General features: G+C 39.5%; 1 protein-coding gene and 2 non-coding genes across 3 annotated transcripts; 2 read left to right on the top strand and 1 right to left on the bottom strand.

Annotated features, from left to right (window-relative positions):
- The first annotated feature begins 31,893 nt into the window (after nucleotides 1-31,893).
- On the top strand, nucleotides 31,894-32,000 carry LOC112083573. Its single transcript, XR_002897709.1, has one exon. It is a non-coding gene; the product is annotated as a small nucleolar RNA R71 (small nucleolar RNA).
- Nucleotides 32,001-36,665: 4,665 nt separating this feature from the next.
- LOC112083713 lies at nucleotides 36,666-36,771 on the top strand. Its single transcript, XR_002897849.1, has one exon. It is a non-coding gene; the product is annotated as a small nucleolar RNA R71 (small nucleolar RNA).
- A 16,448-nt stretch (nucleotides 36,772-53,219) lies between these two features.
- On the bottom strand, nucleotides 53,220-54,373 carry LOC18012591. Its single transcript, XM_024151506.1, is given in 2 exon segments — nucleotides 53,220-54,244; nucleotides 54,247-54,373. Coding segments are annotated over 2 exon segments (1,152 nt in total).
- Nucleotides 54,374-72,089: the final 17,716 nt, after the last annotated feature.

Raw genomic sequence — 72,089 nt, 5'->3', positions numbered from 1 at the left:
ACCAGTTCCATGAGAAAGATAACTCATTCAACTCAATCTTTGGTGAAGAAACTATCGGCTCTTAGGAAGTGGAAGGCTTCCTGGAGGGCTCATCTTCGCAGTGCATTTACAGGATCAGAGAGAGGCGTCTAGACATGTGTCCATTCCGGAGACCGTATCTTCCTGCTCATAGCTCCGAATTGAATGATCTTGCACGTTATAAAAATAGGACTCAAATAGCTCTGATTCTTATGGAGGCCTCGGAAACCGAATCGGCCTGGAAGTGCGCCGTTCGTCGCATTCTTCGGAGCTCATCGGGTCGGTCCAAGACGGCAGCGAGACAGGGGTTTATTGCGACGAGCTCAACTTTCTGCTCACGCGTCCGAATTCTATTATTCCACTTGCTATAGAACCATGATCCAATCTTCTCCAACTTTGATGAAGCCTCCGACAACTGAATCGGACCGGAAGGTTCCCCGGACAGGCGATCATTCAGCAGTATCGGATTGCTCCGGAATGGATGCGAGAGAGGTCTGTCTTCCGATTACCATATCTTTCGGCTCCGTGGTCAAAATTCTTTGTTTCGAACTGTTCTGAACTCTTGACTCAATTATCTCCAAATTTTATGAAGACTCCGACAGCTGAATCGGCCGGCAAGATCTTCCGGTGACGCGATTTCGGAGATGTATCTGCACCCGAGATTTTTGGCCGAGAGACTTGACCGTGGTACGTGTTTTTGGCCGAGAAAGCTACCCGCGGGAAGGATTTTGGCCGAGGATCTTCGACCTTCAGTACAGCATTTTGCCGAGAAACCCAAAATTGCTCCTTTTCACCATTTTTGATCATTCCAACTCCATTTCTTCATCTGAATCACATCCTCCACTCCAAATTGGCTCCAAAAGCACCTGTTTAACACTCCAAAACATGCAAAACTCTCTTGGACCTAATGTAATCTCCTAAGTCCTAAAACAATGCCTAAAGACCTAAAATGCATGAGATAAGACATGATTTGGACTAAAATATGTACACTAAATGATGCAATTTATGAATATATCAAATACTCTCAATGCGTAGAAGCTAATCAGCTGTTCTCATCTTCTTTTTTATCAATGGCAACCCCAAGTATATTACCGGAAGTTCACCACTAGCAAAGGGGATTTGGTTTAAGATCTCTTCTCTGGCTGAATCCGATATTCCTGCCATATAAAGAGTTGATTTTTCTAAGCTTATCTTCAGCCCAGCTCGTTTTGCAAACTCATCGAAAACATTCAGGATACCTTCAATCGATCTTTTTTCACCATCAACAAATATCATCAAATCATCTGCAAAACACAGGTGTGTGAGCTTCATGTTCTTTCATTTTGGATGATAATTAATCAAGCGATCTCTTGCAGCTTTATGAATTTGTTTAGATAGCACACTCATGCATATAACAAACAGATATGGAGACAAAGAACATCCTTGTCGAAGACCTCGAGCACTGCCAAAATACCCTGCTAACTCTCCATTAACTTGGACTGAGATAGAAGCCGATATGATACATAGCTGAATCCAGTGGATAAAATGATCTAGGAAATCCATTGCTTTCAAAGTGTTCAACAGAAAATCCCATTGCAGTGAGTCAAAAGCCTTTGATATATCAATCTTCATTGCACATCTAGGGATATGTTGTCGTTATGGTAATGTTTCAAAATGTCTGTTGCTAGCAAGACATTCTCCATCAGTAGCCTATTTTTGACAAAGGCAGACTGGTTTGCAGTGATGAACTTAGGTAGGATCTCTTTGAGCCTGTTAGCTAGGATTTTTGAGACTGTTTTGTAGAGAACATTACAGCAAGATATAGGCTTGTAGTCCCTCATTTCAGTTGCTTCCTTCTTCTTTGGGATAAGAGCCAAGATTGTGGAGTTTACTCCCTTTGGTAAGAACCCAAATTTTAAGAAAGATTGAATCGCCTTTACTAAGTCTACACCGATTATAGACCATGATTCTTTAAAGAATTCAACTGTGAATCCATCTGGACCTGGTGACTTATTTCCCGGCATAGAAAATATCACCTTTCGAACCTCCTATGTTGTTACTTCGTTCGTAAGAATCTGGTTGTCTTCTGAATCACATTGGAATTCCAACAAATCTCTCAAGTTCTCCTTAGACCAAACTTCTAAATCATCTGGTTTTGCTGTTAAAAATTCCTGAAAATGTCGAACTGCTTCTTGCTTTATGTTCTCTTGGCCTGAAACCATACTCCCATCACCTTGTCTAACCTCCCTGATACTGTTCCTAATTTTCCGGATTGTAGCCGCATTGTGAAATCTTTTATTATTTTTATCCCTAATTTTCAAGCAATGCAATTTAACTTTTTGGCATAATTACTTCTCCTCAATATCTGCTAAACTGGTCCATGTGGCTAAAGCTTTTGCTTCATCATCAACTGCCTCAGATGTGGGGTTTGGCATCGTCTTGCTTTGCTGCTCACATAAAAGAGTACAAGCAGCTTTAGTTTTTATCAAGATGTCAGCTAACAGATCTCTACCTAGTCCTCGAAGATATAGTTTCATCTGTTTCAGTTTTTTTGTCAATCTATGCATAGCAGATGTTGAATGGAATAGGGGTTGAGTTGATTCCCATATCCCTTTTACCTCCTTCAAAAAATCCGGGTGAGACATAATTGCATTGGTGAGTTTAAAAGGCCATTTTATTTTCCCTTCAGGCTCCTTGATGTAAAATCTGCATCGAAAGTGGTCAGAACATCCTCCTGATTCAAATATACTGTAAGATCGGGCATATTTCAAACACCATTCCTGATTAACCAAGACACTATCAAGTTTCTTATAGATCACCCATTCTCTTCTTTTATTACACCAAGTAAATTGCGGACCTTGGTAAGCCAAATCTGTAAGTTCACAGTAGTTTACCAAATCCTGAAAGTCTCTCATCCCAAGCGGAATTAACAGAGAAGAGTCATACAGAGAATGTTCCTCGGCCTTCAGAATCTCGTTGAAATCCCCACTAATCAGCCAAGCTTTACCATTAAACAGAGGTGAGTCCTGGTAAGCATGTATATCCTCCCAAAGTTTTTTCCTGTCTTCCACAAAATTCGAAGCATAGACAAACGTTACAAAGAACTCCTCATCGTGACCTTTAATCATCACTGATGCCATGATCATCTGTGAAGATTTATACACAGGAGTGACTTTTGTACTCGTACTCCAAACAAACCACAGTCTACCTAACCGATGTTCCTCATAATTGGATATCATTGACCAACCCCTGAAACACCTTGAAAAAATGATGTCTGCTCTGCCTTCTTTTACTTTTGTTATCAAACAACCAAAATCAAACTTGCGTTTCTGGATCCATTCTTTTATCACTTCGTGTTTACTTTTCTTGTTAAGGCCTCGGATATTCCAGAAGAATCCCGACATTAACAATGTTTTGAAGAGTTACATGTTTCTCGAACTCTAGGATTGACGTCCTTAGCGTTTGCAGTGCCTGAGTGGAATATGAACTTATGGGAGTCCTTGGAGTTTTGTGGGAGTGACTGTCGTAAAACACCAACTCCTGTTTCCTTTGGGTCCCTTCTAGTTCCTTTGCTCACCTCCGTTACAAGCTGTTTCACTTTCTCAATTTCTTTTTCAGTCTTCTGCTCTGTATCCCCTGCAGTACTCATCTCCTCCACCTGTTTGGGTATATCCCCCAGTTCTTTTCATTTTTCACCCTTGTAGCTTAGAATTTCATAGCGGGAGTTCGACAGAATTGATACTTCTCTAAATTTCAATTCTGTTTTCGTCGCCAGGCTTCTACTTGGCTTTGATGGAGTGGTCCATCCTTCCTCTGCAATATTTTGATTTGTGTCTTTCGTTTCCTGATTCTGTGAACCCAATTTGTTGTTATCCCCTTCATGAGTAACCTTACTCACCTCTGGGGAAATTACTTTGCCCTGCAGACTAGCATCAGTCATCTTTTCCTTTTGTTCGTCCCTCACTTCTGTACTTTAATTACGTGAAACACAATCTTTAATTAAGTGCCCCCATTTGGTGCAACCTTCACACCGTGGAGGGAGCCAAGGGAAGACGTACTCAACCACAACATCTGGACCAGTTCCTGACTTGAAGCAAAAACACTTTGGTAAAGGCTTTGTTAAGTGACTTCAACAAAGACTTTTGCTTCCTCAATATTTTCGCAAGCTTTTGTATCCGGGTGTAGTTTCTTCGGGATACCCAACGGGCTTGTTAACACACACAAACCCAGACACGAGTATAGGTGTGGCGACACTCGTTTAAGAACAACCCATAGTGGGATTGATGTTATCTCATGTTGTTCCTTCTCTGCAATGGGACTCCATTTGGTAACGACCATAGGGACATCGCAAAGGTTCCACATTCCCCTACGCAAAACTCACGCTTTAACATTTGGATCCTTAATCCGAAATCGAACAGTGGTGATGTCCACTACATAAGCATCAATCTTAACTGTCTTATCTCCCCAAGTCCAGATACGATTGACCAGAGCATGAATCTTGCCAATAAAAGGAGCTGTTAAGAGGAACTTGCCCACTAAGAAATCTGCCCAGAGAGGAGAATCCTTAAGTGATTTTTCTGGCAGAGTTGTTGTCAGCATTTCGTCGATCTCTTCCATTTTCAAGTCATAGTGTACTATCTCAGTCTTGTTATCCACTACTGTCAAGACACTGATTTCCCTTCGACCTTTTTTCCTTCAACCATCATGTCACTCAAGTTCTTTACATCATCCACCCCCTGTTTCGAGATCTCAGAAACCAGTTCTGTGATTTCCCCTCCTCTAACTCCTTAGTTTGAGAAATCCCCATAGGTGAGTTCTCCGTATCGTTTCCTGTCACAACCGTAATAGCTTCACTGGTTATTGTCTCCTTCCTCTCCTCCTCGTCCTTCGAAACCGACTCCGTCATCTCCTCACGTACCGTCACCTCTTCACTTGCTACCTTTTGGTCCGATAAGCCCATCTCCATCGGCGAAGGTACCTGCAGCAGCCGCCGTAACCCTAACGTAAGGGAGAAGACTCGAAGCTCAAAATCGCCTTTACGATCACCCTAATTTGCCACGTCAGCCACGAAAAATGTTCTCTCTTCTTCTTTAATCTATTTTATAAATTTAATACTTTCACCAAAATCTACACACTTAGACTTAACTTCCAGTCAACTAGCTCTCTACATTTATTAAGTATAGGCGTGAGTTCTCAAGAAATATATCATCCAGGGTAAACGACGTTTGGTAATGGAAAAGGCTATTAAAGTGGTGGAATTAAAGTTTTTAGGGTTACCTTTTAGCTTCCGGAGGATGCAAGATATTATGCAAAATCGCAAGAGAGAATGGACCTATTGATGTCCACAGATTCCAGTCACTTCTCCTTGCTATCTAAGTGTTGCACATCTCTCCTTCTTTGATCCTTTTTTGTAACTCCCCCAGACTTAGACTTTTCCGGAACTCATTTAGAAAACTCCAACTCTACCATTAGACTTCTCTTAGTCAAATTCCTTTCCCTTTATTTTCTCTTTTTTTTTTGTTTTATGCATCAAATTTTTTTTTTTGAAAAAGGGGGAAAACCATTTTTGATAGAGAAAGAGTCTAAAGTTCGACCATATACCAAAATTTTGAGTTTCCAGGATTTAATGATGCTCTTCGGAAATCTCCTCCACCAATAAAGAACAATCTTCATCTTCAGTGACTGAAAACTGTGTTGTTCATTTGCTCTCCAACGTTTTTGCACATATCTGCATATAAGACAACAGAGAAACAAGAGTGCATATAATCTAAAAAAGGTAGGGTAAGGTGGGGAACTAGCCAAAAATAAAATAGCCATTCATGATCAGCAGAGAGTTGTAAAAAGGATAAGAAATCTTGAATGTATGATTCATTTCCCTGGTCTAATATATTTAATGAGAAATTTAGTCAAGATTAAGTCCAAATAAAACAGAGCTAGTCTGTCCTGTCAGAAAGAATCTCCATGAATAGAAGTCCTCTGGTGGGAGTTTGTAATGCTAGTATTCTAGCTACCGCATAGTCTAGTGCTAAAGAACTATCATAAAGGTGGTAGTGTAGAAGCAAACAGGTTGGTTATCATCACAGATTTTTGTCATCATTCCCTAAAATGTATTTGTATTATGAAAACACTTTTTGAAAAATCAAAATTTTTTGAAAAGTTTTAAAAGAAAATCAAAAAATTTGAAAAATTTTAAAGAAAAATGCAGAATGCATAGACTGATGAAATAAAAGGTGGTTAGTAAGGGATGAAATCCTCTCCCATAATTAATCACACTATCCTCAGTGGGAAATAAATCAGGCAATCATGAGAAATAGAGTATGTAAAAATTTAAAAGATAAAGAAAAAGAAAATTTACCTGGTGTTTTTGGTGATAAATGGATTCTGGAATGTTTATAGAGCTGATGAGGTAGTGAATGGTGGATGGTGGTTGATGTGGGATGGTACTTGGTCAAATGGAGAATGTAGAAAGGAAAGTGGATAGGGTTGGCCAATGAAGCTTGGCTGTGGGTGAAGGATCGTTGCCGCGGTGGAAATGGTGCCGGCCGCGGTTGAGATGGTCGTGGCTGCACTGGGCCTGTGCTTGGCCGCGGGTGCAAAGGTCACGGTCGCGGTCGCGGTCAGCTGCTTTCTTTTTCGTATTTTTTTTTAATGTTTTTGTATGCATACTAAGGTCTATATAAGATTAGAAACACAACTTCAATAGAAAAAGAAAGAAAAACTAAATAGATAGATACCTAAAAATGGGTTCCCTCCCATCAAGCGCTTTAGTTTATAGTCCTTAGCTAGACTATTACAAAGAAGCTAGCTTAATATAGTGAAGATCTTGTCCTAAGACAAGTTTTCTTCGAGATCTTCCTGTTCTCTCTAGTAGGTTCTTCATCACTCCAGAGTTCTTCTGCTTCAAAAGCATGTGTTGTTGGGTGTTTTCCTCCTTTGTTTTTGAAAAGGGTAGATTCGAAGAAGATGTCCTTGTCGACATTTGCAAAAGAAATCCTCCTGTTTGGCCAATCCATGATGGCTCCAGCAGTTACCAAAAAGGGGCATCTTAGGATAACTGGATATGAGTCATTTTTGGTCTGGACTATGTAGAAATCATCATTGACAATGCAATCTCCAATCCTCAAGGGTATGTCTCGAGCTATTCTTCTTGGTGTTGCACTTGAGTCATCAGCTAGAATGATTTTAGTCTTGGTCCTTGGAAATGTGCTTAATACCAAGTCTCAAAGGAATAGCCTTGGACATCATGTTAAGACAAGCTCCAGAATCACAAAGAAAATTAAGAAATTTTTCACCTCTAATGTAAGAAGGAATAAGAAATTGACCTTGAACTTGGATTATTTGAAGGGTTCGAACTGGTCTTTCATGTTGGTGGATTGATGTCTCAAACACAGAGTAAGAATCACAGTGAAGGCTACAACCTCAAAGCAGACAATTGAATCTATGTAGGTCATTCCAATCTTTGTATATGGATATTCTTAACTTGTGAAACTGGCAACATCTAGGTCACTCGTTGTGATCATCTTACATGGAATATGAGGATAAAGTTCTTCTGAACTTTGATCAGTGTTTGGGGCTTGATCTTCTTAGTTTGGGCAAACTTTGGATGTCAGAGGTAGTGGTTTGGTTGAAGAGGGCTCGAAAATACCTGCAGCTTTCAACGGTGAGGCAAGGAGTGGATTCCCGCGATTAAAAGACTCGCACCCGCGGTCAAACGTGGTGCCACCACGGGTAAAGGATGCGCGGCCGCGATGGATGATTCCAAGGCTGTCTTGGCTGCTACTTCTTCTTTCTTGTCTTGGGGGCCTTCAATGTTGTCATACACGTCCATTCCTGGATTTTCTGCAACTGAGTTAGGTGATTCCTTCTTTCCTCCTTGAATATGAACAGAAAAATCCTTCTGATGATTCTCAAAGATCTTTTCCACCAAAGAGCTTGTGTCTTCTTGGAACTTAGAGAGATAACTGATTTCCGAATTGGTCTCCTTGGCCTTGTGTTCGAGTGTACTTAAGCGAAATTCAATTTCTTGAAGCTCACCATCGGGTTTTCCTCTATACCATGAGGAGAATTCGCCAGCTTATTTAGTCGCTTGCTTGACGTCCTTGACATCGATCAAGTTTTGGATGATATCATACTTTTGCTTTATTTGGTCTTCCTCATGAGCTTCTATAGTCTCTTTAAGGGCTGTGATATCTTTCTGGATCTGCTCCTCCAATAATTTCACATGATTGGAGAGATCGTCAATCTTCCTATACAAGGTGGCTTCAGTGACGACTTGAAAATCAAGGTACTGGTTCAGCTTAACTTCTAATCGATTGAGTTGGAGCCTAAATCGATTATTCTCATAGTTCTGGTGCAGATCGAATCTGATGAGCCAGGGGGTGAGATGGTTGACGGTTCACCAAGGAAGGTAAATAGGGTTCATCTCGTTAAGTATGAGGCTCACGGCTTCCATGGTGATGGTTCGGCTGAGGGATCTGATCCATGTGTCCGGAATCATGCCTGAATGGTGATTCACATGCGCAGGGAGCAGCACACAAGTTGCAAAACCTTCGCTCGGATTAGGGTTTCTCCTTTGTGGGTGATCCATGTCTCAAAAGTCTGAAACTAGGGCAAACAGAAAATAGAGAGTTAAAAGAAAAGAGATACGGTGTTTAAAATTCTTGATTACTTCCTATAAAGTTTGGCAGAAACTCGACATATATAGCCTACCCGGCAACGGTGCCAAAAACTTAATATGTGCTAGGGTTAGCGGGTTGCAAATAAGTTTAAAATATATAAAACCCTAGTATCCTGCAAGTGCACACTCGTGCGGTGTAGTACTTAGGGTTTCGATTCACAGAGAGGATGTCTAATCTGCAAAAACTTCAAATTGGGATAAGTAAGCGAAATAATAAACTCAAGGGGGGGAGGGCTTTGTTGGTTTTAATTTTTACGGGAAAGAAAAGAAAAAATTAAACTAGACCTAAATCTAGAATAAATCGATAAAGGACTAAAAATGAAATAAGGTTGAGTTGGTAAGAACAATCTAGGGGATAATCGATTAAAACTAGGGTTCTAAACTCATAGGGGTCAACGCAGACTTCCCCCTGTTTATCACATAATAGAATATCTTAATTTGTTTCTAGGATCTGCATGGAACTAGAATACGCATTTATGTGGCTAACCAACTCTCGTCGTCTTAACCAACAAATCACTTAAACTCGACAAGTAACTTTCGTCTCTTGCCGCGAGTAAGATCATGCATTACTAATGGAACTCGTTTTTGCTCACATCTTCTCTATAGTTAGCTTTCGTCTCATATGTTCTTCCAAAGCTATGTACGGCATTCTCATACATCACTCTCGTGGCTCTGATCAATCACACGTTCAGAGATTAGTTCATGACTCTAACCTCATGCATTAGATTTAACTTAGAAGAGATGAGATATAAAATATGGTTGAGAAAAACCAGCAATCCCTATCGAACACATATGTCCTTTCGATGGGTCCTTAAAACTCAAATATTCTAACATGATTCAGGAAAAGATAAACCAGTTTGAAAGATTCATAGACTGAAAATAGAATTGATAAAATAAAGAAGGAGATAGGTCAAAGGTTCAAGGGAATAATCCCTTTCTCCTTCGCCTAACCCTAAGAAAAAAAGTTTCGTGGCTCAAAAACTCATTACAGGATCACACACCCAATAAGGACTGCTAAGTAATATATTTATAGGTCCTAAGGTCTTCTAGATCTTCTTTAGGGCTTCTGCAAAGAGAAATGATGAAATTGGCTTGATGTTAGGCCTTGGGGCAGAGTTGTGATGCACCTTGGGTGAGAGTCTTCCGGGACTGATGATATTATGATTCACCGCGGGTGAGAAGTGTGGGGTGCAGCCATAAGATGTTTTGCCGTGGGTCAGCTGAAGTTCAGACTGATTGACAGGACAAATTCATCTTCATGTATCTTTTGATTGCACTGTTGGAGTGTGCTGAAGTAAAATGCTATGGAAATTCAGCTGGATTCTGTTGAATGTCTCCAAATTTGAGCTGGATCAGACGGTGAAAAGATCTTAATTTGAGACTGAACTTCTGACGGTTTGACTCTGACCTAAAAATGTTGATTTCGTCCATTTTGTCATATTTTTCCCTAAATTTCCTGAAAAGAGTCTTGAAACTACAAATATAAGAAAACAGTAATAAAAACTCCTAAAACTAATTCAAACCTTTGAAAAGCATTTGAAATCAATACTGAAAATGGGTACAAATACGGTGTTATCAATATGATACCAGCTAAAGATGAATTGGCCATCTATGACAACAATGGGGTGAAAATGAAGGAAATATGTCATAGATGTATATCATGGTGCATGCCTAAAATCAATGATGAGAAAATTACATGTCAATATTAAGTTCAAGTAAAATGAGCTAGTATATCCTGTCAGAAAGAATCTCTACGAATAGAAGTTCTCTGGTGGGAGTTTGTAGTGAAAGTACTCTAGCTACCGCCTAGTCTAGTGCTAACCATAAAAGATTTATCATGTGTAATCTAGAATTATATAGGTTGAAGTCATCATAGCTTTATGTCAAACATTCCTGAAAAATGTTAAAGGTCTTTGAAAATTTTTAAAATTTCGTATGAAAAGAGAAGAAAATAAATAAATAAATTAGTACGGATAGACATTCTCCCCCAGACTTAAATCACATTCTCCCCAGTGTGTAAAAGAAATAAAACAAATAAAGTCTAATAAAAAGAAAATAAGGGAAAATATAATGATATGAGAACTATAGTAGTGATGGCGTGATGATGAGTAGATGCAAGCCTATGTCTCTCGGCTGCTATCAGTCTCTGTGGCAGAGGAATCGTCATCTAACTGGTGGTTCTTCTTCAGGAATTGCTTCATGCGACTGTTCAGTCTCTCCTACTGCTTTATCTTCCTCTCCGAATCTGCGAAATCTATATCACTCCTAGTGGATGTGCTGGTGCAAGATGATGTCACTCTGATGGGCACTGGTGCAGGCTGGAGTCTTCTGCAAATATCGGCTGCATCCCTCTTGGCTTTTGCAGCCAGGAACTGACTCACAGTCAATGGAAGAAGTGGAACAGATGGTAAGAAGTCATGTGTACCTGGTCTCTATCTAGGGTTTGTGCCATCTCTGAGTCTAGGGACTAAATCTGATGGTAAAACTCTGAACTCAGATGTGCCAGTGAAGAACTTGTAAGCGAATCCAATGGGGTCCATCTTCATCCAGGATATGGTGATAACACCGTATTTTGACCACTTTTATGGATCGTTTGAAATACTTTTTCTATGTTTTTAATTGCTTTTAAGTACTTTTATTACGTTTTTCTAGTATTTGTAGTTTCAAGACTCTATTCAGGAAACTTAGGGAAAAGCTTAACAAAATGGATAGAAAACCAGATTTCAGCTCAGAGTCAAACCGTCAGAAGTTCACCCCTGATTGAGGGCCTTCTCACCGTCTGATCCATCTCAAATTTGGAGACCTTAAAGATGGAAGTATCAGCTTTCCAGTGCACTTTACAGCTTGGCAATCCAACGGTTCAATCAAAAGATACGCGAAGAGCAAGATGTCCCGTAAACCAGCCGGCAAGCACTTCCACCCGCGGCCTTCAACCTCCAAGCCCGAAAAGCCCATTTCTGAATCCCACATTTAGAGAAACCCTAAGTGACGTCCAGAGAGGTCTTGAGAACTATAAATACATGTCTTAGGAGCCCTAGAAATCGTGAAACCGAATACCATCTATCATTACTTCATACTTTTATTGTTTTTGCTTTAGCTTTTAAGGAGAGAGAGATTTGTTCTCTTGAACCCTTGTTCTTTCTTTATCAATTTCGGTTTCTATTCTACTTCTTAATATTGTGTCTTTGATTTTGTTCATTATGTCTGAGTAGTTTTATTGTTTGGGATTAAGGGATTTTCGATGGGGATATATATGTTCGGTGAGGATTCCATTGACTATTGAGCTGAATCTTAGAACTTTTTCTTCTGAATTCGGGGTTTAGGGTTTAGGGTCTTAAACATAATGAATCCTACCTATGGGTGATTTGTGAATTAGGACGAGTCTTAAACATAATGCATCTCTTCTCTTCCAGGGCCAGAGTGGAAACCTACTGGTCAGGGTTGAGAGAGATAGTTGTATATGATCACGACAGTGGCGTATTCATACGTCTGTGACTCCAGTTCGAAAAGTTTAAGCTAAGATCTTACAAAATTTACTCTCTAGCAATGTTTTGAATCGTTCGTACCCCTGAGAAAACTTCCCTGAACCCCAACGCTTTCTTCTCCATTGATTTACACCGATTTTCTTTCAAGCTTTAGTTCAATATTGTCTTTCCTTTTTAGTTCATTTTCATTTAAGCATTAGAATATCCGTTTTTATCATTTTTGGTCATTTTCGTTAAGTTTAGTTATTACGCCATTTAATTTCCGTATTCTCTTTTAAGATTTCTTTTTTAGATTTTAAACACACTAGCAAACCCCCACTAAACCGTTTTTGTTCTAGACTTCCTTACTTTAACTTATTTCAAAGGCTTTTTGCATGAAAAGATCCTCCTTCCCTGTGGTTTCGATCCCTAAGTACTACAATCGATCAGCTTTGCACTTGCGGCTATTGATTTCAATTAGGGTAAAACTTGACACCCACAACACACACCACACACATCAAGTTTTTGGCGCCGTTGCTGGGGAAGGCACGCGTTTTCTTTTCTGCAAAACCCCGAGAAAGGTTAGTAAATCGACTCTAGAACCCCCTTTTCTGCAACTTTCCATTTTTCGGTTATTTTGTTTCCATTTCAGAAGATATGGATCCTATAAATCGAAATATACAAAATGAGGAAGGTTTCTATAACACTCCTCAAGCCACCAGACGCAGAGAGAAGCATCTACGCGATCTCTACGAAGAGACTCAACCCGAAGACTACAGAACGTTCCAGAAGGATCCCTACGCACCTCAAATGGCAAACCCTAGATACTCTATGTATCGCCTACCTCACCAGGTTCTCCAGCAAGATGAGAACGTCCAGCTCAGCAACAGACTGAGTCAGCTCAAAGGCGTGATCAGACAATTCATAGAAGCTCAAGCAACCGCTACAACTGCTCTAAACGAAAGGATTGATGGGATATCGAAACTTTTCAATAAAAAAATCGATAACCTAGCCTCACAAGTCAATTCAATAGAGGAACGTGCAACCAAGGATGCAGCTATGATTGCTAACAGGTTCAACAGCATGGAGGAAGAGCAAGCAAAGCACAACTATGAGCTTTGCAACACCAAAAACAAAGTCATGGACCTGGATTTCAAACTTGATGACGTGGACAAAGCCCTAAACGAAGCCAAGAACGAGTCTTATGACTTTACAGTCGAAGTTTCAGAGAAGGTTTACAAAGTCATCGACAAAACCGAAGAGCTTGACTCAACCATGGACAAAGTAGTCTATGCTCTTGATGAAGTTGAAGAAAAGGTTGAGGAGATCATGCAAGGACTTGGAGAGCAGATTCCAACAACCAAAACTAAAGACTCAAGCCCAGAGAGGAAGTACATCAAGCCAGAAGACCCAGGAGACCACCAAGGAGGCAAAGGAGGAAGCAACAGCAGCAGAGCAACTCGGAGGCAAATCCCCGCGGTCGCGTTGGCTCCGACCGCGGCCAACAGGCGTTCCCCCGCGGTCGTGATGGGTCTGCCCGCGGCCCATGGTCGCTTCCCCGCGGTCGCGTCACCTGCAGTCAAGGCACATACAAGCATCTGTACGTCTGGTACACCTCCTGGGATGACTAAACCACTTCAACAACAACTGGTTTGCTCCATAAGCACCCAAAGATCTGAAGAAGAGGACAAGTCATGGCCTTGCAACATGGCTTTGTCTTGTGAAGATGAGTATGAAGAGCAATACTCTGAAGATGAAGAGTATGGGTTGTTTGTAGAAGATCCAAACGCAGGATATTCCTCAGAAGACGACTCAGGAGAGATTCAATGGATCACCAACAACATCAGTAGAGAAAAACTAATGGAGTTCAACAACGTAGTCAGGTCATTCCCTGCTCATTTAAGCTTTGATGAAATCTGGAAACTTGGTCGTTTGCAAGTCTTTTTCAGGTACTGCAAGGAGTCTAAAGAGGATATCCATAGATACTTTATGAGAGCTCGATACATGACAACACCAGAAGCAGCTGTCTATGCGATTCACCTCAAAAATCCAGAAGACTGCAGCCACTACACCAACAAAATCAGCAAAGAAAAGCTCGATGAATTCAATGATGTGGTTCGAAATTTACATGAAGGAATCACGTTTGCCAGAGCTTGCAAGGACTTCATGATAGGCCACTACTTCTGTGAGAGCAAAGAATCAATCCCTGAGATAGAAGACTTGTTCAATCATGCTAGAAGAGGTAAACCTGTTCGAACACTTCATAAAATAAAAGGTATAGGTCAGTTTCTTATCTCTTGTTCTATTAGAGGAGACATGTTTAAAAACGTGCTATGTGATTCTGGAGCTTGTCTTAACATGATGTCCAAAGAAATTGCTTTGAGACTTGGTATCAAACACCTGCGCAGGACCAAGAGCAAAGATTAGCCTAGCTGATGATTCTAATGCAACACCTCAAGGAATAGCTCATGAAATTCCTTTGAGAATAGGAGATTGCATAGTGCCTGTCGACTTCTACACTGTCGAAACGAAAGATGCAACATATCCAGTGATTCTGGGATGGTCTTTTCTAGCAACTTCCGGAGCTATAATGGACTGGCCAAACCGGAGGATTTCATTTGCTAATATCGACAAAGATGTCTTCACAGAAGCTGTTCCATACAACAGCAAAGCAGGAAAATGTTCTGCAGCAGAAGAGTTTGAGGAAGAACTTTGGAGTGACGAAGAACCTGCTAGGCAAAGCAAGGAGATGTCGAAAAAGACTTGTCTCAGGACAAGGTCTTCTTCATTGGAATAAGTCACGTCCAACACCAAAAGTCGAGCTAAACGACTTAAAACAGAAGCGCTTAATGGGAGGCAACCCATTTAGGTATTGTTTTCTTTAGGATTTTTCTTTCTTTTTCTTATGATCATTTTCTTTTTCTTAGTTTCAGGTGTTTCTTATAAAACAAAAAAAGCCAAAAAAATCAAAAAAAAAACCCCGAAAAAACTAAAAAGAAGGATGGTACCTGACTGCTCGGCCCAGCAGGAACCAAAGAGAAGCAGGAAGAGGCCGCGATATAAGCCCCCGCAGTCGCAGACGCTCTGACCGCGGGAAACCTACCGTCGGCCGCGGTCGCGTAGTCCTGACCGCGGCCAAGTGCTTGATTGCCGTGGTCGTGCAGCCCCTGACCGCGGCACTTGGTCGTTGACATCCAAGCCCGATCCAAACCACCCCTTTCACCTCATTTCACCTCACCAATCACCCTCCACCTCATTCATCACCCTCCACCACCTTCATCACCACCTAATCACCTTCCCAAACCCCTTCGAATGAATCCGGTTCATCTCCACCAGCATCCCGGATCCAGGTAAGTTCTCTTTGTTCTTACCAATTCGATTATCTATGCATTTTTCTCATCCAATCTCGACTTGTTTCACACTGAGGACAGTGTGATTTAAGTCTGGGGGAGGATTTCATCCCTAACCACTTTTCTTTCATGAGTCTTGCATTATCTACACTTTCTGCATTTTCCTTAAAGTTTTTCAAAACCGGTTTTTAAAACAAAATACGTTTTAAAGGGAATGGTGAACATGAATCAATGATAGTTGACTGTGTGCTTTTAGACTGTTCTTAGTGACATGCTCATTCATGATTTAGGACTAGACTAGGCGGTAGCTAAGCACATTTGAAACGAAGTACCCCAAAGAATTTGAATGATTTCGATTTAGATGAAGGGATACACTAGCTCTGTTTTATTTGGACTTAATTTGGACTTAATTTTCTCATTGAAGCATTAGACCAGGGAAACGAATCATACATTCAGGACTCCTTTATCCTTTTACCACTCTCTATTGATCCTGAATGACTAGTTCATCTTTAGCTAGTTCCCCACCTTAACCAATCCTCTTTCAAACCACATGCACTCTTATTTTCTATTGTCTTATATGCAGATAAGTGCAAAAACGTTGGAGAGAAAGAGGAACGACGCAGTTTTCAGTCACCAAGGATAGAGACCTGCGATTTGCCGGAAAAGTTCCCGGAAGGATTCAATACAAGAGAAACTCAGTTTGCCTTAGAAAAAACTCAAACTTTGGTACAATCTCGTCCTCTAGTCTCTCTCTCTCTTTAAAAGGCATTTCCTTTCCTAAAAAAATAAATAAATAAATAAAAATCCGAAAGTAAGAAAAGAAAGGAGATAAAAGCCTTATAGAGTCTAGTGAGGTCGAATTTTAAGTCCCAAGGCAACTGGAGTTCGATTTTATGGAGTTTTGGAGATTGTTTTCTGATTCCCGGAAAAAAATCTAAGTCTGGGGGAACAGCTTACAACAAAGAAGGAAGGATTATGCAACAACATTTGGCAAAAAGAAGTGATTGAAAACTGTGGTCATCAACAGGTCCTTATCTCTCTTGCTGTTTTGCATATTATCCTGCATCCTCCAGATCTTCAGTTAACACGAAACACTTTAACTCCACCACTTAAACAGCCCTTTAATGCCAAACGCCGTCTACCCTGGATGATGTCTTTAATGAGAACTCACTATTGAACTTAATGAATGTAGAGAGCTAGTTGACTGAAATCAAGATTTAAATTGTTTAAGTTTTGTATGACGGAAAAAGTGGACTAGTATCTCTTGTGCATTAGTGAGAATTTTCTAGACTAAGTTGTGGATTGATGCACTATCTTTGGTCCTAGTTAGGAGTTCATGTCTATGAGATTTGTGCATTCCCTATTTTTGTTTTCACTTAACCAGTTTAGGCTTTTGCTTTGTTTGAGGACAAACAAAGGTTTAAGTCTGGGGAGTTGATAACACCGTAGTTTTACCACTTTTATGGATCGTTTTGAAATACTTTTTCTATGTTTTTAATTGCTTTTAAGTACTTTTATTACGTTTTTCTAGTATTTGTAGTTTCAAGACTCTTTTCAGGAAACTTAGGGAAAAGCTTAACAAAATGGATAGAAAACCAGATTTCAGCTCAGAGTCAAACCGTCAGAAGTTCACCCCTGATTGAAGGCCTTCTCACCGTCTGATCCAGCTCAAATTTGGAGAACTTAAAGATGGAAGTATCAGCTTTCCAGTGCACTTTACAGCTTGGCAATCCAACGGTTCAATCAAAAGATACGCGAAGAGCAAGATGTCCCGTAAACCAGTCAGCAAGCACTTCCACCCGCAGCCTTCAACCTCCGAGCCCGAAAAGCCCATTTCTGAATCCCACATTTAGAGAAACCCTAAGTGACGTCCAGAGAGGTCTTGAGCACTATAAATACATGTCTTAGGAGCCCTAGAAATCGTGAAACCGAATACCATCTATCATTACTTCATACTTTTATTGTTTTTGCTTTAGCTTTTAGGGAGAGAAAGATTTGTTCTCTTGAACCCTTGTTCTTTCTTTATCAATTTCGGTTTCTATTCTACTTCTTAATATTATGTCTTTGATTTCATTCATTATGTCTGAGTAGTTTTATTGTTGGGATTAAGGGATTTTCGATGGGGATATATATGTTCGGTGAGGATTCCATTGGCTATTGAGCTGAATCTTAGAACTTTTTCTTCTGAATTCGTTTTTACTGCATGAGAGTAGCGTCATGAACTACAATCTGATCCAGATGCTTGGTGACACGAAAGTGTTCATCAGGTATCAGATCTAGTTTGGGAGAGTAAAACAAACATAGGAGTGGAAACCTACCTATGGGCGATTTGTGAATTAGGACGAGTCTTAAACATAATGCATCTCTTCTCTTCCAGGGCCAGAGTGGAAACCTACTGGTCATGGTTGAGAGAGATAGTTGTATATGATCACGACAGTGGCGTATTCATACGTCCGTGACTCCAGTTCGAAAAGTTTAAGCTAAGATCTTACAAAATTTACTCTCTAGCAATGTTTTGAATCGTTCGTACCCCTGAGAAAACTTCCCTGAACCCCAACGCTTTCTTCTCCATTTATTTACACCGATTTTCTTTCAAGCTTTAGTTCAATATTGTCTTTCCTTTTTAGTTCATTTTCATTTAAGCATTAGAATATCCGTTTTTATTATTTTTAGTCATTTTCGTTAAGTTTAGTTATTACGCCATTTAATTTCCGTATTCTCTTTTAAGATTTCGTTTTTAGATTTTAAACACACTACCAAACCCCCACTAAACCGTTTTTGTTCTAGACTTCCTTACTTAAACTTATTTCAAAGGCTTTTTGCAGGAAAAGATCCTCCTTCCCTGTGGATTCGATCCCCAAGTACTACAATCGATCAGCTGTGCACTTGCGGCTATTGATTTCAATTAGGGTAAAACTTGACACCCACAACACACACCACACACATCATATGGTTCTGTCTCTAGAGAACGGAGATAGGCCGAACCAGTCTTCGCTAAGAGGGGTCTCAGCTGATAGATGAAATCTTGTGTAAGCATAATGGCAGTGATGATGCTTCCAGGGAATGAGGCTTTTCCGCATGTGCACTCCTGGGAATGAGGCTTTATTGTAGGTGCACTCGTCTTAGTACGTATGAGACGCGCTCGGGAAAATTCCATAATCTGCAAAACAAAGATAAATTCTCGAAAACGAAATGAATAAGGCTGTAATTGAATAGATTCTTATTAACAATGATGCTTATACAACATCCACAAACATATCCAAAGGCAAACAAGCCATAACTACATCACATATGAAAAATAAGGAAGTTCATGACTAATTTCGGATTTATGATGTTCTTCATATGAATTTTACAAAATTAGATGACTTTGATGAATTTTACCTACTTAAAGTCACTAATCACTCTAGATTTAACAATGCTAGACAATAGGGTTTCTCCAAATTTGATTTTCTCTTAAGTGTTCCGGATCTCAGATTTTTAAAATCTCGAATTCATAGAAACTAGGTGTTAGAATATGAAATTAAACTACCCAGAATTCTATTCCTAAGCTCAATAACTATCTCTAACCATCCTAAGGTGAATTCCCACTGAATTTATAGAAACCCTAAAATTGAGTTCATATGAAAAAGTGAAGAATTTGGATCCATACCTTGAGGAAAGTGTGAGATGATGATATTTCGAATCTCCTTTGAAACAAAGTGAGATAGGGTCAAAATTTTGAAAGGAATCTAGGAGATTTGAAAACTGGTCTTTTCTCAAAATCTCCAAGCTTGTTGGAGAAGATGAAGAGAAATACCCTTTTTGATCCAAAAGTCTTCTTTTCTCTTTTAAAAAGGTGACTTTCTAGGAAATTTTGTTTTTAAAAGTTAATAAGAACTCACCTGGTGTGTGGCCCACGAAAATTCATTCTAGGAATACCTTGGTTCATTCCAAGATTAATCGGGATTGCATAAGTTCCAGTTTGCTGGAAAAATGAAAAACAAGTCAGGAAAGGAAAAAAGGGCCGGCCGCGGTGGAGTGGTGTTTCCCCGCCGGTCAGGGCTCTATACCGTGGCAAATGAAGGCTCTGTCGTGGCTGAGCTTTTCGCGGTCGCGGTGAATGGTCTCGGCCATTCTCCATTTTTTTCCTTCCTGCTTCCAATTTCTCCTGGTACTTCCTCCTATCTTTTGTGTTTTCTAGTTTTTTGAATGTTTTTTGGTTTTTCTAGGTTTTATAAAAGCTGAAATTCAATAAAAAGAAAAAATCAGTAGAAAAAGCATGAAATAAAAATAAAGGAAAACATACTAAATGGGTTGCTTCCCATCAAGCGCTTTTGGTTAAAGTCTTTTAGCTAGACTCTTGGTGAGATTAGGAGTTTGAAGAAGAAGGATTTTCCGGATTGGAAGTCCTTAGGATCCTCTTAAGTTTGAAAAGTAGGTCTCCTTCATCTTGAATCACAATCTCTTTCCCTTTCTTAAGGACCTTTGCATTTTTGAAAACATGTTTTGTCTTCTCCACAATTCCTTTGAGGTTGTCTTCCTTCACCTTGCTGATGTCCGGTTGATAGACAAGAGTTTTTAGGCTCTTAAGGGCTATCAATCCCCTTTGTCAAAGTAGTATAAGGGGTGTCAATCCAAGAATGTGGAAGCTAGACACTAGACTATATGAACTGATCTTAATTCAAGCAAACAAATGAGGTTTGGTTTGAACTGATGATTAAAACAAGAAACTAAACAATATTAAGAGAAGATAACAATGATAAGCAAAGCAAACAAAGACAAGCAAATAACAAAATGATGATGAGACTGTATGTATGATGATGAGAAAGGTCTTAGCCATGATAGTGGATTAGGGTGCCTTCAGTGTTAAACTAGTGAGCTAATGAATCATGTGATCAAGCAAACCATTCAACTTAAACATCATTAATTAAGTTAATCCTCTCATGAAGGTATCAACTTCTATGCTAAAACAGTTTCTAACCTAATCATCATTAGTGAAACATGAATCAACAGGCATTAAGAACAAATTTCATCTGTCATTTAAGCATATAAACAATCATTCCCATGATGAATAACACTTAAACCTCTAACAACCTTGGTTCAGGCATTTCATCAAACACTTTTGATGCATGAAATACCCAGAATCTAGACCACATATGATGTGTATGGATCTAGCATTAAGAACAGGTTGTAGAGAATGGAATATGGATGATCTAACCCCTAAGCTCACTAATCTACCACCTAAGCACCCTAATCTACATATCTAAGACCTTAATATGGGATTACTCACTAATCATGATCAACACACTAAATCCTTTGCAAGATGTGTTGTTAATCATGATTAAAAGTGTGTAAATGAAGATGGAGATGATAGATTAAGAAGAAGTAAGCTTTAAACACAAAGATCTCTCAAACTCTCTTGATTAGAACCCTTAAAAATCGATATTACTCTTCTCAAAGGGGAGTCTTTCACAAAAGAGGCAAGAAACTAAAGGAATAAAGCTTAAGTCTTGGGGATAAAACCCTAAAAACTATATATAGGTCTCTAAAAACGAACCGGGACAGCCCGGAAAAAACCGGGTCCTGACCCGGCTTTAGTGGATAAAGTGACGAATGTGCGAGTTGGTCAGGAGCCTCTCAGGTCGCATGCCCAAGTCGCACAGGGGAAGAAACAGTCTTGTGAGCCTTAAATCCCTTAGTCTCAGCCGCATGCCCATCTAGGTGTGTTTTGCGAGTCTTTGTGCGATTCAGTCCTCTTCCTCTTCAACTCGCATGACCAAGACAAATCTGGGGAGGATATGTGTGCGACTTGGTCCTCATGTAATCCCAAGTCGCATGCCAAAGTTGCACAACCAAAGAAAGAGGCTTGAATGAGATAAAACCCTTGTAAGCCCAGCCGTATCACTCTCTCTTGGTGTGATTTGCGAATCCGTCTGCGGCATGGTCCTTTTTGCTCTTTAACTCGCATGACCATGTAGCAGGGGCCTTCAGGGATGTGTGCGGCTTGGTCTCCATCACTCCAAGTCCCATGACCAAGTCGGTGTAGATTGCGAGTCTTCATGCGGTTCAGTTCCAGACTTGGCCAACTCGCATGCTCAAGTCGCACGGTTGTGGACTTAGCATTTTTCTTGCTCGGGAACCTTAGACCTTATCCAGTGATGCCTTACTCGCACATCTCAACATGCAGCTCAACCCCCAGGCATTCATCTTCAGGCGTTGCGAGTTAACCGAGTCGCAAGACTATCTCACAGCATTCAGGTCTCCTCGGACCACTTCAAATTCAGGGGAGAGTAACTTCCAGGATACTGGTCCAAATGGTGTGATTCCAGTTTCAGTGGACAGACGACTCAGATATCTTCAACGTTGATGAAGGGCTCGAGCTCAGGTGACGTCGGCAAAGGCTGCGTTCCGCCAGTTCTTTGGCGCGCGTTGCTTTGGTCTTTTATCAGCTCCGAGACATGCACTGCGTCCGATCGCCGTAACTTTCATCTCAAAGCTCCAAATAAGACGATCTCAAATGTTCTGGAAACTACACTCGACTCTATTGATTCTTGATGAAGACTCCGGAAGCTGAATCGCATTGCAAGTCCTTCGTCCCACGCGATCAAAGTGAGGGTTTTGTCTGCACCAAACCATCTGTCCGAGTTGCTGTACACAGGTGAAGGTTCCTCCATGATCCCAGCTCCAAGTTGCTCCCAAAAGTCTCCAAATGACCTTAGAACACTCCAAAAATGCAGGACACTCTAGGACCTAATGCAAATCCTAAACAAAGCTTGAACCAAGGACAAACTCTAACAAAACTAGCTAAATGTATGCATGAGACTCAATCTTTGGACAAAAATGCATTCCTAAACAAGACAAATTATGAATATATCAACTCCCCCATACTTGTCCTTTGCTTGTCCTCTAGCAAAAATAGCAAATGAGAGAAAGAAGTTGGATGCATTGGGAGTTCATATTCCTTAGTGAGAGAGTGTGTCACTAAAAGAATTCAAGGCTCACTGTCCTAGTTGCTAATTCTTAGATGCATTGCAAACAAGATTACTCACAAAACTTTAGCCATACTTATCAATAAATGAATCAAGCTCAAGCTTAAGTTTTCACAAACAGCCATAGTTCCAACCTTTTGACATTCATTAAAGCTCATGTGAATCATGCTTATGCAAATCATGTGAACTCACTTGTCTTGGGACAGGGTCATGAGACAAAGATGATCTCATTTAATGTTTATGGTTTCCATGCAGCTCAAGGGATCCCTCAAGAAGGAATAAACTTTAACAGAATGCTAAGGGTAAAAGGCAACTAGTGCATACAAGAGCAGAATCCCATCTACCCAATGCCCCAAATTGGTCCTTCACCTTAACTCTACTCCCATGAAGATTACATCCTAGCTACTCCTTTCTCAAGACATTCAATGCCTTATCAACCCTCTCCTCACTTCACTCTCATTCTTTTTCTCACCAGGGGGTTCATCTACATGAGACCCTACTCTTGTCGCCCTAAACCCAACACTTTCTGTCAAGTTTATTCAGAAAAAGGCCTCACATCTCTCACTATAGTGTTTCAGGCTTCAAGGAAGGCTTGGTTAAAGGCAGGGAACTGTCTCAAGGTGAGAGAACAGCTATTTGAGCTAGCAAAGAGTGGTAAAAGGGATAAGAGAGCTCAAATATTTTAAAGGTACCCATGAGTTCACAATGACATGTACAAGCAATGATAATTGGATTGTCAAATTATGGTTCTCACTTAGATAAGGCTGGATTAATCAAATCTTGATTCACTCAACAAGTTCAAAGCATAGATCAGTCTTGATTTCTTTCTTGTTTACATGCAGCAAAGAACTAGAAACTAGGGCAGTGAACCGAATTCTTAAAGTGATATTCTCTCAAGGAAAAACCTATCATTACTCCCTTGCATTGATGCAGCCTACATGAACATGCAACTAGACTCATTCCTAAAAATGAGAATGCAACTACTTGAACATTTTTTTGTGAAAATTTATGATTTTTCGATTTTTTTTGGTTTTTTATATGCATTTAGATGAAACTACATGAATGCATGTAAGAATGTGACTCAAGACTCAAAGTATAAAATAAGAACAGAGAAAACATGATTAGTAAAAGATGAAACTCCTCCTCCACACTTAAATAACACAGTCCCTTGTGTTATACACAAGTAAAATGCAAAGAGAAAAAGAAAATCTATATGCATATGTACAAGGTGTGGAGTGTTACCTAAGAGCTGTGGAAGTCTGACCCCAAAGAGTAAGAGGGGTTTGAAGTGTGACCGGATGGTGTCTCCCAGGAGTGATGGCTTGCCTCATCAGAGCCGTCATCAAGATCCACCCATGCTGTGCCATATGGGACCAGGGCTGTGCAGTTTATGGAACTCTCTCCAACCTCTTCTCTGTTCCTTGTTGAAACCGGTGTTGGAGACCCATCTTTGCAAGGGTTTTCAAGCTTCTTGATCCTCTTCTTCATCTCCTTGATGCACTTTCCCATCTTGTGGATTGTTTTATCCTGGTACTTGCACCATTGTTGGAGAACACCGATCTTTTGTTGAGCTATGTACACCCTGAAGTGCCTGGCTCCTCCCAGTTGTAATCATCAAAGTGATATCTGTTTCCACCATAACGTTTTTGAGGTGGAGGCAGATCATCATCTCCAGCACCAGCAGCACTTGTGGTAGCATCTTCAGCGGTTGCTTTCCTTTCCTTGGAGGCTTCTTCTCTGCAAGCTTTCTTGTACTTGAGGATTGGTGGGTCAGTTTGGACATTCTACAGCTCTTCCTTCAGCAAGAAGAAGTGAATGTTCCTCTTTACTTGGACTGTGGTGATGGAGGGATTGGGCAGGAGAATTTGGACTGGCTCATCAGTGAAAGACTTGAAGTTGTAAACCAGCTTTGCACCAACTCTTCCTTGAAGAAAACCGATCTTACACAGATGGGCTTCATTAATCAGGTCAAACCTTGCCTTGTTCTCTTTGAATCTGTACCCCTTTGCCTTCATGATCTTTGTTACAACCCATCCATGGGTCAGTTTTGCATCCTTCTTTGTTGAACCCCAAATGCACTTTTTGTAGAACATCAAAGACCTTGCTAATTGAGAGGCAAGGCAAGATGTGTAAGCATATCCTTCATAGTGCTTCCCATCTTCATGAGTTGGCATCAACTGTTTCAGCCCCATACCAAGGAGATTCAGATCAACCTTGTGAACTCTCCCAACATCAAATTTGAAGAAGAAGCTGTGAGAGAGGATCTTGTGGACATATCTCAGCATTGGGTTCCTTATCCAAGAGGACTTAGCTGCTCCAGCTGTGTACTTCCCAGAAGCTATTGATCTCCATAGAGCCTGAATATCTTCCTTTCTGAGATTAATCTGGTTGGAGAGAGGAACGTTCTTAGGTGCAGAAAACCCAAATATCTTATTCAGTTCCCTGAATGACACTGTGTAGTCCTTTCCTTTCACAGTAAACTCCATGTAACCAAGACCATCCCCTTGAAGAATTCTTGAATCCATTGGGTAGTACATAAAAGCATCAAAAGAAGCCAAGAACTCTTGAGACTCCTCTTCATATGCGATCTCTCTCATCTCCAAAAGTGATTCAATGCCCATGTTCCTAAGCAAAGTTTTGACATCTTCATAGATGCCAATCTTCTTCAGAAAGTCCAAATCAGGGAACCTCCCTTGCTGGATCCCCATTTGTTGAAACTTGGCCAGATAATCAGGTGTTTCTGGTTCAGTTTTCTTGATCCTCTTTGATGCCTCTTCAATGGTGCCTTGGGAACCTCCAGCTGAGCTGCTTGAGCCACTCTCAGTATGTTCATCATCAGATACCACAGCCAACTGTTTCTCTTTCTTCTTGGAACCAGAAGCAACCACCAATGCTTTCTCTTCATGCCTTGTCCTTTTCGGCGCTTGATCACATTTCCCTTACTTTGTGATTTTCTTGGTGACTTGGCCTTTTCCTTTTGGCTGTGAAGAGCCTGAGACCAAAACCCTTGTCCTTGGATGCAGTGCCCTTCTTCTTGGCTAGAGAGTTGGTTCTTTCAGTCATCTGCCAATAAATTTCTCAAAAACAAGATTAGCACAAGATCAAGTTTCACAAAATTCTCCAAATGTTGCAAGAATCGATTTCCAAGGCACCTGAACAAGTTCCTCAAGCCAAGCATCAGTTCAATAAGTTCATAGCAATGCAAAAACAAGAGTGAAAAGCAAGGACTAAGCAGGAAACAAGTTCATTTCATTTCCAAGAAAAATCGATTTTTCATGAATTAACAATTTTCAAAACTCAAGAACAATGAATCACCAACAAAGTGCTCTGGTTTCCATGACTATCTAGCACCCTAGCATTTATAAAAATAATCCCAAGGTCTAAAACAACCTATCAAAATCGATTCTACACCTTGAAGTTCAAAAATCACCATTGAAGAACATGGAAAAAGACGAATTTTAACAGAGTGAATACCTTGGGATTATGTTGCAAACGAGTTCGAATTGCAATCAGGATAATGTTAACAACTCAAAAACGAGCTCAGAGCACTTTGAATCAACGAATTTGGTGGAGAAATGAGAGAGTTATGAGGAAAACAATGGAGAGAAATGAGGTGAGAGAGCAAACTCGTGGTTTTGGTGAGGAAGAGAGAGTGTGGGACTAGGTTCAGCCTTTGGACTGGTGGTCAATAGATCTATTTTGACCTATCAAGGCTTTGACCTGTCTTTTTCTCGTTGACCGAATTCCTTTCTCTTCTTGTGCGACCTGGAACTCTCGTGACCGCACCGCACGACCAACTCGGTGTTAAGTTCTCCTTACGTGTGCGACCTGGGACCTCCTTTCTCTCACCTCGCAGGCTTACGTCGCACATAAATCTTTGTTTCACGTTCTCATCCTCCATCTCGTGCTGCGACCTGGGTGAACACCGAGCTAAGCCGCATGACCCAACCGGTGTAATTTGCGAACCTTAGTGCGCCTTGGTTTTTCCTTGATTCAGGCCGCATGACCAACTCGCAGTTCTTGGCACTTAGACTTCTTGGGTCCTTTGTTTAATGTGCGACCTAAGATGATGTCAAGCCGAGCCGCATGTCCTAACCGGTGTAATTTGCGGACCTTAGTGCGGCTTGGTCTTTCCTTGATTCAGGCCGCACACCTAAGTCGCAGGTCCGGGCACTTAGACGATTTTACATCTTGTACTTCATGTGCGGCCTGGATGCTCTCGGTTCTTCTCGCACGCCCAGGCCGGTGTATATTGCGAGTTAATGTGCGACCTGGTTCTCTCCTTTGGTGAGCCGCACGACCAACTCGCACGCCCTGGTACTTAGGCATCTCGGCCTCTTTTCCTCCTGTGCGACCTGGTTCTCCTTGCACCCAGCCCACAAGCCTAAACCGGTGTGATTTGCGGATATCCCTGCTCCTTGGTCCCTTCTTGAGTTAGGCCGCATGATCTTCTCGCAGGCTTCTACACTTAGACACCACATGTTCCTTCTTTTGTGTGCGGCCCGGGTCCTTTGAGCATCAGCTAGCAGATCCAGCTCGGTGTGAATTGCGAGTGGTCGTGCGTCTTAATCTTCTTTCATATAACCCGCAGGACCAGGTCGCACGTTATCACACTTAGACACCCAAGCTTCTTTTCCCTTGTGTGCGACCTGGCTGCCCTAGGACTTTCTCGCACTCCTCACTCGGTTTAATTTGCGAGTTCTGCTGCGGCTTGGCTCTCTCTTGTGCTGAGCCGCATGACCAGCCCGCAGGTTTTGACACTTAGGTGTTTTTGGGCTCAAATCTCCTGCTTGCAGGTGAGTAACCCGCGGACCCAGGTAGGCGTCAAATGCGAACTCATCTGTGAGATAGTTCTCAGCCAGGCTGACCCGCATAACCAAGTAGCATGCAACCGTTCTTCAAGTTTTCTTCAGGCCTTAAACACTTCTCTCAGTTTTCTCACATGCCCCAATCCATTTTGACCTTAGCCATGACCTCCAAATATCACCTGGAACCTGAGATCAACTCACAAAACCCATCAAAAAGTTCTAAAACATAAAAAGAAAGAAAAGAAAAGATCAAAAGCATATATACAAAGGATAAGCTTGGGGTGTCTCCCAAGAGCACTTTGTTTAAAGTCTCTAAGTTTGACTTTGAAAACCTGTTTAATAGGCTGGTGGTGGATCAAGAAGGGGAACTGATGTAGCTTCCTCCTTCCCTTGTGAAACTAGGTAGTGCTTGATCCTTTGGCCATTTACCACAAACTCTTGACCATTCTTGCCCTCTAACACCACAGCTCCATATGGCCTGACCTCAAGAACTTTAAAGGGACCAGACCATCTAGACTTAAGTTTTCCAGGAAACAACTTAAGCCTAGAGTTGAACAGCAACACCAGATCACCTTCCTTGAACTCCCTTTTCAGAATCTTTTGATCATGTAGAGCTTTGGTCTTCTCCTTATAGATCTTGGAGCTCTCAAAAGCCCCCAACCTGATCTCTTCAAGTTCATGGAGTTGAATGACCCTTTTCTCTTGAGCTGTCTTGAAGCAATGGCCTCAACCCACTTGGACACATAGTCCACAGCCACTAGAATGTACTGATTCCAATAAGATGAGATGAAAGGCCCCATAAAGTCAACTCCCCAGCAATCAAAGATCTCAACTTCTAGTATTGGGTTTTGAGGCATCTCACTCCTCTTTGAAATGTTCCCATGCCTCTGACAGGCATCACATGCTGAAACAACCATCTGAGCATCCTTGAACATTATGGGCCACCAAAACCCACTCTGAAGAACCTTGGCCACAGTCTTGAATGCTCCCATGTGACCCCCAAAAGCTGAACCATGACACTCTTGCAACACTGGTTGCATCTCTTCTTCAGCAAGACACCTTCTATACAGCTGATCTTTGTTCAGGACATACAGGTAGGGCTCATCCCAATGGTATCTTTGGACATCTCTGAAGAACTTCTTTCTGTGGTAAGCATCAAGTTCAGGTGGTTCCACTCCACAAGCAAGAAAGTTCACAATATCAGCAAACCAGGGCATTCTTATCTTGTACTTCCATATCAAACTCCTGAAGTAGAAGGACCCATCTCAATAGTCTAGGCTTAGCATATTTCTTGGTCATCAGATACCTGAGGGCTGCATGATCAGTATATACAATGACTTTTGATCCCACCAGGTAGGTTCTGAATTTATTAAAAGCAAAGACTATTGCCAACATTTCCTTCTCAGTGGTAGCATACTTCTCTTGGGCAGAGTCAAGGGTTCTACTGGCATAGTAGATAACATGAAGCTTCTTGTCCTTCCTTTGGCCAAGTACTGCTCCAACTGCAAAATCTGATGCATCAGTCATAACCTCAAAAGGAAGGGACCAGTCTGGAGCCTGGACTATTGGTGCACTGACTAATGCATCCTTGATCATCTTGAAGGCTTCTTCACATTCAGCATCAAAGATGAAGTCAACCTCTTTACACAACAGCCTTGTCAAGGGTCTGGCTATTCTTGAGAAATCTTTGATGAATCTTCTGTAAAACCCTGCAAGCCCAAGAAAACTCCTTATCCCCTTGACTGAAGTGGGAGTTTGCAGATTCACCATCACTTCCACCTTTGCTTTGTCAACCTCTATGCCCTTCTCAGATATCTTATGCCCAAGTACAATTCCTTCCTGCACCAGAAAAATCATCCATGAACACCTCCACCTTCTCTTCAATGATGTCAGAGAATATATGCATCATGCAACGTTGGAATGTGGCAGGGGCGTTACAAAAGCCAAAAGGCATGCGCCTGTATGCAAATGTGCCATAAGGGCAAGTAAATGTTGTTTTCTCTTGATCTCTTAGATCTATGGGGATTTGAAAGAATCCAGAGTACCCATCGAGAAAACAAAAGAAGGGATGGTTTGCAAGCCTCTCTAACATCTGATCAATGAAAGGCAAAGGAAAATGATCCTTCCTAGAGGCTGCATTGAGCTTTCTATAGTCTATACACATTCTGTGTCCTGTTATAGTCCTAGTAGCTATCAGCTCATCCTTCTCGTTTTTAACCACCGTGATCCCACCTTTCTTGGGCACAACGTGAACAGGAGATACCCACCTTGAGTCAGAGATTGGGTAAATTATCCCTGCCTCAAGGAGCTTGAGTATCTCCTTCTTAACCACCTCCTTGAGGTTTGGGATAAGACGTCGTTGATGCTCAATAGAGGACATAGATTGGTCCTCTAGGTGTATCCTGTGGGTGCATATGTCAGGAGAGATCCCTCTAATATCAGCCAAAGAGTATCCTATGGCTCTCCTGAACTTTCTTATCTCTTTAAACAATGCACCCTCTTCATGCTCTAATAAGCTATCATTGATGATCATTGGATATGTGGAGTTTATGCCCAAGAAGGCATACCTGAGCCCTGTTGGTTGAGGCTTGAGCTCAACAGGGGGTGCATCAGCCTCATTCCAATCCTTGTCAAAGCTGCATTGGCTAGTGTCTGATCCTTTGATAGCCAAGACCTCAGAGCCACTTTGTTCCAGTTCCAAAAAACTTGTCTCAGGACCAAGTTCTCTAGCATTGTCCAAATACATCTTGTACCCTTCACTTTCTTCTGCTAAGAACTCATTGTCTCCTTGCTCTTGAGTTAAAGCAGCTTGAAGAGGGTCCTCAGTATTCAGCTCCTTAAGCAACTCATCAGCCAACTGATCCATTGTCTCCACATAGAAGCATTGACCTTCTATGGTGGGTTTCTTCATCATCTCATTCACATCAAACTTAAGCTTCTCAGATCCAAGTTGAAGCTGTATGATCCCACCTCTCACATCAATAATAGCTCCTGCTGTGGCCAAGAATGGCCTGCCCAAGATAAGAGGATCAACTGGTTCCTCATCCATTTCTAGCACAACAAAATCAGTTGGAACCTCAAAACCACCTATCTTAACAGGCAGATCTTCCAACATCCCAACAGGTAATCTAACTGATCTGTCTGCAAGGATAAGAGACATCCTTGCAGGTTTGAATACTCTAAAGCCAAGCTTATTTGCTATGGAGAATGGCATCAAACTGACAGATGCTCCCAGATCACAAAGGCATCCAGAGAATAGTAGAGGTCCAATGGCACAAGGGAGTGTAAAACTCCCTGGATCAGTCAGTTTTCTTGGAATGGACTTCTTCTGAATGATGGCACTGCATTCATGACTTAGTACCACCATGCCTTGAAGTTCTTTAGTCTTGTTCAGAATGGCATCTTTCAAAAACTTACCCATCTTTGGCATCATTAGAAAAGCATCAATGAGAGGCATTGTGAGTGGTGTCTCATTGAGTGCCTTCTCAAATACAGCTCTTGCCTTGTCTACAAGTTGCTTCTTAAATCTCCCTGGAAATGGGAGCTTGGGTTGGTATGGAGGTGGTGGGACATATATCTTTTCTGGTTCAGGTTCTTTTTCCACCTCTTTACCCTTTTCTTTCCTTGGTCTCTCAGCAACTTGATCATCTTTTAAGGCTGCCTCCCCCTCAGTTTGATCATTGTCCTCAATGATCACATTGTTGTGCTCAATACCAGGTAGCTCCTTTCCACTCCTCAGTGTAATGGCTTTAGCATATTCTTTGGGGTTGGATTCAGGCTTTCCAAGTAGATGTCCTTGGTTCCTTGAGCTAGAGGCCTGGTTTTGCTTCAATTCTTTGATTTCCTGCTGCATGGCTGCATTCTGGCTTGCAAATCTCTGTTGACCCTGAAGCAGTTGTTGCAGAATCCCAACCATATCCGATCCTATCTGTGGCTGCTGCTGAACCAGTGGTGGCTGAAACTGATGTTGAGCCGGCGCTTGTTGCTGGAACTGAGGTGGACCAAACCCTGGTGGTGCCTTTTGTTGTTGCTGTGAACTGAAACCAGTACCCTGAAATGGTTGCTGTTGCTGACCAAAACCCTGATTCTGAGCAAACTGATTCTTAGGTTGAAAAGATCCTTGAAAGTTGTTCTTGGGAACAAAGTTCTGTGGAGCTTGAGAATTGGGATATACATGGTCTTGTGGGTTTGCTACATTGGGATTCCTGTAAGAGAGGTTCTGATTGGCATTGCCATACTGATATCTTTGGAACCTCTGATTCCCAATGTAGTTAAGCTCCTCCTGAGTAAGACCTTCTTCACTGATGTTCTCAAAACTTTTGAGAAGGTTCTTCATACTCTCCTACAAAGTGCATTGGGTTTTGAGAAACCAATTTCAACTTGTCTAATTCACTCCTCAACTCCTTAACTTCTCTAGTGAGCCTCTGTTCAGAGCTTGAACCTTCTGATCTATTTGATCTGTCATAGTCTTCACCATAAGTGTCATTGCTCATTGCTAAGTTCTCCACTAGCTCTAAAGCAGCATGAATCTCCTTTCCAAGAAAGTTTCCATTGGAGGCAGTATCCAGCTGGTTTCTAATCTTGGGAAGAGATCCTCTATAAAGTGTGCTGAGAAAAGAAGCCTCACTAAACCCATGGTGTGGGCATTGGTTGGTGTAGCTCCTGAATCTCTCATATGCTTCACCAAAACTCTCATTGCTGTGCTGAGTGAAGCTAGAGATTTGGTTTCTTAGCTTTGCTGTTCTGGAGGTGGAGAAGAACTTAGATAGAAATGCCTGCTTGCATTGCTCCCAGGTTTGAATGGAGCCTCTTGGAAGATTCTTCTCCCATTGGTGAGCTTTGTCACCAAGACTGAAGGGGAATAATCTGAGCTTGAAACTGTCCTCAGAAACTCCATTTATCTTTGTCAGGTCACACACTTTATCAAATTGATCCAAGTGTTCCAAGGGGTCTTCCATTGCCAATCCATGGAACTTTGAGTTCTGAACCATATTCAACAAGGATGCCTTCACTTCAAAGTTGTTGTTTTGCACATGTGGTGCTTGAATTCCAGCTCCATACTGATGAGCATTGGCCCTGTAATTTTCTCCAACATAGACCTGTGGCTGCTCATATCTCCTTTGCTGGTGTTGGAAGGGCTGATGTTGGTGGTGCACCTGTTGTCTTTGCTGTACATTGGCCTGATGCCTCTGCTGATGAGCTGGAGGTTGTCCCTGGTGGACATAAGCTTGCTGTTGATGCACCTGTTCCTGATGAACATTACCCTGATGTAACCCTTGACCAACTCCATTACCAGCTGCATTACCAGCTCCATTACCTTGAGCCTGTTGCTCCTGAGCCGGTTGCTCCATGTCAACCACATGCTCTCTTTGTTCTTCCATATCAGCCTGATCAATCTGTCTTCCACGCCTGTCCCTTCTCCTCCTTGGTACCAAAAGGTTAATGTTGTCGTTTAAGGGGAAAGGTGGACCACAGCTTCTTGATCTGGACCTGGTGTTCATGCACCTGAAACTCACAACCAGAACTTGAAAGAAATTAGAAAACACAAAAAAAATGCTTGATCTCAAGAACAGATCAAAGACTAATGCTAAACAATCCACAATTTGGCAACGGCGCAAATTGATAGACAAGAGTTTTTAGGCTCTTAAGTGCTATCAATCCCCTTTGTCAAAGTAGTATAAGGGGTGTCAATCCAAGAATGTGGAAGCTAGACACTAGACTATATGAACTGATCTTAATTCAAGCAAACAAATGAGGTTTGGTTTGAACTGATGATTAAAACAAGAAACTAAACAATATAAAGAGAAGATAACAATGATAAGCAAAGCAAACAAAGACAAGCAAATAACAAAATGATGATGAGAATGTATGTATGATGATGAGAAATGTCTTAGACATGATAGTGGATTAGGGTGCCTTCAGTGTTAAACTAGTGAGCTAATGAATCATGTGATCAAGCAAACCATTCAACTTAAACATTATTAATTAAGTTAATCCTCTCATGAAGGTATCAACTTCTATGCTAAAACAGTTTCTAACCTAATCATCATTAGTGAAACATGAATCAACAGGCATTAAGAACCAATTTAATCTATCATTTAATCATATAAACAATCATTCTCATGATGAATAACACTTAAACCTCTAACAACCTTGGTTCAGGCATTTCATCAAACACTTTTGATGCATGAAATACCCAGAATCTAGACCACATATGATGTGTATGGATCTAGCATTAAGAACAGGTTGTAGAGAATGAAATATGAATGATCTAACCCCTAAGCTCACTAATCTACCACCTAAGCACCCTAATCTACATATCTAAGACCTTAATATGGGATTACTCACTAATCATGATCAACACACTAAATCCTTTGCAAGATGTGTTGTTAATCATGATTAGAAGTGTGTAAATGAAGATGGAGATGATAGATTAAGAAGAAGTAAGCTTTAAACACAAAGATCTCTCAAACTCTATTGATTAGAACCCTTAAAAATCGATATTACTCTTCTCAAAGGGGAGTCTTTCACAAAAGAGAAAAGAAACAAAAGGAATAAAGCTTAAGTCTTGGGGATAAAACCCTAAAAACTATATATAGGTCTCTAAAAACAAACCGGGTCAGCCTGGAACAAACCGGGTCCTGACCCGGCTTTAGTGGATAAAGTGACGAATATGCGAGTTGGTCAGGAGCCTCCCAGGTCGCATGCCCAAGTCGCACATGTGAAGAAACAGTCTTGTGAGCCTTAAATCCCTTAGTCTCAGCCGCATGCCCATCTAGGTGTGTTTTGCGAGTCTTTGTGCGATTCAGTCCTCTTGCTCTTCAACTCACATGACCAAGACGAAATCTGGGGAGGATATGTGTGCGACTTGGTCCTCATGTAATCCCAAGTCGCATGCCTAAGTCGCACAACCAAAGAAAGAGGCTTGAACGAGATAAAACCCTTGTAAGCCCAACCGCATCACTCTCTCGGTGTGATTTGCGAATCCGTCTGCGGCCTGGTCCTTTTTGCTCTCTAACTCGCATGACCATGTAGCAGGGGCCTTCAGGGATGTGTGCAGCTTGTTCTCCATCACTCCCAAGTCGCATGACCGAGTCGGTGTAGATTGCGAGTCTTCATGCGGTTCAATTCCAGGCTTGGCCAACTCGCATGCTCAAGTCGCACGGTTGTGGACTTAGCATTTTTCTTGCTCGGGAACCTTAGAACTTATCCAGTGATGCCTTACTCGCACATCTCAACATGCAGCTCAACCCCCAGGCATTCATCTTCAGGCGTTGCGAGTTAACCGAGTCGCAAGACTATCTCGCAGCATTCAGGTCTCCTCGGACAACTTCACATTCAGTGGAGAGTAACTTCCAGGATACTGGTCCAAATGGTGTTATTCTAGTTTCAGTGGACAGAAGACTCAGATATATTCAACTTTGCTGAAGGGCTCGAGCTCAGGTGACGTCGGCAAGGGCTCCGTTCCGCCAGTTCTTTGGCGCGCGTTGCTTTGGTCTTTTATCAGCTCCGAGACATGCACTGCGTCCGATCGCCGTAACTTTCAGCTCAAAGCTCCAAATAAGTCGATCTCAATTGTTATTGAAACTAGACTCGACCCTCTTGATTCTTGATGAAGACTCCGGAAGCTGAATCGCATTGCAAGTCCTTCGTCCCACGCGATCAAAGTGAGGGTTTTGTCTGCACCAAACCATCTGTCCGAGTTTCTGTACACAGGTGAAGGTTCCTCCATGATCCCAGCTCCATGTTGCTCCCAAAAGTCTCCAAATGACCTGAGAACACTCCAAAAATGCAGGACACTCTAGGACCTAATGCAAATCCTAAACAAAGCTTGAACCAAGGACAAACTCTAACAAAACTAGCTAAATGTATGCATGAGACTCAATCTTTGGACAAGAATGCAATCCTAAACATGACAAATTATGAATATATCACCGGTGGCACTACTATCTTGATCTTTGAAAATTGCTTTATTGCAAATGCTTTCAGTTCCCTTTTGTTGTTTTCAGGTTTTTTGTTTTCCAAAGCTTTCTCCTTGGGTTTACCTCTTCGAGTTGGAGCTTTATCTAGTGTAGTTCTATAGAACTCTTTCCTGTCCACATTCACAAAAAATAAACAGCGATTTGCATGGTCAATAACAGCACCTACAGTTGTTTATAATGGTCGGCCATAGATCAATGGTATGTCCTTGTCTTGGTCCATCTCCAACACTTGGAAATCAGTTGGAATAATCTTATTTCCAATGACCAATTGAAGGTTTCAAACCATTCTTTCTGTTCTCTTCTGAGATGAATCACCAAAAACTGGAGATGGAATAAACCTCTCTATACTAAGTCTCTCAGCAATAGATTTTGACATGATGTTCACTTTAGCACCAGAAACACATAAATAATCTGAAAATTCAATTCCAGTATTAGAACAAGTGAAAGAAAAACACCCTGGTTCCTTATACTTTTTGAGTCTTTGGATAGGGAAATGTTTTGGTACCTCCTTTATTCACGGTTTTTGGGTCCTTCATGAGCATTTCAGATCTTGACTTCTCCTTAGTTTCTGCGATGGTTTCTTCTTCTGGTATTGTTGAGATAGCATTGCAGAACTTCTTCGGGTTGTCTTCTACTCTTCCTGGCAAAGCTCCTGATTGCCTCTTCATTGAGTCTGCTGTTTGGCCTACTTTTAGCTCAAACTTCTTGACATTGGTTGAAAGTGATTCAAACTTCTCATTCAAGTCATTGTACATACAGTGACCTTTATATTCATATCTCTAGTTGATTTCTCAATGCCCTGCGACAGCTGCTGGAGATTTTGTTCAACTTTCATCATCTGATTACTCAGTTGAGCGATGGTTGCTTCTAAAGAGCTGGTCTGAGCATGTTGAGGGATGAAAGGTGGTCTTTGTTGAAAGTTTCCTCCTCCATAATTCCCATTTTGGAACTTGTTTGGAAAACTTCTTTGCTTCTGCGGATAAGGCTGGTTCTGGGGGTTCTCCGCTCCCTGATTTCGGTATGAGAGTTTGTTGAAGTTGGCTTACTGAAGTTATTATTGAAGCCAGGGTCGAACCTACTTTGCTCCAACAAAATTGATATCCTCTTCTTGAGCATATGCGCCATCTTCCTCATAGCTTCCATCATCTTCCTACCTACAGCAGTTTCGCAAGCATGTATATGCTTATTTTGAGAGTTGACTTACCATGATTTTTAGCTCAGAAATCTCTCTTGTCTCATGACTAATGATGGTCTTCTTTGATTTGTCATATTCAGGATTGTTGTTGCTATTGGCTACATCGAGATTCTTGTTGAGTGCTCTCCCTTGTGTTACAGTCTTTGAACCGGAATCTCCTTTACTAGCAGTGTCAAGCGATAGTTGATACTTCTGTTGAAGTCCTCAGCAGGTTTGCTCCAGAGAAACAATGATGAGGGCAGTCTCTCTCATATTCCTTAAATCGCTCCCATGGCTCGAAGAATGACTCTATGGGACCTTGTTGGAAACTTTGGATCTTGTTTCTCAGCTGGTTTGATCTTGACTTGGTGTAGAAGTGGTTCAGAAAAGCAGACTTGCATTCTTCCCATGAAGTAATAGAACCAGATGGCATAGATTTCAACCATCTGAAAGCTTTATCACTTAAAGAGAAAGAGAAATGCTTACACTTCACATAATCTGCAGAACCTGGAGTGGTTCTCACCATGCTGCAGATTTCTTTAAAAAGATCTATATGATCCATGGGATGCTCTGTAGAGACTCCATGGAACTGATTTTGCTTCACCAAGGTAACAATTTGAGGTTTAATCTCAATGTCACCTCTTGCTGGTGGAGGAACTTGAATAGCAGATCTGTTTTGAAAGAGTTGGTGAGGTGCATCAAAGTCAGAAATAAACCTATTGCGGGCTTGTCTTCTCCCAGGATTGACAAGTTGTATAGGTTGATTAGCTTCTCTTCCATTAGGAGGAACAATGTTTTCATAATTCTTCTGATCTTCAAGATCGGTCTGGTCTTGTCTCCTTTGGTCGTCATCGTTTTGATCAGCACGTCTAGGGAGTTGATTTCCCTATTCGTCGAGCACAGGCTGATCATCTGCTCCATGAGCAGCCTCTCGGTCATCTCCGTGTATAGAATCACGGTCATCATTTCCATTGTGATCATCTTGATCACGGTGTAAAGGGTTTTCCCAATGGGCGTTTGGATCGGCCATCTTGAGCGTTATTATTCTGCATCTTTGGAGTTCTCTTTTGTGTTAGTCCATATCGTCTAGGGGTGCTACAATATTGGCAGGATTTCTCATAGTGTTCATGCACTTGAGATCAAAGAAAGCAAAGATAAAAAGAGAAGTAAAAAAAACATCAGCAGAACTCGAAAACCTTGTGGTCTAGAATTTATATTAGGTTAAGGAATCAATTAAATAGCAAACAAATCCCTGGCAACGGCACCAATGATGTGGGTACAGTGGGCTACTAAAAGTTTTAACCTAAACAAGTTGCAAGTGCACAGCAAACGCAGTAGTACTTAGGGATCGAATTCACAAGGATTTGTGTGTTAAGAACTCCTAACTGATACTAAAGACAATTGTAGACCTAAACAGATTAAAGGGGGTTTTGGTTGTCACTAGTTTTAATAAACTAAGCAGGGAATAAAAACGTTGAAAAGAAATCGGTTTAAAAACAATAGAAAAACAGTGTTGGGATTAGGGTATCTTTAGGGTTCATGATCTAAGATATAAGGAATCTAGATAAGGATTTTCTATGACTCCGAAACTAGAATAGACACTTATAAGATTAGCCAACTCTCGTCACCCTAATTATATAATCACTCTAACTCGACAACTAGCTTTTGTCTCTTGCCGTGAAAGAGATCATGCAATTTTAATCGGAATTCATTTCTGCTCACGCCCCCTCTGTAGGTAGCTTTCGTCTGCTACTACGCTTACGTCCATAAGATCCAGTTCAGGCAATCTGATACATCACTCTTGTGGCTATGATTCAACCTTAGATCAGACACTAGGGGATCAATCCAGCACACAACATTAAAAACACGATTAATGGGAGAGTCATGTAAAAATAAGAAATCCTTAGTCTAATAAAACCTAGATGTCATCGATCATAGGGTCCCTTTTGATGGTCCCTTTATCAAATAAGGTAACTACTCAGACATGGCTGAGTTTAACATCATTATTGGTTTTAAAAACAAAAGCAGTAATGTAAAGAGATAGAAGATGAAGAAAAACATCTCTTATTAAGACAGGTGTGGCGAGAAAAGCCTTCTACAAAAGCATAAAATTAAAACCTAAAACTAAAATGAAGTACTCTCTCTAAAGCATGAAAGAGGCTTGGTTACAAAAACCTAAAGACAATGTATTTATAGTGTGTCTCCTCTTCTAGGCGTCTAGGGTTTGTAAAATGAGTACAGGAAACGACTTGGGCCTTGGTTGGGCTTCTGGGGTTGGAATTAGGTCCACCGCAAGTGAGAGTGGTTGAGCCGCGGTGTAAGATACTTTGACCGCGGGTGAGAGAGGCTCCACCTTTCCGGACTGCGTTGATCTGCCTGTAGTGCATTGATGATATCTGGAGATCTAACTGTTGGATTGCATTGATTTCAAGTGAATTGGAAAGCTAGTTGTTTCCTCTATAATGTCTCTAAATTTGGGGATGAGCAGACGGTGAGAAGGTCTTCATTAGTTATCAAACTTCTGACAGACTGAATTTATCCAAAAATGTACATTTGCTTTAAAATGCACTCCAAAAGTCCAAGTTTCCTGAAAATTCTTTTAAAACTCCAAAACATGGAACTTACTTGTAAAACATTAAAAATTGATTGAAAACACATTAAAAGTGATCCATAAAAATTGTAAAAATCATGTGTTATCAGCTCTCTGGGTGACGAGGCATCGCTTTCGGCGAGCCACCAAGACGACTCTCCGCCTGGGATAAATAGGTGCATGCTTCAACCAGTTCTTTTCATAGACCCACTCCTCTAAGGGAGGAATCGGTTGACACTGCCAAGGTGAAAGCCAAGGAGGAGGAGTTTCTCTTTGACACGGTTGAGGCGAAACTTGAGTTGGTGCGTTGCATGGCGAGCCAAGGCGCCTCTACATCAACGCAGCCTAGGGCTCGACAAAAAAAGAGACAAAAGCCTGACCCTCCTAGATCGACTCTTTCGTCTGAGGAGTCTTTTGAAGCATTACGGCTCCGCTTTGGGATTTCTGAGGTGGTTGAATTTGTTCGGCCGAGCCCATCCGACCGTGCTCATAATCCACCTCCGAATCATTTTATCTTGTACGAGAGCTTTTTCAAACTGTGCTTTCTATTATTCCGATCCCTGATGTGATCTTCTGATACCTTTGGAAACACGAAATTTTCATTGGGCAGATTATACTAAGAGGACAGCGGCATATGATAGGGATCTTGGTTTGGATTTTTGAGTGCCGACTTAACATCGAACTGGATTATCTACTCGACCTTCTAGAGATTCGCAAAGCTATGTGGAAAAAAGGTTTTATATTTCTAATAAGGCGAATCGGAAGGTGATTTAGGGCTTTCCAAGTAAGGATAGTTACAAGGACGAGGGCTTCTTTTTTTGTTCTTGTCAACGAGGCATCGGTCGCCGATGATTTTGTCAACTTGACCAAAACCACTCGGGGACCACTTGGTAGCCAAACTGATGTCTCGCCTCGGGATCTTTTAGTTGTTTTATACTGATTGTGACTTTTGTAAATTCTTCTGCCGTGCCCCACTAACTTGATCGCTGTTGTGACCTTGTTTATTTCGTTTTGCAGTTCACAACGTTCTTCCGCCGCTCTAGACGCCTTGGTCGCTAAGAAAAACAACTGGAAATGCCATTTTTCCCTCGAGAGAGTTGCAAAAGCTCGATTGAGAAATTTGAGTGTTTTCTCACCAGTCGGATTGGAAACCACCTGAGTTTATTAACTCGTTTACTGATCCCAATTTAAAGTCTTTGCAAATTAGACTACCTTATGTGGATTGATACCCTAAATATTGTGCACTTACAGGAAACTAGGCTTTATAAATTTAAAACTTCATTTATGATCTCCTAATCCTAGCAACATCACTAAATTAACAATGATACATGTTGTTGGGGATAAATTCTATCCTTCATACGTGGATGAACCGCATGCTTACATGTGGCGTCCAAGGCTTTTTTGCAGGTATGCCCCCTTGGCTTATGGCCCAATATAGCCTAATATGACCTAAGCATATAGCACCGGGCCTCGAAACCATATGGATTTGGGAGATCCGTCACAAGAGGCCCACCTATTCCAGGGTTCCTCTTATCTGATAGCGCAGGCCACGCTGTAAGAGACAAGGGGGTTGGAAACTGAGTGTTTAGGAGGAGGAGAGGTCATATTTCCTTTGTCCGAGGCCTAAGCTCGGTAATCCGAAAAGATCGGGATATAAGGAAGTGTGACGCGCACAGGTACCTGAAAATGGAGTCACCCATGGAGATAACTCTGACAGCCCGGTCCCTGTATCGAGGGATCCAGACCAGGTATGAACAATCCTTCAAGCAGAAAACACTGTTTAACTTTTCCTTCATTCGACAATAGAAATATGTCTTCGTCTGATTTAATTGCACATACCCTTATCAACCCACGAGATTGGCATTTAATGCATCGTTCTTATGTGTGTCAGGTGACAATGACCCTTCACAGGAGCCAGAGGAAAAGCAAAGATTCAGCAGAGGCCATACCGTGTCTGAACTACTGACCTGAACCGTACATTGAAGATGAAAGGGATGCGTCAATGAACGGTCTCGCAGCAGGGAGAACACGCCAAGGAAAATTGGTGAGACTCTGAGAGGCCTGACGCAAGCACAAGATTGAGATCCCATCAAATCGGATCAAGGACTGCCCCGCCTGACTCAGGATCCAAGGACCGACCCGGTATACTAATACATGTCACGTAAAATCTTATAAATACTTAGTCCCTTCCAATGAGGAAAGGATCCCTCTTCTTGCTGTCTTGAGGCTCATATTATCTGTCAAGATACTTGTGATCTTTGAGCTTGAGCATCTTATACTTTCCGGTCAATACTCATACCAACTATTTAATTCTTCTCCACGGTGGTCTCTAAACCGTGGAGCATTTCCACCCAAAAACTCTTTCATTTCTTCTTTTTCACCTCAAAAAACTCATGTCCGAGTCTGTTCCATCTTTCACTGGAACGTTTGCCCTCTTTTTCCGATCTCTTTTCTCTCTCCGATTAGCCACTTTGTAGTCTTATTCACTGTTTTTTTATTTGAGCGTCAGAGAGCCTTCGGAAAACACATCCCCATCTTGTTTCCAGGTTTTCACGTGTTTTCTGGTTTTGCAGGAGACTTGCCTCTCCCCCTCCCAAAGGACTAAAATCCCCTAAACACATGTGATGATCTCGTGAATTATTGTCTTACTCGTGAGTTATTGTCTTATGTGTCATACTTACAATAAGCACACTCAACATTATATAATAAAAAAAATGCTTAGGTTTTATATATAGTAAAACTTTGAATTTTTATCTTTACTAGACGAATACTCGCGCATACATGTGGGGTTTTTATTATTAAAAACAAATATTCTTATATGAATTTATAAATATAAAATATTTTCTATATAATATATTATTTTGTAAATATAACAATTATGTATTTTTTTATTACAAAATTTATAATATTATGTTGATTTTGGAAAGACCATATCATTTTATAGAGATTGATATTTGATTATGTGAAATAAAGAAAAAAGTCACACTAATCGAATATAGTTCTTTAATTTTCTCATATTATTTTTTCTTTTTTTCTTTTTTTCTTTGATCCATAACTATTAATAACACCGTATTTTGACCACTTTTACGGCTCATAATTGTATCTTATGCAGGTGTTTTAACTCTGTTTTCAATGTTTTTAAAGTGTTTTCAATGTTTTAGAGTTTCAAAAGACTTTACAGGAAACTTGGGCAAAATATATGCAATTTGGAACAAATGAGCAATTTTGGATAAATGCAGACCGTCAGAAGCATGACAAGCGATGAAGACCTTCTCACCGTCTGATCACCCCCAAATTTTGAGACAACATAGAGGATCCAACCAGATTTCTAATGCACTTGGTTTGGAGACAATCCAACGGTTAGATCTTCAGATACTCCCGATGCAAGAATGACAGAAAATGCAGTTCTGGAAGAGAGCAAGTGCCGCGACCGCGGCAAACACCCATTTTCCCGCGGGTAGAGCCACCGCGACCGCGGAACTTGGTCGTTCACTTTCTCGACGACTTAATTAAAGCCCAGATCAATTCCTTTCGTTATTTTTGAAGCCCTAAGTGTCCACAACCACCTCAGAAGCTATAAATACCCCCTTTAGGTCATTCCTAAAGGTGTGAAGAAGACATAAGATAAAAATAGAGAGAGAATTCGTGTGGGTGCTTCAAAAACCCTAGAGAAGCCGCCGCTTGAAGGGTGCATCATCGCGCCTCCGTCGTCGCTTCCGTTCTTCATTCTTCTTCTTTCTTTTCTTTAATTTCTTGCACTTTCAATACTCTGTGATGATTGTTTACAATATGTTTGAGTAGTTACCCAGTTGGGTTTAAAGGGATTTTTCAAAGGGAATTTCATGTGTCTTTGCTTATGAATCGATATATTTAGGATTTATAATCTTCTAGATGTTCTTCGTTTGCCTTTAATCTTACTGCGTGATTCTTTGCTGGCCACTTAGAAGCCGATCTGATATGATATGTTGCGAAAGCTTTCATTGATTGTCTGAACTAGGGTGAAACGAGCAATTCTTCTATAGGAGTGGAAACCTACCTGTAGTTGAGTTGTGAATGTTGATGAGTCTTATTCTGCTATTGCATCTTCTCCCTTCCAGAATCAGAGTGGAAACCTACTGATTAGGGTTGCGAGAGATAGTTGTTTAGTGCTGCGAAAGTAGGCTATTCATACTTACGTGCCTCGAGTTCTAGAACATACGTAGTTGATTGCCTTTATCACTTGTTTCAAATCGACCTAGCATAGACTATGAACCCCTGCGAAAACCCCTTGAGCCCCAAAGTTTGTCTTTAATTGTTTACAACCTTCAATTTAGTTTGCTTTTCATTTGCTTGTTCTTTGCTTTCAATCGCCTAGTTTAATTGGCATTTAGTTGCCTTCATTCGCTTTTGTTTAATCGATTTTTACTTGCTTTTATTTGCTTTCATTTTCAATTTCTTTTACTTGTTTAGCTTTCTAGTTTAGATTTAGTGACAACCAAAACCCAAAACCAAAACCAAAACCCTTTTTGTTCTAATCTTATTTAAGCGTTGCAGTGAATTCGTACTGAAACAACTAAGTCTCTGTGGATCGATACCCTAAGTACTACAACGCACATCTGTGCACTTGCAGATATTTAGGGGTTATAAATTTAAAACCTGACGCTTAGTAAAACGAAAACAACAAACCCCGTTTACAAACACGCATCAAGTTTTTGGCGCCGTTGCCGGGGACTTAAATTTGTTTCGTTGCGAATCCCAGCTTAAATCCATTAGAACACTTGTTTATTTTTACTTTTTCTTTTGAATTTTTTCAGGTTTCTCTGAGATGGTAGACCGGGAACATGTTCCCGGAACTCTTGGTGATCCACCAAATCGTGTGGATGGTGATCCAAGCGATGATGAACTGACTGATGATGAGTTTGAAGAACCGATTTATGATGACAATGAGCTAATCGGATGGTCAAACACAAAGATGATGAAGAACTGATTGGAAGTTTCGATTCACTCGAAAAGTTCATGGGAGATCAAAGAGTTATTCAACCAGCCTTACCAGAGGATGGCAAAACCGAAATTAAGGTACCCCATATCCATTTAGTTCAACAAAATCAATTCTCTGGTTATTCATTCGAAAATCCGATAGACCATATCGAGACTTTCGAAGAATTATGTGCAACCATTACAGCAAATGGGGATTACCACAAGTGTAGTCTTTTCCCATTCTCTCTTAGAGATAAGGCCAGCAAATGGCTAAAATCTTTGCCACCTGCTTCACTAAAAACGTGGGCAGCGTGTAGAATTGCTTTCCTAAATCGTTTTTACACTAGAAATCTTTCAAATCTCTTCAGAAAGAAGATGAAGATGTTTTAGATACTTGGGAAAGATTTAGGGAATACCAAAGAGATTGTCAACACCATGGATATGCCGAGGAATACCTGCTAAGTATCTTCTATCGCGGTATAACTCCAGAGTTGCGACACTCTTTTGATATATCAAGTAATGGAGATTTCACAACTAGATCTGTAGAAGATGCTCACGTTTTCATTAAAAATTTAGGAAACAGCATCCGAAATCAAGTAACCTTGGTAATTCTGCACTTCCTGAGAAGAAAGAAGAAATTTTGGAAGTTATAAAGTGTCTCCGTCACATAATGAGTCATCTTGGATTGAAACAACCAAATAGGGTACACAATATGTGTAACTTTGATGGCTGGGACAACCCAATGGATTCTTATGGTCAACGGATGGTGAACACTGCAGAAGTATATCAAATTCAAGATTTTCCATTCGTTTCTGATCACCGCGGGTCCATTCATCCGGACCGCGGCCAAGCAAGGTTTCACCGCGGTCGTGCTGGTTCTGACTGTGACCAAGACACGATTCACCGCGGTCGTGAGCCACCTGACCGCAGGAAACCGTCTTCCGAGCCTGGTTGGACACCACCTTCCGAACCAATCTCGGGTATTCAATCTAATCCTGTTTCCTATCCTAGTTTTCCCTCTTCTGAAGCTGAAAACCTAAACAAAAAGAATTTAGAGCTTGAAAAATCTATGTCTGAAGAGATTAGTGATCTTAGATCTGAACTAAAAGAGATGCAGAAGGATTTCAATACCCTCCTTAACATAATGGCCAAAACTAATTCTAAAAACTTAGAAAAATCTGAAGAGGAGCCAAGTGAAAATTCTTTCGAAAGCTCAAGTGAAGCAGATCCCTCCGATGATGTGAAAGCTATCACACTTAGGAGTGGATTAGCTTACAAAGAGCGTGAATTTCCTAAAGATCCCGAAGATAAGGAAAAGGGTAAGGAATAGGAGAAAGAAAAAGAAAGAATCACGAATGAAGATGTTGGAAAGGATAGAAGGATGGAGAAGAAGTAAGAGAAGATTCATCCCGGGAAATCCTTGGAGAATACCCGATTCCACCTCCACCAACTCGTGTCTACAAACGTAAACCTCCATATCCTAGAGCCTTAAGAGCCCCTAAGAAAGAGAAAGAAAAAGCTAAGCTGAGAGAGTTAATCGATCAATTAAATGTGAGATTACCTTTCGTAGAAGCTTGTGCTATGATTCCTGCTTTAAGAAAATACATGAAGGGTATTCTAACAAATTCTTTAACTCTTGAAGAAGGCGTTATGATGATAACCCATGAATGTAGTTCTATCCTGCAAAGCCAAATCCCTGAAAAGAAAAACGATCCAGGAAGCTTCGTACTCTCATGCCTCTTTCAGTAGCAAAACGTTTAGGACATCACACTTTCAAGCCCACTAAAATTTCTTTAGTACTAGCTGATCGTTCCGTTAGACAACCAGTAGGTATCTTAGTAGATGTTCATGTAGAAATCGAAAATGGTCTATACCCACCGATTTCGTAGTTCTAGAACTAGAAAAAGAACCTAAGGATCCACTTATTCTTTGACGACCATTCCTATCAACAGCCGGAGCCATAATCAATGTTCCTGAAGGAAAAATTGATCTTCATCTAGCCGGCCTAGTTATGCAGTTTGACATGAACAAAAGTTTCGATAAACCGACTTTGGATGGCAAAATTTGTTGGGTTGATGAGTTAGATGGAATTATTGAGGAAGTCTACGAAGATCTGCTTCTAGACGACCCTTTAAGTGTCACGCTTTCACCCGCAAAAGATGAACGCAATTTCCTTGAAGAAATTTCGAGTGAATGCGCACGTATGCTTGATAAGTCTGAAACTTATAGGAAATCTCTACACTATCTAGATCTTAAGGACCAAACAAACATTCCTACACCTCCTAAAGACACTGCTGCAGCAATTAATGATCCTTGGAGCGAGCTTAAAGCCCCTAAAGTCGAGCGTAAACCTCTTCCCGTCGGACTTAAGTACGCCTTCCTTGGACCAAATTCTACTTATCCTGTCAAAATAAACTCTGGTTTGACAGAAGAAGAAACCACAATGCTGTTGACTGAGCTGAGAAAGCATAGAAAAGCCTTAGGATATTCACTTGATGACATACCTGGAATCTCTCCAGATCTTTGTATGCACAAGATAAATCTAGAGGATAATGCTAAAAACTCAATCGAAAGTCAAAGGAGACTGAACCCTAATCTCATGGATGTTGTCAAGAAGGAGATTATGAAGCTTTTAGAAGCTGGAATAATCTTTCCTATCTCAGACAGCACTTGGGTTAGCCCAGTTCATGTTGTCCCAAAGAAAGGAGGAGTCACTGTCATTAAAAATGACAAAGATGAAATGATCGCTACAAGAACAGTAACTGGACATCGTATGTGTATCGATTACTGAAAACTGAATGCAGCAACTAGGAAAGATCATTTTCGACTTCCCTTCATAGATCAAATGCTAGAAAGATTAGCTAATCACCTCTACTATTGCTTCCTTGATGGATACTCCGGATTTTTCCAAATTCATATTCGCCCGGAGGATCAAGAAAAAACGACATTCACTTGTCCATATGGCACGTTCGCTTACCGACGTATGCCTTTTGGATTGTGTAATGCACCTGCTACCTTCCAGCGGTGCATGATGTCGATCTTCACAGACTTTATTGAGGATTTCATGGAAGTATTCATGGACGATTTCTCTGTCTATGGATCTTCTTTTGAAAAATGCTTAGTCAATCTTGGTAAAGTTTTGCAAAGATGTGAAGATAAGCACTTAGTATTAAATTGGGAAAAATGTCACTTCATGGTACGAGACGGAATCGAGCTTGGGCACAGAATTTCGGGAAAAGGTATTGAAGTTGACAAAGCTAAAATCGAAGTCATGACCAGCCTACAACCTCCCACAAACGTAAAAGGAATTCGTAGTTTCTTAGGACACGCAGGATTCTATAGGCGATTCATAAAAGATTTTTCTCAAATAGCTAAACCTCTTACGCGTTTGCTTTGCAAGGAAACAAACTTCGAGTTCGATGATGAGTGCTTAGCCGCGTTTCATAAAATCAAACAAGCCCTTGTTTCCGTTCCAGTCGTGCAAGCACCTGATTGGGAACTCCCATTCGAAATCATGTGCGATGCAAGTGACTATGCAGTCGGAGCAGTGCTTGGACAACGAAAAGATAAGAAACTGCACGTAATCTACTACGCAAGCAGAACTCTTGACGAAGCTCAATGCAATTATGCTACAACAGAGAAAGAACTTCTAGCTGTCGTATTTGCATTTGAGAAATTCCGTTCTTATCTCATAGGATCTAAGGTCATAGTTCATACTGATCATGCTGCAATCAAGTATTTAATGTCTAAGAAAGACGCTAAACCTCGGTTGATAAGATGGATCCTCCTACTGCAAGAATTCGATATCGAAATTCGAGATCGAAAAGGCGCAGATAATGGAGTTGCAAACCATCTTTCACGAATTCGAGTTGAAGAAAGATTGCCTTTAAATGACAGTTTTCCTGAAGAAAACATCTATGCTTTAGATACAACCCCCACCAATGCCAATACCGCACCGCCACGTCCTCTAATGCGACGAGCAGATGCTTTCAACACCCCATGGTTTAGGCACATAGCAAATTACCTTGCAGCTGATGTAGAACCACCACAATTCTTTGGGTATAGGAAGAAAAAGTTTCTGAAAGACATAAGACATTATTTTTGGGATGAACCCTATCTCTATAAGAGATGTGCTGATGGGTTATTCCGAAGATGCGTGGCTGAAGAAGAGATGGAAGGAATTTTATTCGGATGCCATAGCTCGTCTTACGCAGGACACTTTGCAACCTTCAAAACCGCTTCAAAGATCTTGCAAGCAGGTTTCTGGTGGCCTACTTTGTTCAAAGATACTCAAGCTTATATATCGCGATGCGATAAATGCCTAAGGATGGGCAACATAAGCAAAAGGAATGAGATGCCTCAAAATTTTATTCTCGAAGTCGAAATTTTCGATGTCTGGGGAATAGATTTTATGGGACCCTTTCCTACTTCTTTTGGAAACCAATACATCTTAGTAGCAGTAGACTACGTCTCTAAGTGGGTTGAAGCAGTCGCTAGTCCCACCAATGATGCAAAAGTTGTCATGAAGCTGTTTAAATCTGTTATATACCCGCGTTTTGGAGTTCCTAGAATTGTGATAAGCGACGGAGGATCGCACTTCATCAACAGAGTTTTCAAGAATCTTCTAAGAAAGAATGGAGTTACACATAAAGTTGCTTCTCCATACCATCCCCACACCAGTGGTCAAGTGGAGATCTCAAACAGAGAAATCAAGTCGATTTTGCAGAAAACAACTGCAGTTCATCGCAAGGATTGGTCTACCAAGCTTGACGACTCATTATGGGCATACCGAACAGCATTCAAGACAACATTAGGAACAACACCATTCAACCTAGTTTAAGGAAAAGCATGCCACCTTCCAGTAGAACTCGAGTATAAGGCGCAATGGGCTATCAAGGAGATGAACATGAATCTGAAAACAGCTGGAGAAAGAAGACTACTTCAACTTCACGAGTTAGAAGAAATCCGACACAATGCTTACGAAAACTCGAAGATCTACAAGGAGAAGACTAAAGCATATCATGATAAGAAGATTATTCATAGAACTTTTGCTCCTAACGATAAGGTACTTCTTTTCAATTCTCGTCTTAAGATTTTTCCAGGAAAATTACGTTCAAGATGGTCAGGACCCTTCACGATAAAGGAAGTCAAGCCATACGGAGCCATTGTCCTGTGGGACAGAACCGGAAACTCATTTACAGTGAATGGACAGCGTGTAAAGCCATATCTGGCTGAAGAAAGAGAAGACAAGAGAGAAGTGATGTTTTTGATTGATCCATCATTGGCCAATGATGAGACCAAGGAGTGTCACGACCCCGATTAAGTCTAATCGAGCAACAATGTCAAGCTTACGACTTGAAACAAGCGCTTAGTGGGAGGCAACCCACTTGGTATTTTATCTATTTCCCTTTGACCTTTATTTTTCTATTTCCATTGCTTTGTTTCTGTTTCATTTAATTTCAGGTTTTCAATAAGGAAGAATAAATAAAAAAGACGAGCAGCACTCTCCAGCACGATAAGTTCACTTAAACATTTCAACATTTCTATTTTCTTTACCATTCTTTCCAAGATTTATCACACTGAGGACAGTGTGAAATAAGTCTGGGGGAGGATGTTCATCCGTTACTAATGAAATTTGATTTGTTTTGAGTTTGTTTTGGACACATAAAATTTTTCAAAAAGTTTTTCATAAAAATTTTCAAAAATCTTTTTCAAAAATGTTTTTCAAAAAGTTTTCAAACCAGGAACACAATAAACATTACTATGATGAATTAGACCAGTGTGCTTCTACGCTATTTCCTCGTTTTTTGCTCTTTTTGTGATTTAGGGCTAGACTAGGCGGTAGCTAAGTACTTGCATTACGAAATCCCACCAGATGACTTCTATTCATGGAGGTTCTTTCTGACAGGATATACTAGCTCATTTTATCTGGACTTAATGTTGACTTAATTCTCTCAATAAAGCGTTAAATCAGGGAAACGAATCATACATTCAGGACTCCTTTATCCTTTTACCACTCTTTGTTGATCCTGAATGGCTAGTTTATCTTTAGCTAGTTCCCCACCGAACCTAACCTCTTTCGAACCACATGCACTCTTGTTTTTCATTGTCCTATATGCAGATATGTGCAAAAACGTCGGAGAGAAAGAGGATCAACGCGGTTTTCAGTCACTGAAGACGGAGACCTGCGATTTCATTAGAATGATTCAACAAAAGGAGATAATTCTGTTTTCCTTGGAAAAACTTCAAAATCTTGGTACAATTTCGTCCCTTACACTCTCTCTTTATAAAAGGTTATTTCCTCTCTAAAAAAAAAAAAAAAAAATGAAGGGAGAGGAAATTTAAAACCTTAGAGAGTCTAGGAGGATTGAATTTTATACTTGAGGCAAACTTGATTTGATTTAATGGAGTTTTGGAGATTATCTTTATGATTCCCGGAAATGATCTAAGTCTGGGGGAACAGCTGTTTACAACAAAGGAGGAAGATTATGCAGCAACATTTGGCAAAGGAGAAGTGACTCAAAATCTGCGTTCATCAACAGGTCCTTCTCTCTCTTGCGGTTTTGCATAATATCTTGCATCCTCCATATTCTTCAGGTAACCCTAAACACCTAAGCTCCACCACTTAAATAGCCTTAATGCCAAACGCCGTCTACCCTGAATAATGTCTTTGATGAGAATTCACTACTATACTTAATGAATGTAGAGAGCTAGTTGACTGGAAGTTAGATCTAAGTGTGTAGATTTTCGCATGACGGATTAACGGACTAGTTAGCTTGTATTTTGGTGAGAATTTTCTATACTAGATCCAAATAGATGTTTCACGATAAGTTATGGTTTAGAAGGACGGTCACTGAGATATTATTTAGTTCCTGCAATTTTTCAAAAATTTCTTTCCTGACTTAAGTTTGTTTGAGGACAAACAAAAAGGTAAGTCTGGGGGAGTTGATAACACCGTATTTTGATCACTTTTACGGATCATAATTGTATCTTATGCAGGTGTTTTAACTCTGTTTTCAATGTTTTTAAAGTGTTTTCAATGTTTTAGAGTTTCAAAAGACTTTACAGGAAACTTGGGCAAAAGATATGCAATTTGGAACAAATGAGCAATTTTGGATAAATGCAGACCGTCAGAAGTATGACGAGCGATGAATACTTTCTCACCGGCCGATCACCCCCACAATTTTAGACAACATAGAGGATCCAACCAGCTTTCTAATGCACTTGGTTTGGAGACAATCCAACGGTTAGATCTTCAGATACTCCCGATGCAAGAATGACAAAAAATGCAGTTCCGGAAGAGAGCAAGTGCCGGGACCGCGGCAAACACCCATTTTCCCGCGGGTAGAGCCACCACAACCGTGGAACTTGGTCGTTCACTTTCTCGACGACTTAATTAAAGCCCAGATCAATTCCTTTCGTTAATTTTGAAGCCCTAAGTGTCCACAACCACCTCAGAAGCTATTAATACCCCCTTTAGGTCATTCCTAAAGGTGTGAAGAAGACATAAGATAAAAATAGAGAGAGAATTCTTGTGGGTGCTTCAAAAACCCTAGAGAAGCCGCCGCTTGAAGGAGGAGCCGCCGCCGAGGAGAGCATCATCGCGCCTCCGTCGTCGCTTCCGTTCTTCGTTCTTCTTCTTTCTTTTCTTTAATTTCATGCACTTTCAATACTCTGTGATGATTGTTTACAATATGTTTGAGTAGTTACCCAGTTGGGTTTAAAGGGACTTTTCAAAGGGAATTTCATGTGTCTTTTCTTATGAATCAATAGATTTAGGATTTATAATCTTCTAGATGTTCTTCGTTTGCCTTTAATCTTACTGCGTGATTTTTTGCTGGCCACTTAGAAGCCGATCTGATATGATATGTTGCAAAAGCTTTCATTGATTGTCTGAACTAGGGTGAAACGAGCAATTCTTCTATTGGCGTGGAAACCTACCTGTAGTTGAGTTGTGAATGTTGATGAGTCTTATTCTGCTATTGCATCTTCTCCCTTCCAGAATCAGAGTGGAAACCTACTGATTAGGGTTGCGAGAGATAGTTGTTTAGTGCTGCGAAAGTAGGCTATTCATACTTACATGCCTCGAGTTCTAGAACATATGTAGTTGATTGCCTTTATCACTTGTTTAAAATCGACCTAGCATAGACTATGAACCCCTGCGAAAACCCCTTGAGCCCCAACGTTTGTCTTTAATTGTTTACAACCTTCAATTTAGTTTGCTTTTCATTTGCTTGTTCTTTGCTTTCAATCTCCTAGTTTAATCGCCATTTAGTTGCCTTCATTCGCTTTTGTTTAATCGATTTTTACTTGCTTTTATTTGCTTTCATTTTCAATTGCTTTTACTTGTTTAGCTTTTCTAGTTTAGATTTAGTGACAACCAAAAACCCAAAACCAAAACCAAAACCCTTTTTGTTCTAATCTGATTTAAGCGTTGCTGTGAATTCGTACTGAAACAACTAAGTCTCTGTGGATCGATACTCTAAGTACTACAGCGCACATCTGTGCACTTAGAGACATTTAGGGGTTATAAATTTAAAATCTGAAGCTTAGTAAAACGAAAACAACAAACCCCGTTTACAAACACGCATCAACTATATAAAAAAGAACACCACAACACAGTACAGACAAATATTTACTTGTATTCTTAATATTTGTCTTTGTTGTCACCACTAATGAATTATACTTCTCTCCCTTCTCATTCATCTGAAGCTCTTTAAAACTTGTCATGTTGCGTTCTACGCCTCCGCAACTATCATTGTCAAATAATATGTCTCTCTTTTGCTCTAATGAATCCATTCATTTTTTACGTTGTAACTGAAGATATATCTGAGCCAAATACAATTTTATGAGAGATAATGAAAATAATTTGGTTTTGCCATATTAATATATAAATAAATAGACTTTTCATATTCTTTAATATTGAAAATCATTAATTTTAATGGGTGTAGACATATGTCATTTCCAAATTCATTGATATTACTGATGTGGCAGAAGGATGGAGAGAACTCACCTCCTTTCATATATATGATTCTGTAACGAGAGTTTTGGTGATCGCATGTAAACTGTTTCCAAGTAACATCAACATCATCACAGACCATAAATATTGGCATTTTTATATATCATTTTAAGTGTCGTACACATTTCTATTGATAAATACAAAAATATAAAATATAACATCTTCCTTTGCCCAATATTTTGCTCATAACAGAATCTGAAACTTCCCGATAAAAACATATATATATTTTTTTTTCTATTCTCGAATATGTACTTTTCCAAGCGAATCAAGAACTTCAGTGCGGCTACGAACAATCCGGTGGAAAATATCTCTCACTTTCCTTTCAAATGGTTTCAAACCCTCTTTCACATCTTCAACTACATGCATCAACTCTTTCATTCTTTCCTTCATCTCTAACCCTTTCTCATCTATTAATAACAAATTTTCAGAATCAATCAATTCACTTAACATCCTGGAACTTCTCTCAATTTGATCAATCTCTCTAAGAAGTCCACAAGCATTTTTTTGGTCTCTTTTCTTTGATTCCTCCATGATTTTATCGTGCAGGGACATGACTGGTACTGCCCATTGAAAATGCCTAGGAAAATAAAAATTAACTTGTAAACCACGGTCTTGGCAAGGTATAGCCGCGACAAGAACCCACATAACAAATAGCAATATTGACGTCATTGTGTAAACCGTGAGAGCTAGTCCATTAGTTGCCAAGACATCGCTGGCTCGAGGTGTTGCGAAGTTATTTCCAATCCCTTGTAATTGCCTCGTTGCTGACCACGACCGAGAAACACTCCATGAAAGTGACCTGAAATAGCCAATCTGTTGATTGTTGTCCTTATTGCGTGTAAAAGAACGATGGCGGTGGGCCAAGTTGTTGGAAGAGTCTTTTTCGCCTAACATTGCAATAGCCAAATCAACCAAAGCTTTCTTTGCACGGTGGATTTCTCCTTCTCCAAGATGTTGTCTTTGGTCCATGTCCAAAGCGGACATTATGATTTCAATCAATTTTAGCCACTGTCGAATTTTCTCGATCCCATCGCGTATAGCATTGCATACATCAAGACCCTTGATGCTCCTCTCAAAATAATCTTCTATCAAACGGTCCATCGGCTGTTTGAGAAGCTGAGACTTGTGATTGAATATAATAACTCGAAATTCTTCTTGGCAACAAAGAAAAGAATCCACAAGTTTTCCTATCCATATAAGTGAGAGGAGTTCATTGTCATTTGCCGAGGCATTGAGGTCAATAAATTTCTCAGCAACTGTCGTTGAAAAGAATCTAACTCCACCTCCATGCTCATAGGCTCGGGGATGGCTGTTGGGTCCATCAAGTGGACCTGGTCCCGACGCAAACTCAGTAATGACCTTCCAAACGATAAATCCGTCTCTGCCATCTTCAAAATATATAAAAAAATTGCTTTTATTCAAATATAAAAATTGGTTTCAGGAGATAATATTTTCTAGAAAGAAAGTGATAATGAGAATCAAAGACAAGGGGGAATAATATTACAAGGAGCAGAGAGAACAGTTCTTATTACTTTTGCCTATTTCTAGTAAGTTCAAATTCACCTTTTGTTTTAGTTTCAATTATCGGTTATAAATAAATGAAATAAATTTACCTAAAATAAATGGATGGATGAAAATATTTTGAGAACTATTTTTTAATAATATTGTCTTATTGTTAGAAGAATAATTGTTGAAAAAGATATACTATGAACAAATTTAGCATTATTCTATAAAATTTTAGTTTTACAATTGGTTGTTACATTTTGTTTTTGTTTCTGTTTTGAATGATTCATTTAATGTTTATTATTTATGATGAAGTTTTGAAAAGAAGTATCCGTTAGACCATATAATGTAAATGCAAGAGTTGGAATATCAATAACAACGACACAACTTAAGAGAGAGTTTTCTTTACTTGAAACTTTATTGTTAGTAAATCTGTTAATCAAATCATACAAGTTTTCTAACCCGATTTAAGACAGACTCAGGACACACCATGATCTGTCATCCTAGCTTCCCTCTTCGATCTGTACTTGATCTCAGAACTTCCCTAGAAAAGCCCTTAACCCTTGATGCAGACTCTGATACACGAATCTCTTACTCTTATGCTAAGTGCTCTCAGGTAGTTGTGTTAAGCACATATAATGCTTCAACACGCTTACTTATACCTAGTAGAAAATGCGGCTATATACGCCAAAACCCTACCCTAAGCTTCCTTTTTCTTGGCCTTAATGTATATTTCCTATTTCCTTAAACCTTCTCCTGTATAAGGAAATCTTCCATTCTTCACGATCTACTCTGCCACGCTCATCCAGCTCCGCTCCTTTCTAAGGCTTGCATTCCTACTGGTCCAGCTTAGCTACAAGTCCAGCTTCACATTCTTCTGAATTCCAAATGCTAACTTGTTCCGCACTCCATGCTCGTATTACTTTGTGCTTCAGTTTTGCTGACACAGCAACTGCTTCAAGCGCAGCTACATCTTCAATCTCCTCCTTTTTAGCTTTGTGTGTCTCACAAGCACCTGTTCATAGACTCAACAAAGCAAACACGAAAACATGCACCGTACCAAAACATCCAGAGCAACTGAATAACATTTCATAACTAAAAAGTCAAACGAACAAAGTCTTGAACCAAAAGATGCGAACAGAGTTAAAGAGAAAACAGAAACAAATCAACAAACTACATCAACACTCTCCTTACTCCCCCAGAAACTTAGCCTAATTTAAACCAACAACTAGACTATTACAAAGGCTCCCCCACAAATCAAGCACCCGCATCATTGCATGGAAATTCCTCCCACATATCTTCTCCTCCTGCTTGTGAGCACAGAAGTTAAAAAACACATTAGGAAAAAACAAAAAATTCACAAGTTTGAGTCTGAAAACTTACTTGCAAACGTGTTGATCACCATGTTGACCACTCCATGCAGCTGTGCCATCACCCGACTCACGTCACGAAGAGCCATGGTTACCTCATTGGAACTTGTAGGTGCCAATGGTACCAGAATGACTCCCAGAGGAACATCCTGAAACCTCCGGTGAGCAGAGGCTGATGGCTCAAAGGATGCATCATGAGGTGGTGCACGGTAAGACTGAAATGGCACACTTGGTGAAGACGTTGGTTGCTTCCGAGACTATTCCGGAATAGGATAAGGAGATCTTGGTGCCTGAACCCTCTGCTTGCCCTTCTTCCCGGCTGCAGCCTCTTTTTTTGAATTCTTCACCGCTTCGAGACTCTTTCTTGTACTGAGATGGTACAATGTGAGTCTCTCCTCTACTCAGATGAGGTTCGTGTTGCAAATTTAGAATCTTCTGAATCAGACACGGAAACACCAACCAGCGAGTGTCCTTTTTGATGATCTTGCTCATCAGAAGAATCTGCTTGAAGGCCAGCCTTCTGAAATCCACCCTCACGCTATGACTCAGTTTGTACAGCAGTCTGGCACGTTCTTATGAGATGTGGTTCTTGTTGGTGGAGGGGATCCAGTTGTATGCAGCGATGACGATCAAGGCAGTAAACATAGGAGGCAGATTCCTCGTACTCAGCCCACTCCAGCCGCTTCCACCTTTCGACAGGGATACTGCTTCAGCAACTTCCTCTTCTTGTGCCTCTGCCTTGGAGAATGGATCAAGATTGAGCACCCGATTGATCAATGCAGATGAAAAGTAGTACTCGAATCCCTTCAGCTTGACTCGTATCTCTTGATCTGGATCAGAAGGTTATTCACCAGGAAGACCGGCATAGAACTCCTGAATCACTTGCGGCACATACGGAGTGATTCCAACTACTGTCGACTCCAAGCCGCTATCTTTGATCTCCTTGATGTAGCCCCATTCGTCCTTCTCACCTACATCGACACTTTTGTCACACTAAAGCTGTCGTGTTGCAAAGTGGCCATACCTTGTTTGAAGCGGAGATGACTGTTCCTTGCAAGATCGTGTCTTCTTAGTTCTCTTCCGCGAAGTCGGTTCAGGGGTTGGCTTAGCGGTCGCTTGTGGTGCCGGAAGAGAATAAGTCAGGCTTTCTTCGATTGTACTGGTAGCCCCAGAGCTCCCAATGTCTTCCTCTTCCGAACAGCTTTTGCGGCCTTATCCTTGACAGAAATTGAGGTCGACGACAATTTGGTGTCGGAAGCTGCTTCTTCCTCCTGGATTTTTGCTTCCATTTCAGAACTCATTGAATGATTCACCGGTTCTTGCGCCTCAGGAGGATCCGATTCACCGTATTTCTTGCTCTCTGATGCCATGCGGGCCTAGGGTTGTGTTTTTACAAGCCCATTGGTCCTCAAAAAGTTTGAAATTTATAAAACCCTAGTGTCTGGAAGTGCACAGATTTACGTTGTAGGAGTTAGGGTGTTGATCCATAGGGAGAATGTCTAATCTGCAATAAACAACAAACTGGAAAAGTAAGCAAAGTCATAAACTCATGGGAATTTGGGATTTTTTGCTCTCTGATGCCATGCAGGCATAGGGTTGTGTTTTTACAAGCACATTGGTCCTCAAAAAGTTTTAAATTTATAAACCCTAGTGTCTGGAAGTGCATAGATTTACGTTGTACGACTTAGGATGTTGATCCACAGGGAGTATGTCTAATATGCAATAAACAACAAACTGGAAAAGTAAGCAAAGTCATAAACTCATGGGAATTTGGGATTTTTGGTTAAGAATCCTAAACTAAACGTAATCTAATATTCAAAGGAAATAAGATGCAATGCAAAATGAATTGTTAAAAGAATATCTCATGGGTGTCGACTCAAACTATACACTCTAGACTCATAGTGGGCGATTTAGACTTCTCCGGTTAACTCTAATCGATGTCAAAGCATTTCCAATTAGCCTCCGGACGATTTATCTTCATCTATTTCTAGGATCTGCATGGAACTCGAATAGACATATGTATGATTAACCAACTCTCGCCATCTTAATGAACTAATCACTCAGATCTGACAATTAACTCTCGCTCTCATGCTAGAAATAAGATCATGGATTAACTATTGAATTCGTTTTCTCACATCTTCTCTACAGGTAGCTCTCGACTCCTGTAGCGACTATGTTCTTCTGAAGCTAGGTATTGATGATCTGATACAGCACTCTCGTGGCTCTAATCGATCCTAGGCTCAGAGAATAGGTCATGAATCCACTCTCATGCAATATGAACAACTTAGAAGAGATGATCTCGAAAATATGGTCTAGAAACTTAGAAATCCTAATCGAACATATATGAGTATCGATGACTCTTCAACAACTTGACTCTCTGGGACAGATCTACATGATCAAGGAATGATAAAAGATATGAAAGAATGCAAAAGATGAAACAAAAAGTTAATTAGATAGAAACAAGAAAGAACAATGGATCCAGGGAAGAATTCCCTTCTCCATCGCCTAACCCTAGAAAAACAAAGTTTGGTGGCTCAAAATCTCATTACAGGAGCACACACCCGTTTAGGGCTGCTAAGAAATGAATTTATAGGTCCAAAGGTCTTCCAGGTCTCATTTAGGGTCTCTCTGAAGAGGAATGGTGAAATGGGCTTTGATGTTGGGCCTTGTGGCTCATCATGGGTCTATCGGGGGTGAAAGTCTTCCGGGGCATGTGAAATGCTTGTTTGCCGCGGGTGAGAGTCTTCTGGGACTGGTGAATTTGTCAACTTGTTCTCATGTATCTTTTGATTGCACTGTTGAATCTTCATGATGTAAAGTGTTATGGAAAGCTGGTTGTCTCCTCTTGAATAAATCCACATTTAAGCTGGATCAGACGGTTAGAAAGTCTTTATTTGAGGCTGAACTTCTGATGGTATGACTCTGAGCTCCGATACCAATTGTAAATGCAAGAATCGGAATATCAAGAACAACGACACAACTTAACACATAGTTTTCTTTACTTAAAACTTTATTGCTAGTAAATCTGTTAATCAAACCATACAAGTTTTCTAACTCGATTTAAGACAGACTCAAGACACACCTTGATTCGTCCTAGCTTCCCTTGTTTTTCGATCTGTACTTGATGTCAGAACTCCCTTAGAAAACCTCTTAACCGTTGATACAGACGCTGATATACGAATCTATCACCCTTATGCTAAGTGCTCTCCAGTAGTTGTGTTAAGCACATACAATGCTTCAACACGCGTACTTATACCTAGTAGACAATGCGACTATGAAAGCAAAAATCCTACCCTAAACTTCTTTTTTCTTAACCTTAGAGTATATTTCCTATTTCCTTAAACCCTCTCATCAATAAGGAAATCTTCCATTCTTCACGATCTACTCTGCCACGCTCATCCAGCTCCGCTCCTTTCCAAGGCTTGCATTCCTACTGGTCTAGCTGAACTACAAGTTCAGCTTTCCATTCTTCTAAGTTCCAAAATCTAACTTGTTCCGCACTTCATATTCGTATTTCTTCGTGCTTCAGTTTTGCTGACACAGCAACTGCTTCAAGTGCAGCTACATCTTCATATAATACATTAACTTTAGTGTACATAATAATGTGGATGTGAACTCGAAAGAGTTAGACATCTTAACGGGAACAGGCCTGTCCTAGCATTCAGCGTCTCCTAAATTTCTGCCATGAAAGTTCATTTGTACGTGAAATTACATATGAAGTACGTGTATACGTTAATTTGTTATAAAAAAACTAGTTTATATCTACAAAAATAAATTTATATATGAAAAAAACTAATATTCAATGACGGAGATGCCATATTAAAAATAACAATAAAGACGATGTTGTATCGTTTAAATTCACTCATTTTGTATCATGGTAAATTTAATTCTATCTTCAACTTATCTTTTCTTTTTTTGATAAAGAATCTTCAACTTATCATTGTCGAAATGCTTTTGTTGTTTGATTTCGACTGTTGTACTAGCAAAATTCGTTCTTTTGTTTGATGCTTATTTATCAAAATATTTTTAGTATCAACTAGACTAATATCCACGCATACGCGCGGATTTTTAATTTTTGTTATACAATGTACTATTTTGTATATATAGTATTTAAGTGTCTTTTTATATCACAAATACTCTGTAAAAAACTATATTGAAATTCATTTTATGTTATAATTGAACATATAACACTAAGTTGATTTTTTAGAGATCATATCATCTACGTAAAAAAAAAAAAGAGATCATATAACTTTATAGATAGTGATATATGATTTGTATTAAAATAAATAAGAAAGCCATGTAGATCGAACTTGAATCTCTAATTTTCTTTCATTGGTTGCTCTCCTTTTCAATTTATATACTTTTCCTCATCTCTTTTTTCTTATTTAACTCATAATACTTGACAAAAAACATCACAACACATCATGCAAACAATTTTTTTCACATTTATGTTTCCTTATCTTCCCCCATCTACACCTCTTTCTGTTCTCCCAGCCAAATCCTTTCTAATTTCATCGGTTTATCCATGTCAGAACTTCATAAAATCCAATGAAATTTTTCTTTACACCTTCAGAACTCCCGTTATCATATTCTATTTTTTTGCTAGAGTTTTCCTAAACAAATCATTTTTCGCATTTCATAATGAAAATAACTTTTTTAGTTTTTTGTATTTTAAAGTATTTATGTTCTAAACATAACTTTTTAGTGTGTATCGATAATTTGATAAGGCATAAAGAAAATGATTTTGACATCTTAATACACAAAGAAATGGACTTTTAATATCTTCCCAATACTTAAAACTAATGAATTTAATGTTGTGACACATGTCACTTCTATATTCATTTAAAATGATGAGGTGGCAAGCTGTGGGAGAGAGTTTACATCTTTTCATATATACTAGGTGAATACCCGCACGTAACAGGCAGATTTTTCTTTTCAAAATTTTCGATTTTTTTGTTATATTTTTGTAAAAATTAATATAATCATCACTTATTATTTACTTACTTGTTAATATTTTATTCTAAAATTTTTTAAAATATTAATTTAAAATATATATTGAATATTATTTAATAATCTAAAATTATATTAAAATTAATGCATATCATTCAATATTTTTAATTAGTTATATCATAAATTTTTGTTTGACATTTACACAAATATTAATTAATAGTCCATTAATAAAAAAAATTAAAATTAATATAATCATCATTTTATTTGTTACTTATTAGTATTTTATTATAAATAATCTTAAAAATTAATTTTAACATCTTGAATATTATTAAATAATCAACAGTTATATAAAAATTATATATATATATATCTATCAATATTTTTAATTATTTATAACATAAATTTTTGTTTAACATTAATATAATGTTAGTTAATACAATTTTTTCATATTCTTTAAGTGCTTATATAAATGTTAGTTAATACAAAACTTTCATATTCTTTAAATGCTTCAAAATTTAATATTAAAATATATTATTTAAAATTTAGTTGACAGGTGTCAACTTCTCCAATGCTGATGTGTCAAGCATATGGAGAAAGTTGATTGTCTTTTATATATAAGATAACTAGGAGAGAACCCGCGCATATGCACGGGTCTTGTTTTATAAAATCTTGTTTTAATTTATATTTTAAATATTACAGTTTTTAAATTTGTATTGGATTTTATGTTTAATATCAATGTTTTTACGTTTAAAATATTTATATTTTATTCGATTTCTTTTTGATGTAATATTTTCTACATCAATTGTGTCAAATAGTCTAATTTTCTCTCAAGATAATAAAGGAATAAAAATCTACTATTTTAATTTTATATGAAAACGTAATAGTTCACTTAAAAATAAACGTTGAATATTAGAGAGAAATATTTATTTGTTCTTCGATCTTCATATTCTTTTTAGTCTTGTAAATCTTTTTAATATAATATTTGTTAACTTTCTCAATTTACTATATTAAATTTTTTTGGTTATATATATCTTGATTCCATCTTTTTTTTTTAGTAAAAAAACCATGTATGACATTTTTATGTGGACATCATGCTTTAAATATTATTTGTGTTTTATTAGTTGGAGTTTTATATAAGATTATTTGAAACTTCTTAACTTATTCAGTCTATTTTTTTTTCACTTGCATTAAAATTTAATTATAATTTTAGTTTAAAAATAAAGTTTAAATCACTTGAAAAAAAATAGAATTGTGCATTTAAAAAGTTTTTTTTATTATATAATATTTATAAATTTTATAGACTTAAATTTAATTTTAATTTCATTCTAATATAAATATATACTAGTATTTACTTTTATTCTTTAATGTGTTTATTTACTTATAATCTTTAACGTATTTGCTTTAAATTTAATTAATTAATACTTTTATTAATATTTTTAATGGACATGTGTCACTCTCTCCACTGCTGATGTGTCACTCAGCTGGAGAGAGTTGATTGTCTTTTATATATAAGAATATTTCAGCATTTAACAAGGAAAAAAATTTGGGTCTTACAGACACTATTTTTTCTAAACTAGAAGGGTTAATAAAAACCTCAATATGATTCTAATCTTTATGCGCTATTGAGTCATTTGTTAGACATATTGATTTTGTTCCTTGACACTAAAGTGATTTAGAGTCTTCTTTTACTCTATGACTCTGATTTTGGAAGATTATGTTCTCAAATCTATATCTGACTTGTTCATTTATTTTTTTTCAAAGATAACAACTATAATGTTCCAATTCACTGTTCATTTATTTATTTTTGATGATTCTCTTCACTGCCGTAGATGCGACTGCTTTGCTCTAGCCTGCTATAGTTCACAGATTCCAGCCCTCAAGCACAAGTCTGGCATATTTTTTGTGAGGTACAGAAGACTCCCTATCATAGCTCTGTAAATTGTAGAATCAACATATTTTCCCTCATTATCTCTAGTCAGTTTAGCTGTGGTACTCATCAGAATTTTTACTTACTTACACTGATCCAGTTTGAATCTCACCAGAAAATTCTTGGCATAAGTATTTTGTAAGATAAACACTCCTTTGCCAAATGGTGTTATTTGCAGTCCCACAAAATACTTCAATTCACTGACCATGTGAATGTCAAACTCCTGAGTCATGATTGTTACAAAGTTGTCCACTAATTACTGAGATGTACCATCAAAAATGATGTCATTAACATAGATTTGAACGATCATGATCTACTTTTCTTGCTCTAGATTAAACAGAGTTTTGTCAACACTTCCTTTTGTGCATACTTTCTCCACTAAAAAACAGCCTTTTATACCAAACTCGTGGGGCTTGCTTTAACCCATACAAGGTTTTCTTGAGCTTGTAGAGATACCTCAGATTAACTGAATCTTCAAACCTCTTGGTTTTTCAACTTACACTTTTTCCAGCAACAATCCATTCAAGAATGCACTTTTTACATCCATCTGATACACCTTAAGTTCAAGATGCATGCTATTTGATGGGCTTGCGGGCCTATAGTTTGTTTTTAACAAGCCAGTTGGTTCTTCAAAAGTTTTAAATTTATAAAATCCTAGTGTTTGCAAGTGCACAAATATACGTTGTAGAAATTAGGGTGTCGATCCACAGGGAGGATGTCTAATCTGCGAGAAACAACAAACTGGGAAAGTAAGCAAAGTCATAAACTCATGGGGTTTTTTGGGTTTTTGGTTAAGAGTTCTAAACTAAAACCTAATCTAAAATTCACAAGAAATAAAATGCAATGCAGGAAGAATTTTTAAAAGAATATCTCAAGCATATCGACCCAAACTATAAACTCTTAAACTCATAGGTGGCGACTTAGACTTCTCTGGTTTACTCTAATCGATGTATGATGGCATTTCCATTTAGCTTCCAGGCGATTTATCTTCATCTGTTTCTGGGATCTGCATGGAACTAGAATAGACATATGTATGATTAACCAACTCTCGCCATCTTAATCAACTAATCACTTAGATCTGACAATTAACTCTCGCTCTCATGTCAGAAATAAGATCATGCATTAGACATTGAATTCGTCTGCTCACATCTTCTACATAGGTAGCGCTCGACACCTATAACGACTATGTTCTTCTGAAGCTAGGTATGGATGATCTGATACAACACTCTCGTTGCTCATATCGATCATAGGCTCAGAGAATAGGTCATGAATCTACTCTCATGCAATATGAACAACTTATAATAGATGAGATCCAGAATATGGTTTAGAACTATAGAAATCCTAATCGATATGTGTACCTATCAAAAATCTTCAAACAACTTGACTCTCTGGGACTAATCTACATGATGCAATGAATGATAAAAGACATAGAAGAATGCCAAAGAATGAAACAGAAAAGTTGATAAGATAAAAAAGAGAAAGAACAATGGATTTGGGGAAGAATCCCCATCTCCACCGCCTAATCCTAGAAAAACAAAGTTTGGTGGCTCAAAATCTCATTACAGGAGCACACACCCGTTTAGAGCTGCTAAGAAATGTATTTATAGATCATAAGGTCTTCCAGGTCTCATTTAAGGCTTCTCTGAAGAGTAATGGCAAAGTGGGCTTTTATGTTGGGCCTTGTTGCTCGTCCTAAGGTACACCGGGGGTGAGAGTCTTCCAGGGCAGGTAAAACATGGTTTTCCCGCGGGTGAGAGTCTTCCGGGACTGGTGAATTGGGTCAACTTGTTCTCCATGTATCTTTTGATTGCACCGTTGGATCTTCGTGATGTAAAGTGCTATGGAAAGCCGGTTGTCTCCTCTTGATTTTTCCCAAATTTGAGCTGGATCAAACGGTGAAAAAATCTTCACCAAAATTATGGACAATGCATCAATCAGATCAAGTCTAGAAAATTCTCACCAAAATACAAACATAACTAGTCCGTTAATCTGTCATGAGAAAATGTACACACTTAGAATAAACTTCTAGTCAACTAGCTCTTAACAGTCATTAAAGGTTTCTGTGATTCTCATCAAAAAGATATTAAACAAGGCACTCAAGGTTAGGTATCAAAAGGCTTTTTAATGGTAAGGCTTGATGTGTTTAGAGTTACCTTTTTCTGGAGAGACATGACATTATGCAAAACAGTAAGAGAGAATAGAACTGTCAATGCCCCCACAGTTTTCAGTCACATTTTCCTTGCTTCAAGATTTCTGATCTCCTTTCTTCAGGTTCTCCTTATAATTCCACCAGACTTGGTTTTTTGTCCAGGTTGTGAATCCATAACTCCTTAAGTGAATACCTATTGCCTTGGCTCAAATGATTTCGGCTTTTAAAACTCTTTAGGCTCTTGGTTTCCTTTCCTTTCTATCTTTTTCTCTTTTTTCGTTTTTTTTTTTGGAAAGGGGAAACCGCCTTTTGACTTAGAGTCTTAGGGAGCACGAAAATTACCTCTAAGAATGAGCTTTTTAAGACATCATGAGGTTTGCTGAGATTGCTTGGTACACTTCCTTCCCGGTTTCATTCAGTCCTTCTCTTGAGTGACTAAAAACTATATTGTTCCTCCCTCTCCGGCGTTTTTGCACATATCTGTCAACATAGACTTAAAAGAGAGTGTATGAGGTTTGAAATGATGGTTTGGGCTAAGGGTGTGATACCAGCTAAAGATGAACTGGCCATCTAGGACAACAAAGAGTGGTAACAATAAGATAAAGATGTCCTAGATGTATATCATGATGCTTTCTTAAAACCATTGATGAGAAAATTAGATATCAAGATTATGTCCAAGTAAGATAAGGTAGTATATACTGTTAGCAAAGATCTCCATGAATAGAAGTCCTCTGGTGGGATTTCGTAGTGTAAGTACTCTAGCTACCGCCTAGTCTAGTACTAAACCTTGAAAGAGCTTTTTATGAGCTGATGGTGTAGAAGCAAACGGGTTGGTTATCATCATCGATTTTTTTCATTATTCCCTCAAAATGTATTTGACTTTTGAAATAAATTTTTGAAACTCAAAAGACTTTTGAAAAGTTTTAAGAAAAACCAAAAAAAAAATCAAAAACGTTTAAAGAAAAATGCAGAATGCAAAGGCTCATGTAAGAAAAGGTGGTTAGAAAGGGATGAAATCCTCCCCCAGACTTAAATCACACTATCCCCAGTGTGAAATAAATCAGACAAGAATGTGAAACAGAGTATGTTAAAAATTTAAAAAGATTAAGGAAAAGAAAACTTACCTGGTATTGGTGAAGGATTGTGAGGTGGTTGTGGTGGTGGTAGGATGTTGGATGGTGGACGATGTGGAGTGGTGCTTGATCCAATTTGGATTAATTTGAATCAAGGTAGATGTTGAAGTGGCCAAGTCTCTTCCTGCCGCGGGTGAAGCTCTCGCGGTCGCGGTGAAGATGGGCCTGACCGCGGTTGAAACCCTCGCGGCCGTGGTGAAGAATTCCGAAGGTTGCTCAGCTGCTTCTCCTTCTTGCTCTTCTAGGATTTCTTGCATCAGAATTGGTTGATCCTCCTTCTTTTTGCTGACCATGAACAAGAGAATCCTTCTTATGATTCTCAAAGATCTTTCTCACAACAAGGTTTGTGTCTCCTTGGCACTTAGAGAGATGATTGATGTCAGAACTTGTTTCCATGCTCTTGTGTTCAAGGTTTCTTAGGCAAACTTCAATCTCTTGAAGTTCACCATCTGTCCTTTCTCTGTACCATGAAGCGATTTCATTGGCCTCCTTGATCTCTAGCTTGGCAGCCTTGGCATCGATGGATCCTTGAAGGATATCATACTTCTGTCTTGGCTGCTCTTTTTCAAAAGCATATATCTTCCTTTTTAGGGCAGAAATATCATGAGATTGCAGATCTTCCAGCGATTTCACATGGTGAGTGAGGTCATTTATCCTCTTGTAAAGGGTAAATTCCGTAATAACTTGGAAATCAAGGTATTGATTAGGCATAGCTCCTAATCGATTTAGTTGGATCATAAATCGATTAGCCTCAGTGTTTTGGTGCAGAATCTGATGAGGAGGAGGATGAGATGGTCGACGATTCACCAGGTGTGGCGACTAGGGCTGATCTTGGTGATGTGGAGTTCGTGAGTCTCCAAGGTGGTAGTTCGGATTAGGTTCCGAAGATGATTATCAGAATCACGCCTTGATGGTGATTCACATGCGCAGGAAGCCTCACACAGGTCGCAAAACCTTCGCTCGGGATTAGGGTTTCTTCTCGGATGATCCATGCTTGAAAATTTTCTGAAACTAGGGCAAACAGCAGAAAGAATAAGCAGAAAAATAAAAAGTTAGGGTTTTTTTGAGTTTGGTTTAATTCCTATGTTGCTTTGGCAGAAACTCGACATATATATAGTCTTCTGGGCTTCAACCTCCCTGGTGTAGACCTCCAGAGACTAAAATCCTCCCCGGCAACGGCGCCAAAAACTTCCTAGGCATGCGGGCCTAGGGTTTGTTTTTAACAAGCCCGTTAGTCCTCCAAAAGTTTTAAATTTATAAAACCCTAGTGTCTGCAAGTGCACATATGTACGTTGTAGGACTTAAGGTGTCGATCCACAGGGAGGATGTCTAATCTGCGAGAAACAACAAACTGGGAAAGTAAGCCAAGTCAGAAACTCATGGGGTTTTTGGGGTTTTTGGTTAAGAGTCTTAAACTAAACCTAATCTAATATTCACAAGAAATAAAATGCAATGCATGATGAACTGTGAAAAGAATATCTCAAGCATATCGACTCAAACTATAGACTCTTAAACTCATAGGTGGCGACTTAGACTTCTCCCGTTTACTCTAATTGATGTATGATAGCATTTTCAATTAGCTTCCAGACGGTTTATCTTCATCTGTTTCTGAATCTGCATGGAACTAGAATAGACATATGTATGATTAACCAACTCTCGCACATCTTAATCAACTAATCACTTAGATCTGGCAATTAACTCTCGCTCTCAAGTCAGAAATAAGAACATGCGTTAGATAATGAATTCGTCTGCTTACATCTTCTCTATAGGTAGCTCTCGACTCCTATAGCGACTATGTTCTTCTGAAGCTAGGTATGGATGATCTGTTACAACACTCTCGTGGCTCTGATCGATCCAAGGCTCAGAGAATAGGTCAAGAATCTACTCTCATGCAATATGAATAACTTAGTAGCGATGAGATCCAGAATATGGTTCAGGAAATCCTAATCGATATCTGTACCTATCGAAATCTTTAAACAACTTGACTCTCTGTAACTAATCTACATGATGCAATGAATGATAAAAGACATAGAAAAATGCAAAAGAATGAAACAAAAAAATTAATAAGATAAAAAGGAGAAAGAACAATGGATCTGGGGAAGAATCCTCTTCTCCATCGCCTAACCCAAGAAAAACAAAGTTTGGTGGCTCAAAATCTCATTACAGGAGCACACACCCGTTTAGGGCTGCTAAGAAATGTATTTATAGATCATAAGGTCTTCCTGGTCTTATTTAGGGCTTCTCTGAAGAGTAATGGCAAAGTGGGCTTTTATGTTGGGCCTTGTTGCTCGTCCTAAGGTACACCGGGGGTGAGAGTCTTCCAGGGCAGGTAAAACATGGTTTTCCCGCGGGTGAAAGTCTTCTGGGACTGGTGAATTGGGTCAACTTGTTCTCCATGTATCTTTTGATTGCACCGTTGGATCTTTGTGATGTAAAGTGCTATGGAAAGCCGGTTGTCTCCTCTTTATTTTCCCCAAATTTGAGCTGGATCAAACGGTGAAAAAATCTTCATTTGAGGCTGAACTTCTGACGGTCTGACTCTGAGCTGAAAAAGTGGATTTCTTCAATTTTGCCATCATTTTCCCTAGGTTTCTTGAAAAAAGCCTAGAAACTACAAATACATGGAAATCATAATAAAAATTCCAAAACTGATTAAAACCTTTGAAAAAGCATTTGAAATCAATGGTGAAAATGGGTTAAAATCAGGTGTTATCAACTTCCCAAGACTTAAGACTTTGTTTGTCCTCAAACAAAACAAGATCAAATATGGAAAAATATCATTTAACAGAAATGAGAGGGAACTCAAAAATATCAGCAACCATACTTCTAAACCTTAACTATGGACAATGCATCAATCAGATCAAGTCTAGAAAATTCTCACCAAAATACAAACATAACTAGTCCGTTAATCTGTCATGAGAAAATGTACACACTTAGAACTAACTTCCAGTCAACTAGCTCTTAACAGTCATTAAAGGTTTCTGTGATTCTCATCAAAAGGATATTAAACAAGGGTCTCAAGGTTAGGTATCAAAAGGCTCTTTAATGGTAAGGCTTGATGTGTTTAGAGTTACCTTTTTCTGGAGAGACAAGACATTATGCAAAACAGTAAGAGAGAATGGAACTGTCAATGCCCCCACAGTTTTCAGTCACATTTTCCTTGCTTCAAGATTTCTGATCTCCTTTCTTCGGGTTCTCCTTATAATTCCACCAGACTTGGATTTTTGTCCAGGTTGTGAATCCATAACTCCTTAAGTGAATACTTATTGCCTTGACTCAAATGATTTCAGCTTTTAAGACTCTTTAGGCTCTTGGTTTTCTTTCCTTTCTTTGTTTTTCTCTTTTTTTGTTTTTTTTTGGAAAGGGGAAACCGTCTTTTGACTTAGAGTCTTAGGGAGCACGAAAATTACCTCTAAGAATGAGCTTTTTAAGACATCATGAGGTTTGCTGAGATTGCTTGGTACACTTCCTTCCCGGTTTCATTCAGTCCTTCTCTTGAGTGACTGAAAACTATATTGTTCCTCCCTCTCCGGCGTTTTTGCACATATCTGTCAACATAGACTTAAAAGAGAGTGTATGAGGTTTGAAATGATGGTTTGGGCTAAGGGTGTGATACCAGCTAAAGATGAACTGGCCATCTAGGACAATAAAGAGTGGTAACAATAAGATAAAGATGTCCTAGATGTATATCATGATGCTTTCTTAAAACCATTGATGAGAAAATTAGATATCAAGATTAAGTCCAAGTAAGATAAGGTAGTATATACTGTTAGCAAAGATCTCCATGAATAGATGTCCTCTGGTGGGATTTCGTAGTGTAAGTACTCTAGCTACCGCCTAGTCTAGTACTAAACCTTGTTCTGAGTCACTCTCTGAGTTTGCTGGTTCCCATTTTATGAGTGAGTAATCATCGAAAACCTTATTGATTGAATCAACCTAAACACGAGTTCTTGTGTTAAATATCCTGTATGCTGTACTACTTCTAAAGTATCCCAAAAATAGCCCTCACCACTTCTTAAGTCATATTTTCCTAAATAATCTTTGTCATTTTGAATGTAGCATTTGTATCCAAACACATGAAAGTAGCTCATGTTAGGAGTTTTTTTTCTCACAGTTCATATGGAGTTTTGGTTGTCCCTTTCCTGATGTACACTCTGTTGATAATGTAGTATGTTGTGTTTACTGCTTTATCCCAAAACCTTTTTGGCACACTGTTCCCATAAATCATAGCTTGTGCCATTTCCAAAAGAGTTATTCTTCCTTTATACTACACCATTCGGTTGTGGTGTTTTCGGAGCTGAGAACTGATGTGTGACCTCATGATTTTCACAAAACAGTTTAAGGACCTCATTTTGGAATTCACCACCATGATCACTTCTGACTATTTTAATGCCTTCTCTTTCATTCCTATGTTGAGGTGCCCATATCCTGAAACTGTCAGCTTTCTCAGGTCTGCCACAAATAAATCTGACCCCAGTGAACCCTATATTTATCATCCATCAGGACAAAAACATATTTCTTGCCTCCAGAGTTTCTAGTTGCATCGAGCCTGTCAAATCCATATGCACCAAATCCATCAAACTCATATACACCAGATCCATCAAATCCATATACACCGGATCCAAAACAGACTTTGACTGCACATCTGGAAGCTTTTTTTGGGCTGAACTTTCATCTACTTTCCTTGATTACAAGGTCCATATAAAAACTTATCTCCTCCTTCATTAAAAGGCACTCCTCTGACTATCTCATTGGTAATGAGATTAGTAAGATTCCTCACATTCATGTGGCAAAGACTTTGATGCCACAGTTGGAGATCATCATGAAGCATTTCACCGATGTAGTTAATTTTTCCCACATGTAACAATTGTTTCCTGATCTAACACCAGTTAGAACCACCTTTCCTTCTTCAATAACAGCATTGAAAAATCTGCTGCTAAAAATAACTGTTAGACCTTCATCACACGATTGAATTATGCTAAAAATCTGCTGCTAAAAATAACAGTTCAAATGTTTGTTGAATTTTGAAATCCATATCAAGATGACTTAGATCTGACTTTCTTACTCATATTTCATTCCGTAGATCGTTCCAGGTGACTTTTCCTAGGTTCTTGAGTTTCTTTACTCTGTCCCAGAATCTGTAGCAATAAGCTCTGGTGTGTCCAGTCTTTCCACAAAAATTACATTCTCTTTTTCTTGTAGTACTATTTACACAACTGTTCTCATCTTGATGAATTATACCAGTCGAAACAAACTTAATTTCCTCAGACTCTTTTAATTTTTCTTCATGTGTTTACAAGACCATGTCTTACTGCACCCTGACGACCAAAGCTCAGAATCTTATCATGCTTGGTACCTATAAACATATTTATCTGCATGTGCTTATGAATGTGCTCTGCTTGCAGATTTTTAGACATGTCTTTTTCTATCTTGATTAGTTATTTTAGTTCCTCTGCTTTCTTTACCAAAACCAGCTTCTCCTAGAAATACTCTCTTGGCCCAGCTTCTGTTCTGTTTCTAGATGAGCCTGCAGTGAACTCACAAGAGTCTCAAGATGCCTGTTTTCTTTCTTAGTTCTGAGTTCACCTTTCCAATCTTGATGAGAGTCTCACAAACCTTTATCTCTCTTTTCAATCTCCAACTCTGATTCAGACATTTCTTCTCCTTCTGTAAACTCTGTGATTCTCACAAAGGTTACAAAGTTGTTAATCTCTTCAATGCCTTCATCATCACTTTCATCCTCATAATCATCTTGTTCCAGCATTGATCTCTACTTTTGATCATCCATACATTTAAGTTGTGTGTTTCCAAAGCCTTTGCATCCAAAATACTGAATTTTTTTTCTTTTGATGGTATGACATTCAGTTTAGAAGTGTCCAACGCATTTGCACTCATGACACTGCATCTCTGCTTTCTTGCCAGGTTTTTCTCTTTTTGTCTGCTACTTGTACAAACTTTTTTTCTACTGTCCCAGAGGTCTTTACACTTTTCTTAGTGCCCGATCAAACCTCCTTCCTAACAGGCTTATGAGATCAACATCATCAAGCTCATTCAACTTTTTCTCACATGTTG

Source organism: Eutrema salsugineum, unplaced genomic scaffold, assembly GCF_000478725.1.
Source record: "Eutrema salsugineum unplaced genomic scaffold, Eutsalg1_0 scaffold_6, whole genome shotgun sequence".
Taxonomy (NCBI): Eukaryota; Viridiplantae; Streptophyta; class Magnoliopsida; order Brassicales; family Brassicaceae; genus Eutrema; species Eutrema salsugineum.
Note: the sequence above shows the minus strand (reverse complement) of the source record. Positions and strands in the feature narration are given on the sequence as shown.